Source organism: Silene latifolia, chromosome 11 (genome assembly GCF_048544455.1).
Source record: "Silene latifolia isolate original U9 population chromosome 11, ASM4854445v1, whole genome shotgun sequence".
Classification (NCBI taxonomy): domain Eukaryota; kingdom Viridiplantae; phylum Streptophyta; class Magnoliopsida; order Caryophyllales; family Caryophyllaceae; genus Silene; species Silene latifolia.
The window spans coordinates 203,151,175-203,214,149 of NC_133536.1; the positions used below are offsets into that span (position 1 = coordinate 203,151,175).

The 62,975-nt window shown below is 39.3% G+C and overlaps 2 protein-coding genes across 4 annotated transcripts; one reads left to right on the top strand and one right to left on the bottom strand.

The window, feature by feature from the left end:
* Positions 1 to 10,899: 10,899 nt before the first annotated feature.
* On the top strand, positions 10,900 to 17,416 carry LOC141612352 (uncharacterized). Its single transcript, XM_074431108.1, has 7 exons — positions 10,900 to 11,781; positions 12,754 to 13,474; positions 13,867 to 14,146; positions 14,251 to 14,358; positions 14,604 to 14,882; positions 15,327 to 15,470; positions 16,937 to 17,416. The coding sequence occupies exons 1-7, from the start codon at positions 11,394 to 11,396 to the stop codon at positions 17,108 to 17,110; spliced, it is 2,094 nt and encodes a 697-aa protein (XP_074287209.1). The 5' UTR covers positions 10,900 to 11,393; the 3' UTR covers positions 17,111 to 17,416.
* A 7,354-nt stretch (positions 17,417 to 24,770) lies between these two features.
* On the bottom strand, positions 24,771 to 32,831 carry LOC141615344 (uncharacterized). Of its 3 annotated transcripts, XR_012529809.1 has the most exons (4): positions 32,768 to 32,828; positions 26,979 to 31,590; positions 25,363 to 25,421; positions 24,771 to 24,952 (listed from the first exon to the last, which is right to left on the bottom strand). XR_012529809.1 is itself a non-coding variant. In XM_074433738.1 (2 exons), exon 2 carries the CDS (start codon positions 31,586 to 31,588, stop codon positions 30,143 to 30,145), a length of 1,446 nt encoding a protein of 481 aa, XP_074289839.1. In that variant the 5' UTR covers positions 31,589 to 31,590; positions 32,768 to 32,828; the 3' UTR covers positions 26,356 to 30,142. The 3 variants fall into 3 exon arrangements, 1 of the variants encoding a protein (XP_074289839.1); XM_074433738.1 differs by lacking the exons at positions 24,771 to 24,952; positions 25,363 to 25,421 and having other exon boundaries at positions 26,356 to 31,590; XR_012529810.1 differs by lacking the exons at positions 24,771 to 24,952; positions 25,363 to 25,421; positions 26,979 to 31,590 and adding an exon at positions 32,269 to 32,358 and having other exon boundaries at positions 32,768 to 32,831.
* Positions 32,832 to 62,975: the final 30,144 nt, after the last annotated feature.

A 62,975-nucleotide genomic window follows, 5' to 3' on the forward strand; every position in this document is an offset into this window, starting at 1 on the left:
CAAGCTAGTGTAATACAAGTTCTAGTGTTCTATACATTGTTGTTTTCACATAATGGAAATGCTTATTAGTTATTACGACTTACGACTTTACGAGCATTTGGCGTTTGTAGTGGAGGTTTATGGGGTTCCATACTTCCATTGAACCCTATCGACTTTAAAAATGAACATATATTCCCTCTGTCCCGGTCGATTGTTGTCATTTTTTATTTTTGGGTGTTTCAGTTAATTGTTGTCATTTTTGTCTTTCTATTTTGATAATGCACTTGATGAACAATTTAATCATTCACATCCAATTTGTTCTACTTGTTATTTGTAATTGGCCTTCTCCTCATTCATTTGTCTTTGTGCCAAAACTAAAAGAGAGCAATTGATCGGGACGGAAGGAGTATAATTAAGAGTACTGAAATGTTACTAAGATGGTGTTGGTAGAATGGTTTGTACATGACTTTCTATGTGGGAGTTTGGGGTCCGACTTCCATTCCTAACATTTTTTCCTTGACATTTTAGATCTTTATTTATTTTAAATTGACTTTTGCTTCAATTTTAATTTTTAGTGTGTAAATTTGAAATCCTATTATGAGTATCCTAGAAATGTCACTGCTTACAAGTATTATGATATGTTAAACCAATAATTTAACTAAATTATAGTATTCCGTTCGAAATTCTACACATGCAACGACATTAAATTATGAAGAAATGTTTCATTATCTTGAAAAATTCTTGTGTCCTCTGAAAGAACCATCTTTTTTACAATTAATGACATTTCACCAAATAGAATATGGGAAATGATAAATACAATCCATTTAATACCCTTCTAAATTTGGTATTAATTTAAAAAATAGAGATTAAATTACACATAAATCAATGCAATGAATGCATGTATTAACTATTTATTTTCTCTTTTTGGTTGCTTAAATACAACCCATTGGATTGTATTTTTCATAACCCGTAGAATATTATAAAGACTTAGGTATAAGTAAGGGCGGATCAAGCCTATAGGCTATATAGGTTATTTGGGACGGAGCCCAACCTAATTTTTTTTTTTTTTGAAATATATATGGTAATGTGTAGATGAACATCATCGACCAAACCTTGGCCATGTCCACTAGCCTCTTGAGCCCGTGTCTACTTATAATATTTTAATTTTTTTAAAAGATTAATAAATATCCGTTTTGACTCAAATACCAAAAAAACGTAACACATAAAATACAATTTCGATACAATATAATTGTAATGGTTCATCGGTGAACTAATTCCAAATAGTTAGATACAAGCTCCTTTAATTTCGTACATAAATATCATGAAAGTAATGCTAAACTGTAGTATTAAGAGGTAAAGAGGGTGTAAATATATAGTTATCAACTTCAAATCTATTATTGCCTTTCAAAACAAAATTCTATCAATGAGTACATTTTCTAGCCCACCCTTCAATTAATTACTGAATTCGCCCTTGAGTGTAAGGAGTACGATCTTTCGGAAGACACGAGAATTTTTCCATCATCTTTATGGACTATTACTGGTAATAATATAATCAACTTAATTGTAGAGGAAAAAAAATCCTAAAAAATCCTCCCCTCTCCCGCTGGCGGCCTCACCGCATATCCGTAGGTCGCCAGCGAGAGGCCTTTATACTCTTCTTTCGCTTGTCTTGAGTCTATCCCTCTTTTTCTTTTTTAATTCAACGGTCCGATCGATCGTCCGATTGATCATCCGATTGATCGTAAACTCCCTCTGTTTATAAGAACCGCTTGATCCTTTGTAAAATTAGTGCTTTGGATATCCCTGTTTGGGATTTCCCTACATTAGTTTGTTTCGACCATGTCTTCAGAAGCTAGCGCGGAATTTCTTCGCTGTTTTGTTTTTGTCCATGGTAGTACTCCATTGGTGGATGATGATGTTGATTTTCTTAAAGCCCTTTCTCAGGTGGATTTTTCTCTTCTTTCTAAGATTAATGCCCTTAAAGACTTTGGTAATAACCTTTTTCGACAGCATCAATTTGATTTTGCGGGTGACTGCTACGATAAAGCATGTCGTATATTGTGTTCTGCTCTCAGTGATAAAATGGATCGTGATTTGCAATCATCTATAACACTGGCTATTTCTTTGTCCCTTAATTTAGTTGCTTGTGCTAATAAGCTTCACGCGTTTGAAGGGACTCTTATAATATGTTCTATGGTTTTAAATTTCTTCCCTCGCAATGCTAAGGCTCTTTTCCGTACTGCTGTAGCTCTTAGAGGTTTGAATAGATTTTCAGAAGCAAAGTGTGCTTTGGAGATGGCAAGTTTAATAGAACCGCATAATAGGGATATTATTGGAGAGTTGGAGTAAGTTAGGAAATCTCTCGTTACTGATCAGCGCGGTGTCGTGGATTTGAACACAAGTGATGTTCACCACGGAATAGATTTAGTTTCTTCTTCCTGTTTACAGGAAGTTGATGGGGTTTCAAGTTCTACTGTCGACACTGCAAGTTGTTCATCGCTGATATCGGGTTCTAGTGATGATATTGCACCGTCTTTAGATAATATGGAGTTGGGTAGCACCGGTTGTGATAGTAATGAAGTTTGTTGTACCACTGACATTAATGTCGCCATGGATCCTTGTTCCAATCAGGATCAAGGGGATCAGTTTTTCTCTTTCAAGAAACGTGGCGGAGGTCATTCCAACCTTAGGATTGACTCCAACTCTTATAAAAACCTTCTTGAAGGTAAGACAATTCATGTTCACCAGCAAAAGTTTTTAAATACAATGACTGTTCGTGTTCACAACCTTTCTCAAAAGAAAACTTTGACGGGAACTCCCCATGAAGAATTTTCAAGGGAAGCAGTAGTTCTCTCTTCCGGTCCTTCGTCTGAGAAGCATAGTACGATTCCAAATCTTGCGATATCGGAGAATGTCGAGTTGGTGAAAGAGGAGGCTATATTTCATATCAATAAGAAGAAACGTTTAACGTCCTATTCTTCTTCTGTTAGCACAGTTTCCATGGTTCAGTTTGAATTTACGGAAACTAAAGAGCATTTAAGCAAGAAATGCAGCTGCAGGGTGAAGCATTGTCGCAGTCAAATGTCACGGGCTACTGGTAATTTGAAGAAACGTTCATTGGTATCTGTCGAGCTTTTATCTTCTTTTTGCAGGTACACTAAGACGGTTGCAGAAGGTAAGGGGAATAAAAGAGAGGACGCTCACATGATTCAGTTCGATAACCATTACCATCCACCTGTCAAGAAACGTCGTCTATCGTCTTCATCTTGTTCCGTTTCTAGTTTTACCGAGGTTTCATGGGTTTCAAGTTGCTTAGGGCCCTCTAGTAGCCCTGTTTTTATTCTCTAGTTGGCTTTGTAACAGAACTGAATGTAGTTTCCGTTTTGTTTTATAATAACAGTACATCATTGTCTTAAAAAAAAAAAAAAAAACTTAATTGTAGAGACAGTTTATTAAAAGCATACGTGTATAACTGACATCACCTGAATATTTGGCAGCGTATATAAAGATGCTATAAAAGGTGTACTACTAATTCACGTGAATGCAATTTATAGTCAGGAGGTGGAATAAAAAGTTGTCATATTTTACCTGTCACCTTGTTACCTACTCCGTGTAAAAATATTCAACTTTTGACATAAAATTTGGTGGAATAGGCGAGTGATGTTAAATACAGTAGAAAGATATGGCATTCATGGCAGTGTAAATATTCAATCAGGATTCCTTTCAAAAAAAAAAAAAATATTCAATCAGGATTGCATGTGTGAATCGGTCTTAAGGAAGGAGTTTATTAATCTTCGTGATTGAAGTATTTGTATGAGTAGGATGTCTCTTGTAGACGGGTGTATTTATTTTAGAATAAATTAAAAATTACTCATTTTTAAGTTGTACCTTTCTAAACTTACTCTCTTATAAGTTTTTTTTTTTTTAAATTACTTTCTTAAGTTGACCTTAGACAAAAAATTGCTACCATTTTTCAACTCTCGTGAGTATTTCCGTCTATTTTTGAATTTTCCCTCCATTTCTCTAAATCTAGGACGAAAATGCCCCTAGATTCCTTCACCTTATGTTAAAACACTAATCGTCCTCCTTATCTCGCCCAACTACCCCACCAACCGCCACCCCCTCCTTCCTTTCTAACACCCCACCACCAGCCCTTCCCCTTCCGCCCATTAGCCGCCATTATCTCTCCTTTCTCGCTCCATTTGCATTTTATTTTGCCGACAACGTCCCCGGAGATATTAGCTAAATTTTTGAATTTGTGTGGTGGAGTTGGTTGAGATAATCATCGGTGTGTTAGGTGGGGAAAGGAGGTGCTGCTTGTTGTGGCAAATTCAAATAAAGATGGTGGCGCGTGGAGTGGGCCATTGACGTACATCAGGTAATGAGAGGGAGGTCGTCGGAGAAGTTTGGAAGTCGTTGGAGGTGACGGTGGTGTGGTGGCAGCAGGGTGGGTCAGGGAGATGAGAAAGAGAATGAAGAGAGTAATTTTTTTAAAGGATAATTTCGTCCATTTACATATTTGTTCACCTGAGAACTAGTTTGGTAGTAACTTTTTGTCTGAGATCAACTTAAGGGAGTAATTTAAAAAAAAAACATATTCCCTCCTATTCGGGGTTTTCTTCCCCTTTGATGTGGGCACAAGATTTTAGGAGATGATAAAAGAATGAATAAAAGAAGATGGTGGGGTTTGTGAATTGGAGAGATGAATGAATAATTAGGAATTAAATAACGAATTGTGAGTTAGGTCGGTTTTGGTGATAAGAGAGAGATGAATAAAATAAGAGTAAAAGTTGGGTGGGGTTTGTTAATAGGAGAGAGGGATGAATAAAATAAGAGTAAAAGTTTCCAAAATAAGAAAGGGGAAGAAAACCTGAATAATCCGTTTAAGGAAATAGGAAAGAAAATAGTGAATAGAAGAGAGTATGAAGGAGTAAGTTTAGAAACATGCAACTTAAAAGGGAGTAATTTTTAATTTACTCTTTTATAAAGTATAAAACGGGCTAATAAGAGCAATTATATAAAGCTAAATGGATAATAGGTTGTCAATCATATCTATTTTGTTTTTTTGTCTCATGACTCTTATCCATATATATTGGACCGTTTCTCTGTTTAAGGCAGATATATCGTTTTAAACAAGAATTTGAGTTGTACGACACATTCTGTATCGAATTAAAGTTGATGTGTTAGAAAAAAGGAAAAGACCCCTATAACGAAGCACTAATTTTACATGCGGAATAATAAATGTTTTATGCTTCATCTCAAATATTTTACATTGAGAGTGTAGTGGTACTTAATTTGAGAAAAATCGAATAGAGTGAATTTAAGTGATATTTGTTCTCTTTTACTTAATTTGAGAAAAATAAAATCAAGTGAATTTAAGTGATATTTGTTCTCTTCAATTACAAAAAACATATAGTTCAGTTGGTAAAATCATAATAAGGGGAATTATAATAATAAGGGGTAATATTTATAACTTTTATTCAAATTCTACCAACAACATATTGTTCTTGTGACTCCCTTTACACCAAATAAAAATCGATATTACAAATAATTACTACCATAAATCGAGTGCAAATGCAATTCTGTAGAATCACATCTATTATTATTAATCTCAGTTTTAAAAGTAAATAAATTTCCTTACTTTTACAAGAAAAATGGATTACTCACTGAATAAATTTCCTTACTTTTGCACAAATTTGTACAAAAACATCTATGTAGTTCAACTAATAAAAATAGCAAGTAATTTCCTCAACAAAAAAAAAAAAGCAAGTACTATTCCATAATACAAATCTAAGTGCAAAGTGATGCGAATATTAAAATTATTCTTACAAGTAATATGTTTATATAAGCATCCTTTAGACAAATTAGGTGTTGATGATAACATTTTTTTAATCATAAGAGACGGTATTATGAGTTATGACCCTGGTTTAAATTCCGTTACTACTATGTAATCGGCCCGCCAAAAAAAATTCTACCTAGAAAGAGTGAGGATCCTCTGTCCTATTTGGTGTCCCAATGTATATCACTACAATTACCTTCTAACACATCAACAAATTAATATAATTATATATATTGTAATATTTTATTTTGCAATAAGTGATGTGTCAAAAGTTGAGTGGAGTGACACATACAATAAAACACAAAAATAGAACAGAAAATCCTTATATTACACATGTGACATGACTTACATATTTGTCCCGCTTAAGTAATTCAAAGCTTGAAGTCTCATTTTAATAATTAAACTCAATATGTTAGACAGAATCTAACTTACTACCGACTACTCCCTATTGGTCAATTGTTATCCTTTAATTTTGTCACAAAAATCAAGAAAAAAGAAAGGTGTCAATCACTAAATGACAAGTGAAATAAATTGAGTGTGAATGAACAAATTGGTCATCAAATTTATTCTTAAAATAGAAAGGATAATAATACACTCCCAATATAAAAAATGATAACAAATGACCGGAACCGATGGAGTATTATTTTATGACTAGAATTTGACTTCCTACTTGACGACATAATTCAAAGTACGTGATTTATTCTTTTTTGTATTACATCAATCATCAATCCTACCAAATCCGTCTAATTTCAGTCGGGACTTTTTTTACCGCTATATAATAAACTCTTTTCGTCTCAATTATTTATTTAATTACTTTCAATAAAAAAAAATTTGGAATAAAAGGAAGTAATAAGGGCAAATATATTGTTAATGGGGTTGAACCACGTCATAACTCATAAATATCAATGTACCGTCTTCTCATTTATTAGCTAAATTAGCTAAAATCTACGTACAAAGGAGTAAATGACAAATACATACTCGTATAAATTATTCTATAGTTAATTAGTTTAACCAGTAAATACTTAGTAAGTGATGATAATACATAATACGACGTACAAGTTCGAAATTATGTTATAACGTTTTATCAATTATTTCGAAAAAGAGAAAAAAATCTTAAAAAGAAAAAAAAAAGAACTCAAATGATAACACTAGGTTTGACTTACCACCAAAAGACCAAACGGCATGAACAAAAAGTGATGTACGAACCAAATAATCGAATCGCGGGACCTGCTTTATTTTTAGGTCACTATTTCGAACTTTTATTAATTTTACTCATGTTCTTCATAATGAAAATTTACTTATTTTTGAAGGATAGGGGTGGGTTGGGGTTTCGAGATTTCAATAAATTTAATAGGGCTTTGTTGGGTAAGCAAGGGTGGAGGCTTATGACTGATGTGAATTCGTTTCTAACGCGGGTTTTGAAAGCTAAGTATTTTCCTTCTTCCGACTTTATGGAGGCCGAGTTAGGGACAAATCCGAGCTATACATGGAGGAGTATATGTGAGGCTAGGGATGTAATCAGTTTAGCAGCTAGGAAGCGTATTGGTAATGGAATGGGGACACGGGTTTGGCTCGATCCGTGGATTCAGGAGTCGAGGTCAAAGTTCGTTCTTTCGCCACTAGGGTCTGCGGACGTGAATATGAAAGTTGCCGATTTGATGGAGCCGGGAGGGCGTGCGTGGGATCAAGCACGAGTCTCAGGATTGTTTCTGCCATTTGAAGTTGATAGGATTATGCGTATTCGTATTAGTGAAAGGGACCAGCAGGATGGGTGGTGTTGGGACCTGACAAAGGATGGTAATTACTCGGTGAGGTCTGCCTATTGGGCGCAGGTTGAGGTGGGGGAAGAGTTGGTGGAGCAGTCGGACTTTGCCCGGGAGAAGTGGCTTTGGAACAAGATATGGAAAGTGCCGGTACTTCCGCGAATTAAGGTGTTCTTCTGGCAATTGTGTAACGAAGCTATTGCTACTAAGCATAATTTAGCTCGTCGGATAAGTGGGGTAGATGGTGTTTGTCCTATTTGCTCATATGCTGCGGAAACATGTTTACATGTTATCCGAGGGTGTGACTGGGTTGGGGGAGTATGGGATGGGCTGGGGTTGGATACGATGAGGGAAGTTGGTTACGATAAGGTGAGGGAGTGGGGTGAGGCGATGATGAGAGAAGGGACTATGGAGGATTGTGTGACTCTAATGACTGGGTGCTGGGCGATATGGGAGGCGAGGAATAAGTCGATATTTGAGGGGTGCAATGTGAGTGTGCGGGTTGTGTTGGGCAGGGTAAAGGAGTTAATAGAGGAGATGCAAGAGGCGGGCTCATCGGTGGAAGAGGGCCTGGGTATAGTGCACGGTGGGACGGTGGAGAGGTGGGAGCGGCCGAGGGAGGGGTGGCGTAAAGTAAATGTGATGCGGGGCTTGTAAGTGGACAGGGGTCGGGGATGGGAGTGGTATGTCGAGATGCAGGGGGTGGTGTGAAGTGGTCACTACAAAAAAAAGGTTCCATAGCGACGGAAAACTCCGTCGCAAATATGTCAATCCCGTCGCAAATAATTGGTGGTGGTGGTGGTGGGAGTTTTTGAGGGAGACGGATTTTTTGAGGGAGACGAATAATTGAAGAGTGATAAGGATTTCGCTGCAGCCCGTATAAAGAATTCCTGCGACGGAATTTCCGTCGCAAATTTAAAATAATATTAAATTCTGCGACGGAAATTCCGTCGCAGGAATAAAAAAATATTATTTTTTCCAGCCTGTTTAGAGGTATACAGCTGGACACTTTAGAAAGTCTGCGACGAAAATTCCGTCGCAGGAAAAATATTATTTTAATGCAGCGACGGAATTTCCGTCGCAGAATTTAATATTATTTTAATATAGCGACGGAAATTCCGTCGCAGACCTTCCCGCCATGTCAGAAAATTTGGCGGTATGGAAAAATAGGCTGCAACGGAAAGTCCGTCGCAAGTCCGTCGCGGGTTATAAGGCCCGTCGCAGCGTCCGTCGCAGGTTTAAATTTGCTACGGATTATTATTCCGTCGCAGCGTGTCCGTCGCATCGGAGCGTTTTTTTTGTAGTGGGTGTGTGGCGTTGCAGAAGATAATGGAGAAGGAGCCGAAGATACTTGAAGCAGAAGCGGTTCTATTGGGGTTGACTGAAGCTCGAAGGCATGGCATTGCAAGGGTGATAATCGAGAGCGACTGTTTGAATGTGATTCAAGACTTAAAGAAGAGAAGCACCGGAAGGAGTGACATTTTTCTTATTTATGATAATATTTACGAGTTATGTTTAGCTTTTGAGGCTGTTGAGTTTTTATTTGTTAGACGTCAGTTTAATAGTGTGGCCCATGAATTAGCTCATATGCAGCCATGGCAGATAGGGAGAAGAATTTGGTATGAGGATATGCCTCGTAACATTAATGAACTTGTTTCTCATGATTTAGTTAATATATTTTAAAGCCTTTGTGGTTTTATTTCAAAAAAAAAAAAAAAAAGTACTTATTTTTTGGCAGTAACTTGATAACCAAGTTAATTAAGGCCATTTTGTTATAAAAACACAAAAGTTGAGGTTTGGTAGTAATTTTTAAACTTTGGTAATATTTTGGGTGTGATTTTTGAAAAATTTATAAAAGAGAGTAAGTTTGAAATTTTTTTTTAAAAGCGAGTAATTGATAATTACTCTTATCTATTCTCATTTATAATAGCTTTTTGTGGGCTAACTTCCATATGTATGTGGGGCTATGTGTTTTATGGGGTCTAAATTCACCTTTTTTTTTCTTAATCTTTGTACCAAAACAAATAGATAACTGTTAATTGGGATGAAAGGGGTCCAAATTTACCTATTTAGTTATGCTGTCATTTTGGAATTGAATTCAAATATGTTTTAGGTGAGCTATAATGTGTTAAAAGCCATTTTGGTACACTTCAATTCGATCCTGTATCATTTTGAACGGTGGTCCTTTTGGCTTTCATCATATCTGAGTTGAATTACTTGAACAGTGTAAATAATGGATTTAGGTTCATATTTGAGTTATCTAATTCGAGTATAGAGAGGTAAATATTTCACATTACATTATTTAGGCAACGTTAAATTTGTTGAATATAGTTAGAAAAATATAAAATTATCATATTTTTTTCTTGTACCAATTTGTCAGATTCCTTTGCTATTTTACATTTTTTACCTATTATTCCCTGACGATAATTTGTAATCAAATTAACAACTAATCTGGGAGCATCGTAACAAAGTGGTCTTTGATAACATTGAGGTGGCACCGGAGGCGGTGGTGCGTCGGGCGAAAGATGTGATCCACGAAGGTGTAGAGGACACGGTGGTGGCTGCTGGTGGGATGCGTATAAGGCGACAGCCGAGGAGAGGAAGGGAGAGTGAGGATGAGGGATGGAGGCCAACCCGGGAGGGCTATGTTAAACTCAATGTGGATGCGGGAGTAAAGGAGGAGGAGGGGGGGCGGGTGTGGTGTGTCTCAATACGAGGGGTGATGTGATGTGGGGTGTGTCTGTTGTTCCAAAGCTGGGAGGCTCATTTTGCGGTCTTGAATGGGCTTGAAAAAGCGGCGTCACGTGGTGTTCTAAATGTGGAAGTGGAGAGTGATTGTTTGTTGGTTATTGACGTTATTCAAGAAAGGAAGAAAGGAAGGAGCATGTTCTCGTTGATTATAGAAGATATCGTTGAGTTTTAGTTTAAATTTTAAGTCTGTTATTTGGTTACATGTAGGTCGAGTTGATAACTGTGTAGCTCATGAGTTAGCAGATTGTGTGTTCCACGAGTTCCGGGCAAAATCGTATGGGAGGATGGGTTACCACCTTCTGCGAATGCTGCTGACCCTGCTGTAACTTTTGATTGTTTATTAATTGAGTATTGCCTCCGGGCTTTTCCCTTTTAAAAAAAAAATTACCAACCAATCTTTTTTTTTTTTTTTTTTTTTTACCAATTTGATATATTATGAAGAAAAAAATTCTAAATTTTCTCAAAAAAAATCTGAAATACCTAAAGCATAGCTGAAAAGTGAAAAGTTAGGTGAGGAAATCTTAAAACTGAAGTTGTTAACATCAAAATAATCCAAGCCTAGAAGTTAGAACAACTCCTGATTATGATGTTGTTGCATGTAAGCGACATTACTGACAATTATGTTTCATTTTGTCACCTTCTCTTCCTCCTCTCTTCATTACAATACCATGACATCAACATTAACATAAACATAAATGATCCTATAACGAGAGAACCCGTAATCGCTACCTTCTATACGATTATAATTCATTATTATACCTACATAAATGGATGAATATGAAGTTTCCAATTATTTGTAGGTTAGGAAACATCTTTACCCCTCTTCTTGGGTCACTTTTTTCCAAGTTTTGACCTCTCACCTTTTCTTTTTCATTTTTCTTTGTTCCCACCATAATTACAATCATAATCACCTATGACACTTTATTCTTTATTAAATACTTTATTAATTTTATTAAAATTATTATTATTATTATTGCCATTGTTGTTCTTTCATTTGAATTTGAATTCAATTTTGATCAATTCTAGTAATAAAGTTTCCACCTTTTTAAATTTTTGTTTAAATGGAGGAAGAGGTCCAACTTGTGTTAGAATTTCTTAGAAAAAATGGGTTTAAAAATGTTGAATTTGCATTAAAAGAAGATCTTACTGAAATTAATACTATTAGTACTACTAATAATAATACAATTAATACAATTAATAATTTTAATAATAATGTTGATGTTGATGATGGCTGTTTATGTGATTTGGAGAAATTTGTGTTTCCAATGATGCCCCCTCCAGTTAAACTTCCAATCCATTCTCGCCGGACCCGGGTAGCTGATTCGGGTTTGGGTTCGGTTCCGGTTTCGGGTTTGAATTCGGGAAGTGGGTCTGGCCTGGATGAGTCAGGGGATGATGAGTTCAAGAGTATGAAGTCTTCTACTTCTGCCAGTGGTGTTTACTCTTCAGGTTTTATTTTTTTCTCTCTTTTTTTTAATAAAAAAAAATTGAATTTTTATTATGATTGTTAATTTTTAATTAAGTAGTTTTTGTTGTAATAATGGAGCTTGAATGTTGGAATTCTGTGAATGTGTGCATAATTTTCGACAAGGAGGCGTAAATATTAGTACTTCAACAACATTACCTCAGTGCCTGGCTCGCAAATTGTGCAATGTCAGTACAATTGCGAAAAAATATATTTGTTGTAGTAAAGGGTTTAAGTGAACTGTGAAAGTGGTGAAACATTTTTGTTGTACTCGAATTGAACATAAGGTGATTGGTTAAGTGTATAAGAATGTGAAATTCAGCTGCTGATAATCTAGCTGGTTTAGTGAATTGATTAAGGCAAACTTAATTTTGTGCAGTTTGTTAGATCAAAATAAAAGAAATTGAAATGAGGGTTTAATTTGAAGTAATTTGACAGTAATGCATTGGATATTCCAATGAGCTAAGTTTTATTCTATTTGAAATCCGCTAACATGAATCACACTTTGAAACCGTCAATGACTGGTTGAATGCTTCCCAGATTGTAATTGGGTAGCTAAGGATTTATTGATCATTCAATGAGCTAAGCTTTGGTTTCTTATTTGTCTCGCTTCTTAATAGAATTTTATCGTCTTTCACAAATATAGCTAAGCGTAGCTTTAGAAGTAGCTACCGCCTACCGTGTACTTGTTTGATAAATGGAACAATAGAGGACCATGTTCATTAAAAGCTCTATTCCACATGTGGGATGGACATATTGAAATGAGAGACTCTGTAGGATCAAAGGAGATTCGTAGGGTTTTGAAGATCGATACATGTGGTGTTATTTTATAATGCTTCACATGGTCTAGTAGAATCGTGAAATCGGGAATTCATGATCCACGTGTCAATGAGAGTTTTTATTTAGTATCTGTTTATATTATGGGACCGTCTGTTTAAATTTCCCGTTGCCTGCAGATTTCAGTAACCCATATGGACAGCGGTCCACTACACAACCAGGTTCCGGAACTTCTTCTGATAGATTATCTCAGTTTGGTACCGCAAGAGAGTACCAAGAATTCGATATGCAAACTGACTTGTGGTATGATGATAAGGATGATGGGCCGTATATGACTCCTAGCTTTGGTGGGTTGGATCCTTTTGGTTGCCCGACTGAGGATAAGTTTGTCATGACTTCCGAGACTGGAACTCTTTCAAAGAACCCATTTTCTTTTAATCGTTTGTCTGAAGGATCAGAGGGAAGTGACAGTCGTTTTGAATACCCATTTCAATCTCACGATATTCGCATTGAAAATATTGATAATGGGCAAGTAAAGGACTATTACCATCTTGATGATGAACTTAACCCTCAAGTAGGCATTAGATGGGAGCTTGATCGCGCTGGTTATAGTGATGTTGAAGATATTGATTCCAAGTTGAAAGAATTTAGTTTGAAGGATTCGGTCCAGGAACCGGATGGCTCTAGAAATATATATGAAGCCGAAAAGCAGGAGTTGCTTGTAGTAAACCGTTATGATTTTGGACCCGGTGATTGCAAGGAATTGGTTACAAGTTCTGAAGAGCCAAATGCTGCAGTAAATGAGCCGGAAGGGACGGCACCAGAGGAGATTCCATATTGGGAGGCCAATGAAGATGAGTACGAAGTATTTGATTTGAGAATCATTCACAGGAAAAACAGGTTTGTTACTGGTTATATTTCTCGATAATGATGTCTGATGTGCTACATTTCTATTATGTAGCTTCAATGCTGAAATAACTTTGATTTTCGCTCTTATATTGCTGAAATATGTTAGTAACATAGATGACATCAGAGTAGTTAGACTAAGATATTCCTTAGGTCATCAACGCTGAAATCTGGGAAACCTTGGGCTTCCAAAGTGGAAATAACCTAAACCCGAGGATACCAAAGTGAAATTTTGCGTAAGTCAATGATATAAAATCTCGTTTGATGTTCCTAGGGTCTCGATGGGAAAACTCTGAGTCAACCTAAGCGTAGTTGATGATTTGTGCCATCCAGCAGTTTGTAGTCTATGTCGTCCAAAAATCATATGTTTCTACTGCTTTGCGCAGGACGGGATTTGAAGAGAGTAAAGAGTTTCCAATTGTTCTGCAAACAGTCATTGCAGGACGGTATTATGTTACTGAGTACCTCGGTTCTGCAGCTTTCAGCAAAGTTGTTCAGGCACATGATCTCCAGACTGGCATTGATGTTTGCCTAAAAATCATTAAAAACGACAAAGATTTTTTTGACCAAAGTTTGGATGAAATCAAACTTCTGAAGTACGTAAATAAGCATGATCCTGTTGACGAGCATCATCTCTTACGTCTCTATGACTACTTCTATCATCAGGTGTGAATTAGTGGCATACAATGCCAAATTTAAGACGTATCTTTTTTTTCCTGTCCATTATTTTTTCCCAATATATTCAAACCGAAATGTTCTTTTGTGTACAGGAGCACCTTTTCATAGTTTGTGAACTTCTTCGAGCAAATTTGTATGAATTTCAGAAATATAATATGGAATCTGGTGGAGAACCATATTTTACAATGGGCAGATTGCAGGTACTTCTTCTTGTGCTAATGCAGATGCTGAGTATCTATTCACATTTAAGACCGTCACCGTTTTTTCCATTTAAGTGTCCATTACACTAGACCTGTCCAAAGGTCCCACAGTGGGGAAATCCTGGTTGAAGCTGAATCTCCTGGCACATTTTTTTCCTTGCTGATAATGATCACTGTGAAACTGGCTTTAGACATTAGTTAAGCATTGAAACCGCTCAGCGCTTCTGTTTACTTTCATATTACAGGCCATAGCACGACAGTGTCTGGAGGCGTTGGATTATCTGCATGGTTTGGGAATTATCCATTGTGATCTAAAGCCTGAGAATGTTTTGATCAAGAGCTACAGCAGATGTGAAATAAAAGTTATTGATTTAGGAAGCAGTTGTTTTCAGAATGACAACTTGTGCCTCTACGTTCAATCACGATCCTACAGGGCACCTGAAGTCATCTTAGGACTTCCATATGGTCCCAAAATAGATATATGGTCCTTAGGCTGTATTCTTGCTGAGCTATGCTCTGGTGAGGTAACTCATTTCTCTTTCGCTGTAAATAAAAATTCCAGTGAAGACGGACTATAGAAACACGATATGACAGTGTGAGCCTCCTTTGGCAGTAAATTGGCAAAATAATCCGAAATGATCTGTGTCGTAAATGACACAATCCGAGGTGGCCCACAATGACCTAGAACGACCCAATGTAACAAAAGTTTTAATAGCTCACGCTCCAAAATGTTATAAAAATGGTCTAATCAACCCCGACCCATACCTAACCCATAAAGGACTCATATTAAAATGACCCGATAACATTGCTCCTGAAATAACCTAAACCATAGCCCATAGGTAATCAAGTCCCCTGATACGCGGCGGTTGTGAATATGAGATCAGTTATAAATGGGTGATAAATGATAATGATTGTCAGTTCTTATGCATAAAGTAATGTGTTTCTAATGAAGCGCTGTGGTTTGCCAGGTACTTTTCCCAAATGACGGTGTTGTCATGTTGCTGGCTCGCATGATTGGTCTGATCGGTCCCATTGATCTGGAGATGCTATTGAGAGGACAAGAAACACATAAATACTTCACCAAAGAGTTTGATCTATATCACATAATTGAGGTGGGCTCTATTTATCTTGCCTCCTAATATTCAATAGGTGGATTATACATCCGATGTAGTACCACCAGTTTTATAGTTTTTGAGCATTATAATAAAGTTTTTGAGTTTTGTTTTAAAAATTATGAGTTTTACTATAAAGTTTCTGAGTTTATTCACTAAAACATTAAGCTCGAAAAATTTACAATAAAACTCAAAAACATTACATACAAACTTGGTTAAATTTGAGTTTTGACGGAAAAAAATTAAAATTTAACTTATAAACTTTAATAAGCTCAGAAAAAATACACATATGCTCAAAAACAAATAAAGTTTGAGGTAATAAGCTCAAAAAAAATACACATGCTCAAAAACAAGTAAAATCTGAGATAATACATCAGATGTATGTAGACCTGGCAAACAGATCGGGTCGTGTCGGGTTCGTGTTCGTGTCACATGTAAACGGGTCACAATCCCTCCAACCCAAACCCGACCCAATTAAATCTCATGTCGTGTTCGTGTCGACCCACTTACATAAATGGGTCATAAGGCCTCAACCCTAACCCGTTAATTTCGTGTCGGGTTCGTGTCGTGTTTTCGTGTCACGTCCATATTTTGAAAGTTTAAGTATATTTATGTGATGGAGGATCAAGAAAAATTAGGATTAATTTAGTAAACGAAATCATTCGTGTCGGGTTCGTGTTTAGAGAGGTCAACCCTAACCCAACCCAATTAAATATCGTGTCGTGTTCGTGTCGACCCACTTACATAAATGGGTCATTAAGTCTCAACCCAAACCCGTTAATTTCGTGTCGGGTTCGTGTCGTGTTTTCGTGTCGTGTCATTATTTGCCACCTCTAGATGTATGTTCCTTTTTCTCAATATTTAGTGCTATTGTCTACTTTAGAGCTAATAGTTGCCGTCTGTTAGAAAGTTTGATCCGATTTCTTGAGCCCAAATATCTATGCCTTGAAAAATCATACTCGTATTCATTCCGTAAGCTCGGCGTGTCTTATGATGTGTCAAATTTAAGACAGTTTTTCATTGATCACTAAACTTGCATTTCACGTTCCAAACAATGAAAATTGACGTCTCCATCCTACGAATTACGACAGAGTTGACTAAGCCACTTGAGACAGAACAAACCATAACATAATTATTTGTAGAAGTTCTGTGAAGTCCTCTGCAGCACACTGGCGATTAGGCGAAGCCAGAATTGTTGGAATATGAGGTCTTTTTAATTTAGTCTTTATTATGGGGTTTTACGGTATGAAAGTTGCAGTTTAGGCAAATTTAGTAATGTAAAACTATAGCTGTTCATAAATTAGTGCGGTCTCAAGTTCCCGCTAGCTTCATTGTGGCTGCACCACTGCCACGTAACTTGATGCTATTGTTTGGTATATGACGCTTCCTTTCAGAAGAAAAGAAAGAAAGGAAACGAGTGAAACAAAAACGTAACTAATCCTGTATCTTAAATTTTCTGATGACAGGATACCGATCAGATGGAGTTCATAATTCCTGAACAATCTTCCTTGGATCATCACCTCCCAGTTTCCGATTCTGGGTTCATGGAGTTTTTGAAACACTTGCTTCAAATAAATCCTCGAGGACGTCCTACAGCAAGACAAGCTCTAGACCACCCTTGGCTATCCTTCCCATATTAGATTTAGCTGTGTGAATCATGAGCATTTTACCTGCAAAAGAAAATAAACATAAAGTTAGTTTTTTTTTTGGGTTTCCATGCATAGAAGGTGTTGTTTTGTGCACGAGATTTAAGAAAATACACATCCTGTCCAAATATGTGTAAATACCACAGCCTCGGGAATCAGGATGGTGTATATAGCGTTGAATTGTTGATAGATAGTAGAGGTCGTCTTTTTTTTTTTTTTTTTTCGTTTTGGCGTTGATTGATGCCGTGACTGTAAGCCTAATCAAAATATAATTCGAAATCGATTCATGCCTTCGGTGCTTGTTTGTATATATTTTTAGGACATCTTTTTTCTATTGAATTTTTTTTTTTTTAGCAAGGGAAATGACCTTCCTTTCAAACCTTATTGGATCCGCCTAGTCAGAACTATGACGAGTGTCTTTACACCAGAGATCATAAGGAGATGTCCGGTTAGCCCAAACCTCGGGAATACGCGACAGCACGGAAAGCCGGCACCCCGTTTAACAGACCCCAAAGGGCCACCGTGCAATACCTCAGTGCTCCCGTTTAGGGCGTCGAACCCGGGACCTCAATGTTTGAGGTACGTACCTTGCGGCACACCCGGAACACCACTAGACCCAAGCCACTTTGGTTTTTCTATTGAATTTTGTAACACATTAAAGGTTAGAATAAAGGTTTAGTCCTACAATTGGTCTCCCTTGTGACGGGTTACCATTTGTGACGGATATTTTGTGAGATAAAATGGTAACAAAATGGGTTAGTGGAGAAAGGGGACCACATGAATAGTGTTGCGAGAGAGAAAAAAAGTGGAGATGCTTTGTGAGGTAAAGTGGTATCCGTCATGAAACATCGCGGATATGTAAATGCCTTCAATGAGAATTTGTGTTAGTCCTATTATTTGCTGAACATCCCTTTTCAAACATATTTTTATCTTCACCGAGAAAAAAGTTTATCCTTTTACGACATTTGTAAAGAAGGCCGACCCAAAAGCGAAAAAGGTGTCGACTGTTGTCAAGAGCTTAGAATAAAGTTGCGTTTTCGAAAGGTGTTGAAATTGTGTTTTGGGTGTGAATTTGAGTGAGGAAGCTTTTGATGTGATCAGATTCTAGAATTGACATTACTCGTTCTTACCCGCTGAAATTATTCGCCCCCTTAAATTCTGGCTTCCCCAATGTGACACATTGATGTTATATTTTACCGTCAATGAAACCATTGGTCGAAATAAAAACTAATAAATTGATGATGGGTCAAAGTATCTACTTGTTGACAAAGTTAGTAACGCTCTCATTTTTTATCGACGTAAAACATACGACTTGTCATATAGACAAGGGCTAGATGTTGAATTGAACAAGTCTTATATAAATTGAGATGAAATGACTGATCTCTAACGAAGGCAGGTTGAAGGCTCGGTCTACCGCATAAGTTGTTTTAGAAAAGGACGTTGGTACAAAATGTCACATTTGTAGGAGAATTCAGAATTGTCTGTCCATCCATTTTTTCTTCTAAGAATTTGGAAAATTTAAGACCATAGAAACAAGACAACCTTTAGCACAACGCACAAGCAAAAGCCTTACAATAAGTCTTGCTTGTGACGGGTCGGATCTTGCGACGGGTATTTTGTGAGTGGAAATGGGTAGAGGGGACAAGGTGGGCACCCACCCCATGTGCTCCTTCTCTCACCCCCTATGAGTTTTTTTGTGAACATATGATGCAAATGCTTATTTGTGACGGATACCCTCCGTCACAAATAAGAATTTGTGAAAGCCTTATCCTTTTGAGAATTGGCTAACTCCAAAAAAAACGTTGTCAAGTCTTGATATGGTTTGGGCCATTATCAAATCAAAGTATCAAACTTATCCTACACTGAAGGTTATAAGTTTATAACGATTATATGGGGATTGTGAAATGTCATAAGCTCGTATCCATCACAGATAAGAATTTGTAATTGTTAAATATTTAGTGCCGGTTCTAAGGGGTGTTTAGAGGCTCAAATGACAAGGGGTCCATTCTAGAAGTAGGACTGCACATAAAGTAGATCGGACCGGTAAACCGGATCGACCCGGTCCGCTGTGGTCTGGTCCAAGCAAAAAAAATCACCTCAAATTACCTCTAGAAATAGAACCGGTCCGGTCCAAATCCGGAAAAAACCGAACCTAAAGGGTTCCGGTCCGGGTTCCCACCTAACAGGTCTGGTCTCCGGGTTTGGGATATGGGGTTGTCCGGTCCGCGTCTCATTGCGGTCCGGTCCAGTTCTAGCTCGGTGAACACCCCTATCTAGAAGGGGCCATAAGGGTGGAACTAGAAGTCAGTTATATAGTTTAGTTGCAATTTAGATTCTCTCCATTTCTTCTCCTTTCCATTTCCTTTCATTTCCTTTTTAACGGTCCGGATTATACTTTACTACGATCTAATGGTGCAAGTGATAGATGAGATAAATGTGGAATACTAATATAATATGGGATTGTGAGAGGAAATGGACAAGAAATGGAGAGAAGGAAATGGAGAGAATCTTTGCTCGTTTAGTTGTTATGCATCTTACCAATTAATAGGAGGTCTTGTATTCTATTCTTCATGGGTGCTTTCCACCACTTCTTTTGCGATTTTTTGACGATAAAAGGGCTGGATTATAAGATACCCTCTCTCCAATTCTCCAAATCCAACGTCATTTTTTCTTTTAAATTTTTTACGGTTCTTCAAAAATCAACCTCAATCTTTAAAATTGGGAAAAAAACTTTGGTGCTCTTCAAAAGTTATTGTGTTATTGTTTCATTTATTGAATTGTACTCCGTATTAGACAATGACACATGAATTACTTGAACAAAGATTTTTAAAGAGTCGAGACCCCATTTTACAAATTTACCTTGGACTTTAAGATGTTTGGGATCGGACCTATATGTAAATATCAACACATCAATCAATACATATATATAAAGCAGAAACTTTTCGAGCGATATTCGAGAGTCCAATTTTTCTAGAAATCCTAATAAGTGTAGATCTAAATTTTTGCTCTTAATAATTTATGAAAAAATTATCCTAATTAAAGTAGATTTAATAATTTATGAGAAAGTAATCCTAATAGAAGTAAATCTAATAATTTATAAGAAAAATAATACTATAGAAGTGGATCTAATAATTTATCGATTATTCTTTACTAAAATAATAATAGAAAAATAACTTTATAAAGAATATTTATTTTAGAAATATTTACAACGCAAAAAAAATCATATAATAAACGTATACAAATGTGCAAATTGTATATTTTATAAACATAAAATTAATCTTTGTGAGGAAAAAAAAAAAGAAAAAAAGAGAGATCCTAATTTCTTACAAATATTAAATATTGTCAAAATTTTAAGTTGTTCGATTTTAATTACTTTGTGAAACTCGTGTAGTAACAAAGATAATTTTATGTAAAAAAAATTTTGAATATATAAAAGATTTACAAAAGATTCGAGTTGTTCATTATAACCAAACTCGTAATTGTCTTACAAAAACCTTAGGAAAAAACTAATTTTTATTTTTTTAAAAATATTTCAGGAAAAAGTAACATGTCATAATAGGAAAAAGAAGTAAAGATTAACATTTACTTAGCATTTGGCAGAGAAAAATGTTTACAGTGACAATATTAGAAATAAACAACTTCTTCAACAATGGCATGAAATAGTATTAACTCTGACTTTCTATAACCTATCAAATGTGTATGATTAGATTACCATTAATATTCACATAAGATTAAAAAAATTTGAGCTACCATTTTAAAAATATTAAATGAGTCTCGTATTGATTTTGTCAAATGAGCCAAAAAATTAAATACAAATGAACAAAGTCAATAATTACGATTTTATGCGGGACTAATAATCCAAGAACCAGCTAACTATGAATAAATCAGTGTACGATAAATATATAGAAAAAATGTGAGAATTATATATAATCTATTATTATATCACCGAATTTTTTCTTCAAACTGGTTTCAAATTCATATCAAATCCATAATAGATGTTAAACATGTATTGAATTGCCAAATATACAAAAATTATGCGGTTACATCCATTTTTACTTTCTAAATTCCAATTCATCTATGTGTTTTTATTCACTTAATTATTTACCGCGGTTTGCGTATGACTGGTTATTAGACTTATTACTTTGTCATGTACTGATTGTATATTTAAAAGTGCAATAGTTTTTATAGTAGCTTTTGATAGGTTTTTTTTGGAAAATTTCCATTTTGGTCTCTGAGGTTTGGGTTATTTCCACTTTAATGCCCTGAGTTTTGCATAATTGCACTTTGGTGTCTTGAGGTTTCGACTACTTCCCACTTTGGTAACCTAAGTTTTGAATAAAATTTCATTTTGTTGAACTAAAGCATTTAATAGTCAACGTTTATCTTAATTACATTTTAAGTAAAATAAAGTGCAAAATTGGATATTAAACTGCATACAAAATAGTATAATCAACATAATATTGCAAAAAAAAAAATGGCTTTATGTTCAAAATATTTTTTTAGTACTCCCTCCATTCATCTTTTATATTCCCATTTCAATAAAATATTCCCCACATATATTAGATAAGTAGGAAGATAAAAGATGAAAAGTTTGACCGTTAATTCACTCAAAAATATATTTCACATCTAAAAAATTAGATTTCGTATTATATATTTCACATGAAATTCAAAGGGAGCAATCAGTCTTAATGGTAGATAGGCAAAAATAATTTTTTTATTGTTTAGAGATCTAACAAAAATCCTCCAAACAGGCCACATATATAATTGAGATACATGTTTTGCATACCACCATTCACCATTTACACTGTCGTATGCTTACAAAATGGAATATTGCTAGATGTTGTATGTTAATCTAATTTGTGAATCTTATAAAACCAGTCTCAGTTATCACGTGTTCATTTTATGGAATTAAACAACATTTTTGGGAATGACATTTTAAATTAACTAAAATCGGTGGCGGTGCGTACAACAATAAAATTAGGTAATTACATAATACAACTGTGTCTTTGGATCCTATACAACTGATATAATTAATACAAAAAAAAGTAGCTTTTATGTTAAAAGGACTGATGATCCATCAACAATCAACTAAATCAACCCAAAAGTTTTCTGTGTTCCGATTTTCAACATAGTTGGACTTTTTTTTTTTATCAACTTAGTTGACTTCTACTACGAAACCATGACAATGTAAACCAACATTTGAATTCTTAGAACATTCAACATGCATATTCTTAAAGATGATCCTAATGGGAGCCTCATGCATTGCTATACTCGAAATTAAGAATTCTCGCTTGTCATTATGAAGTGCGGAAGAAGTGTTAAATACCGTTAAGTAAGATGTTAAGTGAATAGGAAGTTAGAGGGTATAAGTGGGCTTTCTTGAAAAGTAGAGGTACAAGTGGGATTAGCCCAAAACAGAGGGGTACAAGTGGGAATTTCCCTTAATTTTATTGGAATTCGTTATTGATTTGATTTTACGAGAAGTATATAAAGAGCAAAATACTCTCTTAATTGTAGACAGACAAGATAAACTTATGCTATAGGAGATCTAACATTTTCTATAAACATACTAAATATAGATAATTATGATACATGTTGCTTTACGTAACACCATTTAGCTCATTAAGGTCTGTCTCAGTTATTAAGGGCGGTTCATTTGGTGAGTTGCACTATGTTTATGGAGATAACTATTGTATTTAATTAAAACCACTAATACCTATAACAATAATGGGAAAACTAATTACATACTCTTACTATGTTACTTGTTGTTTCACAACATAAATTATAACTACTAAATGACAAAACTTCTATGCTAAAAGCACTAATAGTTCATTGATGATCAACTACACCAAGCACGAACTTTTGTTTATCAATGATTTAAACATTATTGAACTTCTTTTATCAACTATATAATATATTTATACAGATGATCCTAATGGGAGCTCCGTGTATCGCACGGGCTTTTCAACTAGTATATTATTATATTGTATAGTTTGAAGAAACACGAGTATGGTTTAGATTGCTATAAAAATAAATACTCCATAAGTAGCAATAATAAATAAAAACTTGTTATAAAATATTATTATATGGATACACATATCTTAGAATAACTTAAGAATATATTATCTTATGAAAACTTCATCCCATTGTATTGTATATATATACCGTTTTTAATGGAATAAGAATACAGTTTTGTCTTTCATACTTTCTCTCTAACTTCTCTTTATAATTCTCTCCTCTCCTTATTTCACAACAAAACTCTAAATAATGGCAACTTATTACACCAATGTGATGATCTAGGAATGAAATGACGTAACTTCTCAAGAAAATATGGGATTCATATCTTAAAAAATTGTTTCATGAACCGCAAATTCTCATATAAGATAATACTATTTATTTAAAAATAAGGCGAGATACAAAAAGAACGAGAAACATCTTCAAGGAATAAAAGCATTCTTCAAAGGTTGAACAAATCTTCAATCCTCAGCAATCGGCACTAAATCTTGATCTTCGTAAAATATAAGTGTCCTTTCAATGGAACGGAGATACTCTTGGCGATCACTCAAGAACATCAATATTCCAATTCAAAGACATAAAAATACATTTTTACACCAACAAATGATAAAACTAATTATCAGACGTCTCCAATAACAAGCTTTAACACTAATTGACGTTAAAACCAGTGAAAAACATTAAAATATTTTCAAAACCTTTAGTTCAATTTTTTTTTTTATAATAAGGGTAATAACTCCATTAGCTATAGATAAGCTCACGATCATTGATCTAAGAACGCAACAATTATTAAATGACAATCAACAAACAGGTTAGTACCTAACAAAGAGCAAACACAAAGAGACTACAACATAAGGTCCTAAATCTACCCATCTTACCCATCTCTCAAGTTTATTATTTTAAGGTCAAGTTATTTATATTGGGGTGCACAACGCGTCGTCGGGAGCAAATATGCTCTGATACCAACTGTGACACCCTCAATTATTGCGGAAAAGTAAACACGTAATTCTAGAATAAAACTGCATGGATATGTTTGTAATAGGTTCATTTGGGTAAAAACCTGTAATTTTTAAAACCTGAACCTGTTATAAAGATATCCAAATTGGAAGGTGTCAAACATACAAGGTCTAACTAGAAGTTTCAAAACATAACCATCGCTAAAGTCGCGATTAGCAAATTATACAACTAAATGTAAAGAGGGAGACATATGTCCCTAAAATGTATGTGACATAAAAAGGGTTTAAGGGTCACAATAAAATAAAATCAATCTAGGTCCCAAGGTTACTTTGCTCGCTAGCTCGTCCATGTACCCCACATATGCATCACCTACCTGTCATTCGCATTTTATACAAATACGAAAGCCACAGTCAGTGGGGAGTAACTCCGAGTTCTCCCAGCCACGAAATGTCATAATTAATGTAACATGTAAACATAAGAATATGAATATGAATAACACATAGCCTTAGCATATAGATGCTAGACAATCGTGCTTATCATGTGAACAACAATATAACAACACATAGTCCTAGCATGTGAATACTTGACCGACTCATTGTAACACCCCCATTTATTTAAGGGCCTGAACTAGGACTCCTCAGATAAAGAGGGGCGTTACCATCCCGGAAATCCGAGGCAGTAGATAACAAAGGGAAAGATAACAGTACTTTAAATTAAAAAGGTTATAATGTTTACAACGGAAATAACACATGTCTTAAATAAAAAAATAAAGTCTGACAACTAAACAAAATAAAGGTGAGCTAGCTCTAAGTCAGGTGATCCATGCTCTCTCCCTGCCAGCTCCCAATGTCTCAACAACCTGTCAATCTGCTCCCCACAAAGGATCATCACAGGCATACACGAATACACAGGGTCAACCGCGAGGTTGAGTAGGTAATACGATATAATAAAGAATGCAATGCTATGCTCCTCCAATCAACTCCATCACACACATCCCCGGCACGCCCAGCCATACCGATCCCCGGTAGACTATATATATCGACCATAGTCGATCTGCCCGCTCGCAGCGGAGGACACCAGGGCAAGTCCTGCAGAACCCGCCTGGGCCTTAATCACAACAATCTCATCTCCTCCAACTCCAACTCCAATGCAAATGCAATGTATGAAATATATGAAACAAAATGCTCAACAGGATAAATGAGATAGTCAGGTATGTCATATAATTCCAAACATGTCAACTCTTTATAATAAAAAATCCAATCAGTGTATTCCCCTACCTCAAATAGCGGTGATAAGCTAACTCACAGATCGAAGTATTCCACCCGAAACTCGCCACCTAAACATATATATATAACATAATTAATTCTCTTACTAATCCCGTTCCCATACTCAAAAGTTACTATAAGTAGAAACTTTCCCAATTTAGAAATTACTAAAAATATAAGTTACTCAAAATAGAAAGTTTCCTAAAATGGGAAGTTTCCCAAAATAGCAATTACCAAAAGAATAGCAAATTACTAAAAATAGTAATTTTCCCGAAATAGAATCCCGACTCAAAAACTTAAATATATTATTCCGTCACCGCTACTTAAAATTAACTTAATAATCAAACTAACAATGTAAATATTAGAAGTATACACATTCCCGACTCATTAAAATAAAACCCGTAACAAAACAATTTCAAAAACAACGCACAACACACACACACGCACACTCCCTTTTCAACCCGTCACAAACCGCCCCTCAACCACCAATCCTCACCGCCGACCACCAGGCCTGACACCAGGTCTGGCCTGGTCACCTCCCACCACCACCAACGTGGTCGACCCACGCCGGCGGTCCTAGCCACCACCAACAAAACCCCCTGCCTGCGTTCCTGCCGCCACAAAACGCCATGAACAGCCCCCTTTTTAACCCGACAGCCACCACGACACTCCCCTGGCACCCTACCAACCACCACCATTGCCACCACCGTCGCACGGCGACTCTGACACACGTGGCACCACCGATTCGACCTCCCCCGAGTCCACGGTGGTGCCACCCCTTTTCCTATGTCTGAAATGCTACCAAAAACACCCCACCGACCCCGACACCTAAACACCACCACTGCAACCACCACCAGCAACGACCACCACTCTAACCACCACCACCCGACTCGACTCTACACCCACAACACATCTCACCACCCCACGACCACCACCACAGTCCCTAAAAGACGCATAACACAATACAAAACAAAGGTGGGATGAAATGAAAACGAGAACCCTTACCTATGATATGACGGCCGTCGACCATGCTTTTCCGGCCAAAGATAACCACCCTCGACCACTAGCAAAGGCTCCCCTAGACTCCTGGCAGTCCCTACTCCCTCCACACTCACCGGCGTGCTCTCTTTGGCCGTGTAAAAGGCTTGATCGGGAAAGGAATAAGGGGTTGATGTTTGTGATGTCAAAATGACGGTAGGGAGGGGACTAGGGTTTTAAAGGTGTAAAAGGGTTTGATTTTAGGGTTTGGTGAGGTAAAATGGTAGGTGGGTAAATGGGTAATAAGTGGGTAAATGGGCTATGACCTCTCGACCCAAAAATACCACTCAATTATAAACCCGACTCATCTCGCGATATAAATTAAACAATTATTTTTACGCTTTTACCATTACCTTTTACGCTACCATAAAATAATAAAACTTGCCCGAACAATAATAAAATACGGGGTATTACAGTCTTCCCCCCTTAAAAGGAACTTCGTCCCGAAGTTCGCTCCCATACCAAGCATGTCATACAAAATATAAAAGACATCTCGTATAACTAACACGGTCAAACACACAACTAGACTACATAAACACGAAATGTTACATTCTACCCTCCTAAAAAGAAAGTTACGTCCCGTAACTTACCTCAAGCGAACAGATGTGGATAGCTCTCTCTCATCGCGGCCTCGGTTTCCCAGGTAGCCTCCTCCGCTTTATGATTAGACCACAACACTTTCACTAAAGCAGTCTCTCCGTGCCTGGTCTTTCTAACCTTCCTGTCCAAGATCTCCTTAGGCGTCTCGATGTAAGTCAACTGCTCGTCCACCTCGACCACATCATGGCTCAGAATGTGCGAAGGGTCACTCATATATCTCCGCAACTGAGAAACATGGAAGACATTATGTACCCTGGCTAAAGCTGGTGGTAAAGCTAGCCGATATGCCACTTCCCCAACTCTATCCAGGATCTCGTATGGCCCAATAAACTTCTGACTCAACTTTCCCCGCTTCCCGAACCTCATCACTCCCTTCATCGGAGATACTCTAAGAAGTACTTTCTCCCCCACCGAAAAGAAATGTCGCTTCTCCTAGCGTCGGATAGCTCTTCTCCGGTCCTGGGCAGCCCTCATCTTCTCTCCGTCGAATGATCTCGCACTGTTCAACCATCTCCCGAATCATCTCTCGGTCCCAAAACTACCGCATCAGGTCGATCATCCCAACACACAGGACTCCTACACTTCCTGCCATACAGAGCCTCAAATGGAGCCATCCCAATACTAGCGTGGTAGCTGTTGTTGTATGAAAACTCAATCAACCCCAGTCTATCCTCCCAAGACCCGCCGAACTCCAAAACACAAGCCCTCAACATGTCCTCGAGAGTCTGAATAGTCCTCTCCGTCTGCCCATCGGTAGCTGGATGAAAAGCTGTGCTCATCTTTAACTGAGTACCCATTAGTGACTGTAACTCCTGCCAGAATTTAGATAGAAACCTGGAGTCTCTATCGGAAATGATGTCCTTGGGTACACCATGCAGCTTCACCACATACTGAACATAAGCCTTGGCCAACTCAGCTTTACTCCAAGTATCCTTCATGGGGATAAAGTGAGCCGACTTGGTTAGCCTATCCACGATCACCCAAATCATATTGTTACCTTTCTGAGTTCGAGGCAACCCAACAATGAAATCCATGGAAATGCTTTCCCACTTCCACTCTGGCACATCTAGTGGTTGAACCTTCCCTTGCGGTCTCTTATGTTCACCCTTCACTCTCGGCATGTCAAGCATCGAGCTACGAACTCAAAGAACTTCCCTCTTCATATTCGGCCACCAAAAGGTCTTCTTGAGGTCCTTGTATAACTTATCTCCCCCAGGATGAACCGAGTATGGCGTGGCATGTGCCTCAGTAAGAATCTTCCTTTTCAGCTCATCATTATCCGGAACACACCACCGTCCTCCAAACCTCAGACTACCATCAGCGTGGATAACAAACCTGGAATCATCCCCGGATTCTGCCTGTTCTACTGTGCTGCGCCACTTCTGAATTCTAGCATCGGCTTTCTGTAGCTCTCTGATCTCCTCATATAACTCCGGCTCAACGGTCAAGTCCCCAAGAATCTCTCCTCTCCGGATCATGTGAATTCCCATCTCCCGCAGCTCATTATGCAACCTCACCCTAGATCCGCACTTTCTCAAAGCATGGATGGATTTCCCTAACGCGTCCTGCTACGACATTCGCTTTCCCCTCATGATAAAGTATCTCCATGTCATAGTCGCCGATCAATTCGATCCATCTCCTCTGTCTCATGTTCAACTCCTTTTGTGTGTAAATGTACTTTAAGCTCTTGTGGTCGGAAAACACTTTGAAGGTAGCCCCATAAAGATAATGTCGCCATAGTTTGAGCGCAAACACCACTGCCCCCAACTCCAGATCATGAGTAGGGTAATTCTCCTCATAAGTCTTCAACTGTCGAGAAGCGTAAGCGATTACCTTCTCGTTTTGCATCAATACGCACCCCAGACCCTTCTTGGAAGCATCAGTATACACCTCGAAATTATCATTCCCATCTGGTAGTGCGAGGATAGGAGCTGTAGTGAGACGTTCTTTGAGGGTTAGAAACGCCTCCTCACAACTCTCATCCCAAACAAACCGGTTCTCCTTCCGCATTAATGACGTCAATGGCTTTGCGATCTTTGAGAAGTCCTTGACAAACCTTCGATAATAACCTGCTAGCCCCAAGAAGCTTCGGATCTCACCCACATTCTTAGGACTCTGCCATCTCGTCACTGCCTCTATTTTACTAGGATCAACCGACACCCCTTCCTTGGAAATCACGTGTCCCAGAAAAGCAACTTTCTTCAACCAGAACTCGCACTTGCTCAGCTTGGCATATAACTGGTTCTCCTCCAAAGTTTTCAAGACTAACCTTAGATGTTCCTCATGTTCTTCCTCATTCTTGGAGTAAACCAGGATATCATCGATGAACACAACCACGAACTTGTCCAGATAAGGACTGAACACTCGATTCATCAAGTCCATGAACACTGCTGGCGCATTAGTTAACCCAAATGGCATGACCACGAACTCATAGTGCCCATACCTTGTTCTGAAAGCGGTCTTAGGTATATCCTCGTTCTTAATTCTCAACTGGTGATAACCTGACCTCAGATCGATCTTAGAGAAAACTCCGGCTCCACTCAATTGATCAAACAAATCATCGATCCTTGGCAAAGGATAACGGTTCTTGATGGTCACATTGTTCAACTCACGGTAATCCACGCAAAGTCTCAAGCTTCCATCTTTCTTCTTGACAAACAACACTGGTGCTCCCCAAGGTGAAACACTAGGCCGTATGTAACCTTTCTCTGCCAGCTCATCCAACTGCTTCTTTAGTTCCTCTATCTCCTTTGGTCCCATACGGTACGGTGGTTTAGAAATCGGCCATGTTCCCGGCTTCAGATCAATGGAAAAGTCCACTTCTCTTTTCGGTGGTAACCCTGGAATGTCCTCCGGAAATACATTCTCGAACTCCCTCACCACTGGAATCTCAGACACCTTAGGGGTCTCCGACTCACTATCCCACATCTGACACAAGATTAACTGATCCCCTTTCCTCAGACTCGACTTTAGGGTGTTAACAGATATGAATTTGACTCTTGGCTTGACCACATACCCCTTATAAGACACTCTAGTTCCCTTAGGTCCCCTCAAGGAGATTTTCTTCTGGTAGCAGTCGATAAAAGCCTTGTACTTCCCTAACCAGTCCATCCCCAGAATCACCTCAAAACCCCCCAAGGGAAACTCTATAAGGTCACAAGAAACACAACCTCTCCGATCCGAATTGGTACCCCGGTGTAGACTCTATCACAAGGCACCGACTCCCCAAAGGTACCACTACCGAATCAACAATTCTATCATACGACTTAAGGTTTAAGACTACGGCATGTTCCGCAGATATAAAGGAATGTGTAGCTCCGGAATCAAACAACACAAAGGTGGGTTTAGAGTTAACAGGAAAAGTACCAGTCACAACATGTGCATCCTCCTTTGCTGCTTCCTTCCCCATGGCAAAGAGCTTGCCACTGGACTTAGCTCCAAACTGACTCGATGAAGCGGTATTGGATTGCTTGTTCCCCTCGTTCTGGTTCCTCTGGAAATTACCACCCCCGCTGGCCTGGTTTTGCTGACTACGATTCTGATAGTTGTTGTAGCTTCCTTGATAACTGTTACTTGCCCCAGATCGGGCACCTCCTCCATAGCCAGTGTTAGGAGTACGGTAGCTGCTGAATCCTGATCCCACTGTCCGAGACCCACTGAACCCAGATGTAGGTGTCCGGAAGCCCCCAGATTGGTTCCCTCCAGAACTTCGGCACTCAAACTTCCTGTGTCCCAGTTTCCCACACCCAAAACAAGTGATCCTGGACGCATTACCCCCAAGACTAGCACCTCTGAAACTGCCTCCGCTTTGATTCCTCATCCCCCCAGGAGCACTATTGGTGGAGTACCCACCATATCTGCCCGAACTCTGCTTCTTTGCCCCAGTATTATCGCTTGTGGTCTCCAGCTTCCTTTTCTCAGCCTTGCCTTTCTTATCAGCCTTGATCTGTTCCGAAAGTCTTTCAGCAGCACCAGCCCTCAAGTAAATGTCCTGAACTGTAGTGGGTGGAGCCGCTGTGAGCCTCTTCTTGATGTCCATAGTGAGCCCCCGCTCAAACCTCATAGCCAACATAGCTTCATTCTGCCCAAAGTCATCAGTGTATGAGGATAACTGTCGAAACTTTCGATGATAAGTCTCCACTGTCATATCTTCTGTCATCTTGAAGGTGTCAAACTCCTCCCGTAGTTTGGCTTTTTGGAACTCGGGCATAAACTCATTCTTCAGAAGCTCTTGAAAGTCCAACCAAGACACATGTCCCTTCTCAGGATCCTCAGCAACCTCCCTAGCAAACTCTCGTATATCCACCTTGTTCCTGGTCCACCAGTCACCGGCTGTGGCCCTAAGATAGTGGGCAGCTTGATCCACTTGCAGCTCTTCCGGACATGCTACCAATTCAAACAGATTGGTGAATTCTCTACACCATTCCCCCAGCAACTGTGGTTCCCCTTCTCCAGTGAATTTTGTGGGGTTATGCCTTGCCACAATGGTACTCATTTTTGCAGGGTCCATTCTTTTGGCTTTTAGGGCCTCATTCTCAGCCAGTAGCCGGTCTAACTCTTCCTGGGTGATGTTTACAGCCGTGTTCCTTCTTGGAGGCATGACTACAAGAGAATTTTAGGAATTAGCTGCAACACAAAACACTTTGGTAATTCTAGCCAATTCTTTTACTCTTATCTTACTTGTCTATCTAGCATGGCTTAGGGATCACATAACCGCATATCACTAGACATAGCCTTCTGACACAACTTAATAGGTGTATAAGTATAAATCAACCTTAAAACATGCAAAGTATTATGCCACAACCTCCTATCAACTCTTTATGCAACAATTATCATATCAATCAGTTAATACTTAGGCAATAATATATGGAGTTATGCTCAATATCATGCAACTTCTCTACCCTTCCTCTCATATGCACTCAGGGTTCCCGGGTCAAACTGAGAGGGCCAATGGTTCGGTGTGAGGGGGCCCCTAACTCATCCCTTACCTTTAGTGTGCTCCTAACAGTTTTGTCCCGGGGTTCATTTTATTTAGACTCTTCCTATATTCATTGGATTCATTGGTTTAGGCCTGAAGATCGTTCGCTCTGATACCACTTTGTAACACCCCCATTTATTTAAGGGCCTGAACTAGGACTCCTCAGATAAAGAGGGGCGTTACCATCCCGGAAATCCGAGGCAGTAGATAACAAAGGGAAAGATAACAGTACTTTAAATTAAAAAGGTTATAATGTTTACAACGGAAATAACACATGTCTTAAATAAAAAAATAAAGTCTGACAACTAAACAAAATAAAGGTGAGCTAGCTCTAAGTCAGGTGATCCATGCTCTCTCCCTGCCAGCTCCCAATGTCTCAACAACCTGTCAATCTGCTCCCCACAAAGGATCATCACAGGCATACACGAATACACAGGGTCAACCGCGAGGTTGAGTAGGTAATACGATATAATAAAGAATGCAATGCTATGCTCCTCCAATCAACTCCATCACACACATCCCCGGCACGCCCAGCCATACCGATCCCCGGTAGACTATATATATCGACCATAGTCGATCTGCGCCGCGTGACGGAGGACACCAGGGCAAGTCCTGCAGAACCCACCTGGGCCTTAATCACAACAATCTCATCTCCTCCAACTCCAACTCCAATGCAAATACAATGTATGAAATATATGAAACAAAATGCTCAACAGGATAAATGAGATAGTCAGGTATGTCATATAATTCCAAACATGTCAACTCTTTATAATAAAAAATCCAATCAGTGTATTCCCCTACCTCAAATAGCGGTGATAAGCTAACTGCAGATCAGAAGTATTCCACCCGAAACTCGCCACCTAAACATATATATATATAACATAATTAATTCTCTTACTAATCCCGTTCCCATACTCAAAAGTTACTATAAGTAGAAACTTTCCCAATTTAGAAATTACTAAAAATATAAGTTACTCAAAATAGAAAGTTTCCTAAAATGGGAAGTTTCCCAAAATAGCAATTACCAAAAGAATAGCAAATTACTAAAAATAGTAATTTTCCCGAAATAGAATCCCGACTCAAAAACTTAAATATATTATTCCGTCACCGCTACTTAAAATTAACTTAATAATCAAACTAACAATGTAAATATTAGAAGTATACACATTCCCGACTCATTAAAATAAAACCCGTAACAAAACAATTTCAAAAACAACGCACAACACACACACGCACACTCCCTTTTCAACCCGTCACAAACCGCCCCTCAACCACCAATCCTCACCGCCGACCACCAGGCCTGACACCAGGTCTGGCCTGGTCACCTCCCACCACCACCAACGTGGTCGACCCACGCCGGCGGTCCTAGCCACCACCAACAAAACCCCACTGCGTTCTGCGCCACAAAACGCCATGAACAGCCCCCCTTTTTAACCCGACAGCCACCACGACACTCCCCTGGCACCCTACCAACCACCACCATTGCCACCACCGTCGCACGGCGACTCTGACACACGTGGCACCACCGATTCGACCTCCCCCGAGTCCACGGTGGTGCCACCCCTTTTCCTATGTCTGAAATGCTACCAAAAACACCCCACCGACCCCGACACCTAAACACCACCACTGCAACCACCACCAGCAACGACCACCACTCTAACCACCACCACCCGACTCGACTCTACACCCACAACACATCTCACCACCCCACGACCACCACCACAGTCCCTAAAAGACGCATAACACAATACAAAACAGTGGGACAGAAATGAAAACGAGAACCCTTACCTATGACGGCCGTCGACCTGTGCTTTTCCGGCCAGTATAACCACCCTCGACCACTAGCAAAGGCTCCCCTAGACTCCTGGCAGTCCCTACTCCCTCCACACTCACCGGCGTGCTCTCTTTGGCCGTGTAAAAGGCTTGATCGGGAAAGGAATAAGGGGTTGATGTTTGTGATGTCAAAATGACGGTAGGGAGGGGACTAGGGTTTTAAAGGTGTAAAAGGGTTTGATTTTAGGGTTTGGTGAGGTAAAATGGTAGGTGGGTAAATGGGTAATAAGTGGGTAAATGGGCTATGACCTCTCGACCCAAAAATACCACTCAATTATAAACCCGACTCATCTCGCGATATAAATTAAACAATTATTTTTACGCTTTTACCATTACCTTTTACGCTACCATAAAATAATAAAACTTGCCCGAACAATAATAAAATACGGGGCATTATACTCATACTACACTATCATGTGAATCACATAACATCCAGGAATCCAAACTCTATCAACCATAGCCGGCTTGCATCTCACCTTCTATGATTCATAGAATCATCAAACAAGAAAGGGCAATATATCAAAGACATGCATAAGTTCTTAGTACCGTCAATAGTCACTCTGTAACTCGAGTCTATACCACGAGGTAGGGAAGGTAATCGAACCGGTATCTTGGCTCAGCGGTTAATATTAATAAAACATGGCCAAGACACAACACAACCCTAGCCTAAAATCTGCGCAAACCTAGACATGCGGATACACACCACCGCACCCAATACCCACAATTTTTCTAAAACAAAGTGAGTACCCTAAGGAGTCCACCAAAGGGTTGGCTAGTACTTAAGCTGACCACTTACTAACAAAATAAGTAACGAGGTCATGCCCCAACTTGGATATAAATCCACTAGTCAGGAACACAAAGGCTATTAAGCAGTGAACATATACTCGTCAGAGACTATAAAGACCTATCTATGATGAAGGCCGAAACACTCACCTAGGACCTAGTCCCAGCTAGTCCCAGCTTGAATACTTTAGCCCACGCCACACAAGACAAGTAAGACACCCACTTAACCATAAGAGGGCAAAGAGTCCAACTTACCAACATAGATGCTAACATTCTATCATGTGAAAGGCTATATAAATGTCTATTCAGCAGACAATCCAACAATATCCTCAATATCAATAATAATCCAAATTCCTGCTAACCGTTAATCTCATAATTCATGAGAACAAGCTAAAATGGCAACAAGGCAAGAAGACTCAAGTATAAAGCATCCAAAGCATCCAACAACCAACATGTGAAATGATAATTACAAATATCAAGGCATAACATAAAACATCCAATCTCACCTCAAAGACAAACCCTCGACCCGAGTCCCACGACGGGTCATCGGTCAAATCGAGGCTGACTGGTTTAAACCTAGTTTGACCAAACTCGTTCGGTCAATCTGGCCCAGCTCAGAGTCTTGGCCTACTTTGGCCCAAATCACAAATTTTATCGCAATACTATTCTCATGCTATTTCCAATTTCTATCATATGAAAAACGAAAGTAACACATTATCAATCACCTAAACACTTAACAAACAACAAACACCACATTAACTACTAATGTGACATTAATCCGTCGAGTAACTCGGAATAGTTACCTTAAGCTAGCAAAGAGACAAGCAATAAACTTGAGAAAGCTTCTAAAACCCAAAATTACTCTTCATCTTCAACCACATATGAGCCACCTAAAATAATTATGTGAAAGGACGATATTAACGAATTATCTTTATATAAAATATGAGACGGAAATTAATTTAATTATATTTTAAATAAACCAAACTAGCGTCAAAATAATTTATGGACACGGCTCAAAAGTTATTATGACAACCTCAAACTCGGCCTAACCACCAACTACACATGGCCTCAAACTCGTGACTTAGCTAGGCCACTGCCTAGGCCACGGCCAGGCCACTGCTAAGCTACAGCCAGGCCACAACTGTCTCCAACACTCCACCTAAACAACTACCCATCTCAGCCACTAAAACCCATGCTTGACTGTTCTAAAATCAGCCCACTCAATCACGTTAAAATAGTCCCAAAACCTTGCAACAGAACATCCCAAAACAACCCCACCACAGTCCAAGAACAACTCTGAAAAACCTGCACAAAGTGACCTCAAAACAGTCCTAAAATAGTCCCTCATCACCCCACGAAACAGCCTACTCAACACATTATAGCGGTCCCAAAAATACACAGGAAACCGTCCAACATCAGTCACTCTTACGCCCTAAAACAGTCCGAAAGGCACCATTTATCCATCCCAAACTGCCCCAAAACAAACCCTACATGTCAGTATACACCGTCTCAAATATAAAAGACAACAATTAGCACCCAAAACAATCCATACATGTCAGCATATACCATCTTAAATATACCACTTACTAGCTAGCATCCCAAATGATCCCTAGAGGTCAGTATACACCGTCTCAATCATCTCCACATATCAGTATACACCGTCTCAACTATACAACTGACTAATTAACATCCATAAGGATCTCTATATATAATTATACACCGTCTCAACTATAAAACAGACTAACAAATCTTCTACCAGACCGTCTATTTTAGTACATACAACCGTCTTATAATAAATAAAGCTGAAAATATAAATGGGTTTGTAAGAACACATAACGAAAATGAATTTTACTTACAACGGATTGACGAGAACGACGAAAGGAGCGCTATGGAACAAAAATAGTTGAAAACGGATAAGGAACGAAGCACCGACGTCGATTAACAGATCAAAATTCAAAGAAAGGTACGAAAAGGAAGGAAGAAGAAGGAAAGAAGAGTGCGTTGTTTTGAAATGAGACAGCAGCCTGCTATTTATTATACGTACGTTTCTTCGTCGTTAAGAAACTTCGATCGTTATTAAAACCGTTTCGAGTTAAATTTAACCGATTTAAGTAAAAGTTTCAGTAATAAAACGGAATCAATAATAAATAAATTTAATGAGTGAAAATAAAATAAACTCAGCTAGTTAACGTAAATAATACAATATCAGCTTGAATCGGAATTATTAGCGATTTTTACAAAACTAACGGATATTAATAAAAATTGCTAATTTAGTGAAATAAGCTCAAAATAGCTAATTGGATGGTTTTGTTCCCAAAATCCATCTCGGGTTCACTTAAAACAACTTTCATAAGGACTCGTAAAGAAACGGAAATTATTAAATAAATAAACTCGAACTAATTTCAATAAACTCAAACTAACTTTAAATAAACTTATTAATGATTATTAAAATTAACGTATCGAATTATGATGAAATTAATTAATTAGCTAAGCATATATATATAAATCGTTAAATGATGTAATTAAATTCAAAATAGCAATTAAAAGAATTTTATCCATCTTAATAAAATACGGGGTGTTACACACGACACACCACCAACTCCGACTCATCACGCAACTCCACCCTTCTTATATCACCAAAGTAGAAGTGGTCACTCTTGCCTTATCCCAAGGCAATAGCAAAGTGACGTAAACAATCCTCCAACTCATTCATCTTCCCCTTATATCACCCCCTTATCACTCCAAGCAATGCAAGTCATGCTACTAAGTTGGCCAAACACCAATAAAGATCAACAACCTAGTAGCCAACATGAAAAACCACCAATTTGGAACAATTTTCTTTGACTCGAAAAGAAATTAAATCCTAAATCTAACCTCCTTCCAAGACCCTCCTTATTGCTCCCTTCTTATCCCTCCATCTTTTTGGTGTTGCAATTTTCAATTTTTCGATTTTTTTTTGTTTGAAAATCCCTCATTTTGCCTAAGGTGCCCTTTCGGGTTTTCACCTTAGCTTTTTCCTTTCCTCTCATCGGTGGCTCGCAACTCGATTCTTCATTTTGCCCGGAATGCCCTTTTGGGTTTTCATTCCGTCCTCGGCCACCTTTTCCAATCTTGCCTAGGTGCCCACCCTTGTGGGTTTTCACCTAGCCGGAATTTTCAATTTTTCAATTTTTTTTTTTTATTTTTTTTAATTTTTTTTTTATTTGCATTGACAAGAAGGACAATTTACATATGTTACAATTTCTCACTCCCCCACACTTAAATTCCACATTGTCCTCAATGTGGAGGAGTGCCAACTTCATCAAAACTTTTAGTTGGAGGGGCTCGAGCCTTCTCCTCGCTCATATGCCCCCCGGTTGTGTCTTCTTCTTTCTCTTCTTTCTTTCTCTTGCTTGGCCCTCATGTAGGCCTCATTGACTTGAGTTTCATCAATGGTGGGTTGGTAGGTTGGTTCATTGTGGTGGAGAGACATTCCGAAAAGGTCTTGAATGAGGCCAAAAGAGTCTTCATGGGCTTGAGCGTCATAGTAAGAATCCTCAAGGTATTGGTGGTGCCTTTCGTTTTGCACCCCAAATTGTTGGCTCACTTGTTCACGCCACTTGTTTTGCTCTTGCCACATTGCTTGATTCTCCGCCCAAGCCTTGGCGTTTTGTTGTTGCCATTGGTAAGACTCCTCTTGCCTCTTTGCAATCCCCTCAATCATTTTTCTTTGGGCCAATTCGGCCTCATCTCCCAACCTTTTATGCTCTTCAAAAGATCTCCGAAATTGATCAAAACTCTCCAATCTTGGCCCTTGTTGTTGTTGCCAAGAATGGGAGCTCTCAACCCTCTCACTAATTGCTTCCAACGTCCCCCGGGTCTCCTCAAAGTACTTGAACATTTGGTGTTGCCATGGTGCTAAAGGTGGACCTGAGGAACCCCCGGCCTCAAACATAGGAGTGTCTTGAGGCGGTTGGTAGGACGAAGGAATGTGTGGGGTCTCATGGAATCCCCCCTCAATTATCTCAACCTCTCTTTCTTCCTCTTGTTGTGGGCCTTGGGAAGACTCAACCGCTCTCCTCTTCCTCATTCTTTGTGGGGGTGGGTTGGGGAGGTTGGCCTCGGCGTGGCAAAAGAAATCCCGGGCACTTGGTCCACTTGGAAGGGGGCCATTCAAAGGTAGCTTCATATATTGGACACCCCCTTCCCCCAACCAATGACAACTCCATGGAACCGTGTCCAAAGGATGAATCATATGAGTCTCCACCAACCCCGCTTCATTGTAAAGGTGATTCCCCCACACTCGAGGTTGCTCATCCGGAATAGCCCCAATCAAACTAGCCACAAAAAGAGTGACCAATCCTCCACAATTAATGCTCCCTTTCTTTTCTCTGTGCTTTGATGCACCAACCACAAAAAGCCTTGCCCAATCCGGCACCCCCTCCCCCTCGGGCAACATTGCCCAAATGCACTCACGGACCCCCTCATTGAGTTTGGTAGGTTCCCCCATCGTAAAGAAGAAGCATGAAATCATACGGGTAAGAATCCGGATGGGGGGGGGTTTGTGATTGAGGAGATCTTGTCATTGTTGGTCATGTGTGTTTTCTCCGTGAGGGCACACCAAGTATCGTTCAAGGCTATACCCGGAAGGTTTATGGGGGAAGGTGGTTTGGTGATCCTCAAAATCTCCCTCACCCTCTCAAAGGTTAGAGTGTGCCATGTCTTGTTTAACCTAAAACTCACCCTTTCATTCCCTCTTTCCCCCGTGATTACTATGGTAGAAAGGAACTCCAAGGTATAGGCGGAGTATGTATGAGGTTGGAGGTTCATGTACCTCTCTAATCCCACCTTGGTGAGGAAGGCAAGGGTTTGGTCATAGATCCCCATATCCCTCAAAGTCCCCGGGTGAAGGAATTTGGAAATCGGTAAGGGCTTACTCTCAAGGAACTTAAAGTAGGTCTTGGTGTTGTTTGGCAACCCTTCATCCCCTTTAAAAGTCTTAGGTGGTGCATTGGGTGGAGGTTGGGTTGAGGACTCACCCTTCTTCTTAGACTTTCCCTTGCCAAGACCAAAAACCATCTTGCTCTCTTTCAAAATTTTCAAAAACAATTACTCAAAACAACCAAAAAATCTGAAAAATTTTCAAAGGGGCAATTCAACAAACACCTTGTGTGCACTAGCACAATCTTGTGAAGTTAAGGTAATTTTGTTGAATTGTTGCCTTCCCTAACAGAAAATGATTGTCAACAATCCCCAAACAAGCAATTACAAGCAAGAATTCAACTCAACTAATCAAAGGAAATTGAATTGAATAAATTTAAGACAAAGATAGTGAAGAAAGTTGTTATACCTTCCCGGAAATCCTCAATCTTGCTTGAATAAAGAAGAATGTTGCATAAAAATCCCTTTATAACCCAGAAATCCACTTGAAAAAGCTTCAAATCAACCCGGAAAAATTCAAGGGTTTGGGAAATTGGGGGATTTTTGTCAGAAAATGGGATGTTTGAAGGAGTTTTTGATATCCAAGATGAATTAGGTGAAGAAATTGGTGAAGAAGTTGGGGTTTGGTGATGATAAAAGATGATTTGGTGGGATTTTGAAAGAATGAGAGAAGTGTTTGAGGGGTTTTGTCGATGAAAAGCTTATTGAAGAATGAGGGAGAAATCGGGGTTGAGAAGAATAAAGAACCGAGATTACCATCCTGCGCAGGCTGCGCAAATTTTAGTCTTGTCTGCGCAATCGTGCGCACCTGCGCAAGCCCTATGCGTTGGCTGCGCATACCTTCGCAGTTTCAACCTCAGCTTTTTTTTTTTTTTAATTGTGAAATCAAATTTAGTTCATTTTTCTTCTTCTTCCCTTGAGCTCTTCTTCAAAGCTTCTTCCAATCATTTTGCCTATTAAACCCGACTCTCATCTCCTCTTGGGCACGCCTTCCAAGAGGGTTCTTGCAAATCACTACATCATTTAACAAACCTCAAGTGCCTTTTTACATGTCAAATGCAAATGAAATTAATTTAAATGAAATTAACATGCAAGTAAATGAAATTACGAAAAGAAATTGCGAAATTAGATTGCGGAATTAAATTGCGGAAATAAACTATGCTAAGAAAGCAATTAAATTGGGATAGAATATTTACAAATTTGTGCCGTATTTTTAACGTCGATGGCTCGACAAAGTGCTTCTCAAGATCAAGCTTGGTAAATGGGGTCTTCCAAAGTGACTTGTTCAACGATTTGTGCTTCCATGCCTTCATGATACTCTTTAAGTCGTTGCCCATTCACCTTAATTGTCTTTCCCGTGCTCGGGTTCTCAACTTCGACCGCTCCATGAGGATGGACTTTGCTCACAATGAATGGTCCAACCCATCTTGATCTTAGCTTCCCGGAGAACAACTTTAACCGATTTTGGAAAACAAGAACCTTTGTGCCTTCTTTGAAAACCCGCCGACTTATCATTCGATCATGCCATATTCTAGCTTTCTCTTTGTATATGGCGGCATTATCATAAGAGTCAAGACGGATTTCTTCAATTTCTTGAAGTTGAAGCTTCCGATGGAGGCCCGCATCATCTATGCTTTGGTTGAAGGATTTGATGGCCCAATAGGCTTTATGCTCCACTTCCAAAGGAAGATGACATGCCTTCCCCGGCAACGGCGCCAAATTTTGGTAGCGATAAAACTAGGTGTCGTTAAATGCTAGAATTAACCTATCAAATTAACAATTTATAAATCAAATTCAACTCTACACTATACAATTAAGAATAGTAGTAAAGGGAAGTAAGGGTCGAACCCAAGAGAAGGGATTAAGACTAAAACTTGAATTGTAAACTATTGACTACTAATGACAAGGCTATGAACAAACAATGGTTATCAACAATGACAAACAATCGATAAACATGGGAAAAGGGGGGTTTTTGAGTTGATTGGTAACATGAAACAAAGTAAAATTGTAAACTTTGTCTAACAAGCAATATAGCAAACACTTGGTGAGTAAGATGATTCAATAATTTAAGAGAACTTGGTGCAATTCTTCCTTTGTAACCAACAATGGTAAAGTTTAACTCTTTAATAATTCTCCTCTTAATTTCTACCCAATACTTTCAAGTCAAGATGTTAACATACACAAATTAAACCATCTATGTATATTCTTCAAGTTTAACCAACAATTCATTAAACCACGAGTGCAAGTTAAGCATGAGCATTAAAGTTATGCCAAGACAAGAAGCTAGGATCAATTCTCACAAGATTAAACCATACAAATGAGAAAAGACATGAAATTTCCTACTTATTGCATGAATCCTTTAAACCAAATCAACATACAACAAGCTTGCTCCAATTAATTCTAGATAGATTAAACCATTTCTCTAGAATTTGCACTAGTTGAACAAATATCAAGCATGGATGGTCAACCCAAACATAAACTCATTCAACATGAAGATTAAGCATAAGGAAAGATCATTAGATAAATAAGAAGAGATTAAAAGAGTCTTACAATACCAAAGTTGGAGACTTTGGATGAATTACACCAAGAAGGGAAGGATTTAGCCTTCCATAGTCTTCAAAACCCAAAGAAATAAAGAAAGATTACAACTTTCAATGGAAATTGTCTTCTAAATTATTACAAGCTTAAACCCTAAGAATGAGATTAGATGAGATGATATGATGGTATGTGAATGTTTTAGGTCTTCAAACTCTCGGGTATTTATAGGGCTTCACGAAAACCTAAAAAAATTTCCACTTAAGAAGCTCAAAAAGAAGATTAGAAAACCCGTATAGCAGAGCTGCAGCGCACAACGCAACCACTTTCTTACTGCATGCAATAATGTGCAAGACTCAAGACTGCTTTTTTTGCGCAGGCGCACGAGTTCACATTTTTGGACTTCTATTTTCCACGAGCTAGACCTCTTCAATTGCCTTCATATTTTCTAGTCTTCATTCCTACTTCTCCCAACTGGTTTTCGGGTTACAAGTGATCCTCTTGTGCCTTGTCTTGACCTTTGAAAGGTGCTCTATTGCCGCTCGGGTTCCATGCATTAAGGATTGAGTGCCCAACCGAGTTAAAGTGCACAAGTTACCACCACATAACCAATTGCCACATAACCGTTGGTTAAAATAATACTCGTGTTGTGTTGCCCAATAATTTGCGTTTGATCATACATGCGCGTGGAAACAACGGAGCAGACAGCAGGAAGATTGTAAACACAAGAAGTGAAGACTGAACACGGCACTCACCAAAAGGAAAAGGGAGCCTCAGATTTTGTCTCTTTTTAATTGTCAGTTTCATGTACCAAAACAACCACATTGGATCGTGTGTATGTTTGTATTATGATTCCATAATCCATAGCTACGCACAACCGTTTTATACGTGCTAGAATAAAAATATGATCAATTTTTATGATTAAGAAATGACCATTTTTTTTAAGGTAATTACTATTTCATATAAAGTGATCATTATTTACCAAAATAATGTCATTTTTTGACAAAAAAAAAAACACGAAAAAAATCGTAAAATAGAATTGCTACCACAACTACCAAGTCTATTATGGTCTATGGCCTTGTTATTTTCGGATTAATTTTAGTTCTCATTCAGCTCATTTTAGTTTAGTTTAGTTTAGCTCAATTCAGCTCACTTCAGTTTCAACTCAGCTTATTTCATCTTTATTCATCTTGGCAAATTTAAATTTAGTTCAATTTTATTTAGCTCACTTCAGCTCAATTCAGTTCAATTCAACTTCATTCAACTAAAAAAAATAGGCTCTATATCTCATCCTTGTTTTATATGTGACTTCTTTTCCACTTTATATTGTACTATACGGTTGATATTTGGGTAAGATTATTGGTAATCTTAAGATAGGACTTACACGAGTCTTGAGACAAGCCTCTTCAATATTTCTAATAATCTACTCTAGTTTTGACAAAGTCTTAAATTGAATCTTGAAAATCAAATACTCAATTTAAAACTCTGGATGAGTTTTGACCCTGCCTTCAAAAAAATTATCCAATAAGTGGATCCAGGGACGGAACTATTCCCGGGCCAAATGGGCCATGACCCGGATGGCGGATAAGCTCTACAAAGTTAATAAGTAAACAGGTAGCATATTAACCAATAGTGTGTTATTGGCAAAGTGGTAATTGGTGACTTATCATCCGACATTGACGTACTACTTGAGATTGTGTGTTTGAACCCACGGAAGGTCGTTTTTTATTTTTTCTTTTTCTTTTTCACAATCTTATCTATATTAATACAAAAGACAATATTCAATCCTTAGCGCGTCACGTCATTAATGCAGTTTTTTTTTTTTTTTTTTTGGAAATTCATGTTATGGTGGGACCCGTGAGTGTGCAATGTATTTATTTCTTCAAATTTCCGTCTTTTCAAACATGCGATAAATTCCGTCTTACAACAAATTTTATGAAATAATATTATGAAAAAATTCTATGAATTAATATTATGAAATAGTTTTATACATTTCGTGTAAATAAAATTTATAACATATACACATAATGAATTACAAATGCGAGTAAATGAAATTGAATTACGGGGTACATAATTTTTAAAACAAAATTACATAATAATAAAATTACATAATTTCAAGAAGGAATAACATTTATATACGCGATCGAACATAAAACGCAAATGAATTACATACATATGTTAAAGTTGATTATACGGAGTATTATATTATATTTCTTTTATCCGGATGTAAAGTTTTTTATGTATGCAATTTTTATTTACAATAGTAAATTACGTTATTTCCTTATAAACCAGTGTATGTGAACACGTGTTTGTAACAAATTTAAACATAAATTATGTAAATCGTAGATTTAGACAAACTAGATAAGTACAATAGAAATGCAAAAACAAATATACATCCAAAAACATTAATACTGGCCCAAATACATACCCGTGCAATTTTGCACGGGTTTAAAACTAGTTTCTCTTATTGTTCATACTTACTTCATGTCTTAACCGTTGGAGTAAGTTGTAGCTTGAAATGATTATAGCTCAAAAAAATGATGTGGCAAACGTAAGCTACTACCAACTAGCTTATCATTAGAGATGCTTTTAGGAAGTTTGTCCGTTGTCACTAGTCACTACGCAACTATATATGCACAAATAAAAAAGATAAGTTTCTTCTAAAACCATCTTAAATATATAATGGATTTAAAAAAATATATATCTAGCTTGATACTTGTACACATCACTAAAATTGGTCCGAATAAGAATTTGTTACAAAAATATAAAAATAGAGTAGTACACAAATGTTGATATTTGAGTAGATCTCATGATAAACGGTCTCTTAATAAGCTTTTTAAGACACCAATTGATCGAAAATTGGTACTCAAAAAGTAATAAAATATGTACGTATAATACAAAACGAGGTACCGAAAAAAATGGTTACAATATGTGATAAAACATGTACGGTTAGTCGATTACTATATATGAAAACATGTACTAAATAAAAGATACGTTTAAGTCACAACTCACAATCATCAATAATAAAAGATACGAAAATATATAAAGAGATATAATCAAAGTGGTCTCTCAATATCCGATTTATAGAAAATTTGTGACACCCTCATTTATTGCGGAAAAGTAAACACGTAATTCTAGAATAAAACTGCATGGATATATTTGTAATAGGTTCATTTGGGTAAAAACCTGTAATTTTAAAACCCGAACTCATTATAAAGATATCCAAATTGGAAGGTGTCAAACATACAAGGTCTAAATAGAAGTTTCATAACATAACTATCGCTAAAGTCGCGAATAGCAAATTATACAACCAAATGTAAAGAGGGAGACATAAGTCCCTAAAATGTATGTGACATAAAAAGTGTTTAAGAGTCACAATAAAATAAAGCCAATCTAGGTTCCAAGGTTTCTTTGCTCGCTAGCTCGTCCGTGTACCCCATATAAGCATCACCTACTCCAATCGCATTTTATACAAACACGAAAGCCACAACGGTGGGAGTAACTCCGAGTTCTCCCAGCCACGAAATGTCATAATTAATATAACATGTAAACATAAGAATATGAATATGAATAACACATAGCCTTAGCATATAAATGCTAGACAATCGTGCTTATCATGTGAACAACAATATAACAACACATAGTCCTAGCATGTGAATACTAGACCGACTCATACTACCCTATCATGTGAATCACATAACACACGGGAATCCAAACTCTATCAACCATAGCCGGCTTGCATCTCACCTTCTATGATTCATAGAATCATCAAACAAGAAAGGGCAATATATCTAGAGACAGGCATAAGTTACTAGTACAGTCAATAGTCACTTTGTAACTCGAGTCTATACCACGAGGTAGGGAAGCTAGTATTTTGGCTCAGAGGTTATATTTAAAACATGGCCAAGATACGACTCAACCCTAATCCTAGACTGCGCAGACCTAGAGAAATGCGGATAAAACCACCGCACCCAAGACTCATGATAAAACCACATGAGTACCCTAAGGAGTCCACCAAAGGGTTGGCTAGTACTTAAGCTGACCATCTACTCACAAAATAGGCAGAAAGGCCATGCCCCAGCTTGGATATAAACCCACCAAGCCAAGAACACAAAGGCTATTAAGCCGCAAACATATACTCGTCAAAGACTATAATGGCCTATCTATGATGAAGGCCGAAATACTCACCTAGGACCTAGTCCCAGCTTGAATACTTTAGCCCACACCACACAAGACAAGTAGGACACCCAATTAACCATAAAAGGGGCAAAGAGTCCAAACTTGTACACACAAAAGATCATACACACCCTAGTATATGAAAGGCTACGCAAGAGCATATTCAGCTGACAATCCAACAATATCTCCAATATCAATAATAACCCAAATTCCAGCTAACCGTTAATCTCATAATTCATGAGAACAAGCTAAAATGGCAACAAGGCAAGAAGACTCAAGTATAAGGCAACAAATTCATCCAACAACCAACATGTGAAATGATAATCACAAATATTAAGGCATCAACATAAAACATCCAATAACAACCAATCTCACCTCAAAGACAAACCCTCGACCCGAGTCCCGCGACGGGTCATCGGTCAAATCGAGGCTGACCGGTTTAAACCTAGTTTGACCAAACTCGTTCGGTCAATCTGGCTCAGCTCAGAGTCTTGGTTCATTTTGACTCAAATCACATAATTCAACATAATACAAATCATGTGAAAATTATCAACATAAGGGAAAATTATTCTAACTTATAAACTAACCCATTTCCAACAATTTCTCCTACTAATAAAAATTACTAATACGCCAAAATGTAAGCATTGTTCAAATGTACAAATGGCAACTACAAAACATCAAACAAAAGCTCAAACATACAATCCGAACAACGGCCAAACCCGGCCACACACACGGCTACACACACATGGCCACACCCACACCATATACACACACCACACACGGCATACACACGGCCTGTGGGGCCTGCTCACGGCCTGATTTGGGGCTGTTTTGGGCTGCCCTACGGTCTCCTTCCTTCTCCATCCAAAACCCATCTCAACAATGTTACAAAACCATTCCAACAACACACAACCATTAACAATTTAATTCAACACTACCAACCTATAGATTATACCTCCTAATAATCATACTTTAACAAATATATTCCTATAAAATAAATTTAACATATTAACAACCACATAAACATCCAACACACAAAAAAATGTGACATATATCGCCGAGTAACTCGGAATAGTTACCTTAAGCTAGAAAAAGGCAAATAACCCTTGAGAAAACCCTAAAAACAGTAGCTACCCATCATCCTCTACTATATAGGAGTCCCCTATGTCATCCTCATAATCTTCACCTATTAAAAATAACAAAAACACAACAATAATTACTAAAACCGAAATTATGCCCAAAATCATCTTAAATCGACATAATGAAAACTGAAATTAAAACATACTAGGATGTATATCTTGAAGAGAGGATTCCGAAAATATAAATTTTGCGAAAATCGGACTAGAAATGAAGAAGTTATGATGAAATTACGATTGTAAGTTTATTTGATTTTTTTGTGGATTTTCGGTCAAGAGAAACAAAACAAGAACAAAGGAAACCCTAGGAAGAAATGGGAAGGCCGAATGCCTCATGGGGGGGGGGGGGGTGGGGGGGGTGGGTTAGGGTCTATTTTTTTTACTCGGTTTTGATTCGTTTTGACGGAAATTCAAATTATTCGTCAAACGCGATTTTCGAAAACGCTAAAGTTTTTAAACACGAGTTTACTAGAGAATTAAGTACCCCTATGCCCTATATCCTAACTCATTTACCCAACGACCGTAAGAAATAGAAAATCCCATGTTTACGACTTTTCATCGAAATAACCTTTTATTAAAGAAAAGGTTCAAATATAGTTTAAAATACTTTTAAACATTTCCAAACTATCAAAAATAATTATATTACTTCAAAATAGAATAAAATTATATTTTATCGAATTATTATTATTTCAAATAAATTAATATTAAATTAAAGTTGATTCAAAATATTACTTTTAAAATATAATAACGGTCCAAATTTACGGGGTGTTACAAAATTTCTTCAAAGGCTTTTGTGTTATTTTTATAACGAATCCAATAAATCAAGTTCTATTTTATTGATACATGAAGGCATGCACTATTAATTGTAACTAGTATTGGTGCCCGGCTTCGCCCGGGCTACCTCTAATTACCATTAATTTTTTTTATTACATAAAATTACTTAAAGTTGCATAACCCATAAATTTATCATTAATAAATTTTTCTATGACATATCCTAAAATTACGAAGAAATAAATTTTGAGACAAATTCACTACTCCCGCTATTAATATTTTACTCTTATTAAGGAAACAATAGTAATAACATTTCACTACTTGACCGTAATCATTGTTACTTTCACTACTCCCGACGTAATTATTGTTATTGACACTACTGCCGCATTAATATTGATAATTTCACTACTCACGCCGTAATTATTGTTACTTTCACTATTGCCGCATTAATATTGATTATTTCACTACTGCCGTTGTTGTTTCTACCACTTTCACTAATCTCACTGATAATATTGTTACTTTTACTATTCAAATGAGTGATTACTACCATATAACTATATGCAATGTTACTACAATTCTTTTCTTTACTCACGAAATTACTTTTACTACTTAGACATGCAATTTTAAGAGGATTATATATTTATATAAATATATTACATACTAGTTTGAAAGCCCGTACTTCGTACGGGTTAATGACCTTGATTATTTTAAAACTAAATTATTGAACATTATCAAATAGGTGTTTCGAAGTTCAAATTCGGGTGTCACGTAATTCTAAAAAAAAAATGAAATATCCTAATCCCTTATGGTCTCTTGATACGTACTTGATTCTAAGCATTAAGTAGCCTCTAAAGCTTTGTTATCTCTAATTCTAACAAAATTTATTAAGTACTAATCATCATAAGTGTATGGAAATCGGTCCGCTTTGATAGCCCTTATGATTAATATAAAAGACAGGTGTGAAATCAATGAATAGTTTACATTTGCTTTTTTTCCCCTATCAAAATACAGCAAATGTAAACTATTGACTGGGACGGAGGGAGTATATATTTTGTTTGAACCATATACCTACCCTTTAAATATGGACAATTTACTTACACATATCATTCTTATAAGTTAGTCATTTCAAATTTTTTTGTTCAATTAATAAGACCGTCTTACGTAATAATAATAATTAATCTTCTAATTACTGATACACAGAGTTAATTTTTATGTTCTTTCTTTGAGAAAGCACGTCTAATGTATACTCCTATGATCGTCTTATTGCTATCATTCAACCGTAAAGACGTAAAAGATAAACTCGTCTATGTTTTTGGCCACTATAAGCAAACATACAATTTAGTGACAACAAAATTATAGTTTGTTAAATTTTGAGTTGATTCTCAAGTTTCAAGGATGACTTCTATTTATAATCATACCTTATGTAGGCTAATCTTTCAATATGAGACAAATCTACTATTTATATGTAGTATATTCACAACACCTCAATTATTTTTCAATGTGGAACTAATAACATACTAATAAATACACCATCTTTTTCACACCTAGCTCGACATCCAACTCGAATCCCGAAATACGGACAATTGCTACTCATTATATCTAATAGTAGTTATATTTACTATTTAAATATATGAGCAAATACTATATGTTAATATTTGTACGTTCAACATCCAATTCGATTAATTATGAGCAATTACTAACAAACTAATCATATCTATAGTCTAAATTTTTTCGCACGTATATAGGTAACATTTGTGCAATTTTATCTTATTGCTAACAAACTAATCATATCTAAAGTCCAAAGTTTTTTCTTACGTATAAAATTAACATTTTTTCTTATAAATATTAAGTAGTTTTTATCGGTTGGACTTTCTAAGTGAAAAAAATGGTTAAAACTTGAAAAATTAATATGAAAAATTAAAATTACATAACGTTACTTTTAAAGTCTCTTATATAATAAGAATACTACTGTTGTATGTTCGTTATTTAAAAATTTAGCTTAAAATTTTAAAAATAAATAACTTATTGCTAAACTACTAAATTTGAGTAGAAAAGAAGATGATATAACAATATATAATTATATAATTGTGAAACCACCAAAATCAAAAGTATAATACAAATAAATTTCACTATTGTGGAGTTAATAATACAATTTTTTATAAGAGCTATCTAAAACAATATTTAAGAGACTCAAAAGATTTTGGGTTGATATTTAAGTTCCAAGGATGACTCATATTTATAATCATAGGATTACCCCACATTATGTTAATCTTTCGATGAGAAACAATTCTACTATTTATAATAATAGGATCAACACAACTTATGTTAATCTTTCGATGTAGGACAATTCTACTATTTATAATAGGATGACCACATCTTATGGTAATTTTTCGACGTGGGACAATTCTACTATTTATACGTACAATATATGTTCACCACATCTTATTATTTTACAATGTATGACATATAACATACTAAGAAGTACATTATCTTTTTTGCCCCTAGTTCGACATCCAACTCGATTTAATAACATTTTGTTATTTGGATCCCCCCCCCCCCCACCCACCCTTAATTCATGTATGAACTCTGTTTGTAAGTCTTTTAATTTAAGTACATATTTAAACAATAAAAAGGTTGAAGACGGATAATTCCGTCTTAAATAAAAATTCGTGAATAATAAAATACAAATAAATTTGGTATTAAGACTACATAAGCTGTTATGGCCTATGGATTTTTTAGGAAAATGTTTTTGTAGCATTTTATTATAAGTGTGTTGGCAGTTCCTAGAGCTAATATGGTAGCTGAACCTTGAGCTCTTTGCTATACTTGAATTTCTTCAACTGTTGTCCGCTTAATTGTTTGACTAATATTCAGTGAGTTGGTCTCATTGTAATGAAATCATAACTCATTTTTATATTCTCATTCTCATTAAAATGAATTAATCAATATTAATCGCTTTTAAGACTTATTAATTATGGAGATCATGCATACTTATTCTTACATTTGTTAGTTAGTCTTATCGGTGTTCGATTGTTAGATTAAAGTATAATATAATTAGATAATTGAATCAAGAAAATCAAGGTCACTTGTATCAATTTAACTGTTAGAGCGCAACAAATGTAACATATAAGACAACTGTAACATAAGAGCTCTTTAAGACAATACTTAAGAGATTCAAAGGATTTTGGGTTGATATTTTTTTGTGCAAATGATATGAAATTCATACTCTAATAATTTCATTTTTTTTATCCCAAATCTAATTATATAATTTTTTTACGATATTGTTTTATCAAATGAAATATAAAATGTTTTTATATAAAAATTATAAACATGACTTGGATTTATAAATAGGAAATATATATTATACTAATTAAAAAATATCCACTTTATTTTTTATATCATATTGTGGAGATATGATACAAACTTTTAAGAGCTCTTTAAGACAATACTTAAGAGACTCAAAAGATTTGGGTTAATTACTAAGTTTCAAGGATGCCTCCTATTTATAATCATAGGATTAACCCACTTTGTTAATCTTTCGATGTGGGACAATTCTATTATTTATACGTAATATATTCTCCACACCTACATTATTTTTCAATGTGGGACATATAATGTATTAAGAACTAAGAGGTACACTATCTTTAGGGCATTAGCAATAGATGAACCTCTAAGAGGTTTATTCTCATGCCACATAAGCTAATTTACAAACTCATTTACCTACAAACCTCATATCAACAACAAATAAACCTCTACAAGGTTCATATTATGCCCCACTTTACTTTTTCTCCTCTCACATTCTCTCTCCGCAAACCTGATTACTAATTTGTAACCCCTCTCATCGATGAACCTCAACACTCATCACCAACAATAGAAGGTTTGTTGACAAACCTCTAAAATGATGGACATGTCATCCTACAAACCTCTTGATGAACCTCTATTGCTAATGCCCTAAATGATATAAAATTTATACTCTAATGATAGCATTTTTTTACCACGAATGTAATTATATTATTTTCATAATTTTTTTAATAATACGTTGTTGTCAAATGAAATGGAAAAGTTTTTATATAAAAATTGGAAATATTACTTGATTATAATTTAGGAAATATATATATTATAATAATTAAAAGATTCTCTACTTTATTTTTTACATCAAAAATTATTATTTATGATACTTTCCTAAATTTATTTTTGATGATGTGGACGCTCTAGAATCGCTCGAAAAAAGTCTCTTTTATAAATATATATATAGATATAGATATGCATTAAATCAAATCGAAAGAATTATGCAATATTATATACTATGGAATCTAACTTGAATTATTTATAATCTACTTATTATATTATATTTTTGTATGTTAAATAATTAACATCCCTATACATCTAATAAACTAAAGTTTAATAAAATTGCATAGATTTTAAATTTAATATATAATTTTATGATAATAATAATTAATATCATAAGTCTGCATGTTTATATTAATTAATTATTTTTGTTCCGGGTATAATTCCAGAGCAGTGATTAGTTACCACCCGTGGCTTGTAGAATAATGTCTTGAGCTGAATCCTTCTTGCTCCTATCGTCCCACTCGGCCTCTCCCGCAACAATGAACGAATCGAGGGCTTGGGCGTGCTGCCAAGCGTACTCACTCCGACGCTCAAGTCAGTAAACTTAAAGGATTAAGCTGTGTTACTTGGCTAGATGCGTATTGTAGAGAGATAAGGGAGATATTACCAGATGAATAGTGTGTTTTGGTTATAATTGTGAGATCCTTTCCTTAATGAAGGTTGAGGAGTATTTATAGACTTTCACCTTTTGTCACGTAGTGGCCAAGGGCCAAGTGGCTAGCGGGTGGAAAGATCGATCTACCCCCTCGGCCGAGGGACCTATGGCAGGCCGGCGGACAATGTTGACTCGCCGCCGGGGTCTTGGATATGAGTACGCGGATGTGTGTCCCTACCGGCAAAGTCGTTGTCACGCCGAGACCAGTGGCAGAGCCGATGGGATGCATCGGCTAGGCTATCTAAGTCGTTGACTTGCTGTGGATATCTTTGACCTTGCTCGGTGTGTTGACTTGGTCGGTCGGTGCGTAATATGCCCCATCAATTTGCCCCCAGCGTAGTCTATGCCGTGGTATGGGCTCCGATGTACGTTGAGCATGTATTCGCATAAGTAATTTTTAGAAATTTTCTCGACGGCTTCTTCTTGTGCATCGGCGTGGCTCTTGCTAGGCCGTGCCGTATACCATATCCTAGGCCGTGCCGTATACCATATCCCCCCTCCACATGGATGCGTAAAGGGCACTCGATGTGGAAAAGAATATGACGCCGGCCGTGACCAAGGCCGAGAGTGCTTAGGTTGATTTTGATTGCCCCGCCGGTGCTTCCTAGCTTGGTTGATCGGTGGGCCGGCGAGACCGATACCTAGGAATTTGTTGAGGAAAATGAATAGTTGAAGGGATGTGAACGGGCGTGTTGAAGGCGCTTGGTCACATTGCATTGATTGACGTTTAACTGTTGCGACGATTGACATTCCGTGGTTGCATGCTCGACACGTGTTTGCTCGTTGATTGGCCGTTGCTTCATGGGCGTGCTCGATTGGCCCTTCATTGTGGGCTTTTTTCCTATAAATAGGCGCTTTTTCCGTGATTTTGGTCACTAATTTCATTTTCTCAAATTTTCTTCAAAATTTTCGTTTTGCTAAACCAAGGGCTTCTTTTTCTTCCAATCCTCGGAGTTTTTGATCCGGCTAGCACTTTTTCCTTTGAAGGTAAACAAACGAATTTTTCTTTTCTTTGCTAGTAATTTGTTGTGAACATGTCTTCTCGCCGATGCTTTGGACCTAGTGGGCCCGTGTCGGAGGGTCCTAGGTCTCCTTCTCCGCAGGTTGATCCTCGATTCGGAGGAATGGGAGGATGAAGATTCTTGTGGTGATTTTGGTGATGATTTTGGTGAGGAGGAGGAAAGGCCTCGTCCTAATGAGAGGCAAGACGTCGTCATGGATCACGGTGATGCCTGTAAGGTTCGCCTTGACCGTGTTTGGTCCCATAAGCTTGCCATTGTTCCGTGAGAAACTTTTCGAGGGCCATTTTTTCTTCGGTAGTGGATACGAAATTGTCATCCCCGGGAGGGTCATCCGTCTGTTGTCCTCCGCCATGCCACACCGGTGTGTACATGCGGCATTTGGAGTATGGTCTCCGGTTTCCTCTGAATGGGTATGTTATGGCCATAATTAAGGCTATGAACGTTGCCGTTGCCCAACTGCACCCGTTGGCTATGAGAACCATAATCGGTTTCGTCTGGCTTTGTCTCTTTAAGGGAGAGGCTCCGACGGTGAATTTATTCCGTCGACTTCATTATCTGAAACCATCAATCTCTGGCCGTGTCGGATGGTACAGCGTGCAAACGGAGCAAGGTTACGTCTCGTTGACAAGCTCTCTTCTTGCAAGGACCGGCGGGGTCGGTGGGTGTACGTTAAGGTACCGGACGACTATCCACGCCCCGCTCCTTCCAAAGACCAGGTTAATTTGCGGTGTGAGACTAGGGCGGAGCATGACGGATGGGTCACCCGGAAACATCCGAAAATGGATGCCAAAGCAGGTCCATCCAAGGAGGATGAGAGGTTGGCGATGAGGCTCTTTGAGGTGGACAAGAGTGGGGTGCCGAAAAGATGGATTCCCCGACGCAGATCATTCTCCAGAAAAGCCACTTTGCTACGTCGGCCTCATACCGCCCCGGCGCAGGTGAGTGGGGTCGGTGTGAGGCCCGTCACACCGCTCTCAATGCTCCTGTTTTCTGGACTTGATTTATTTCCTCTTCTTGATTCTTTGTTTCTTTTGCACCACTTGGACCGGACCTATCTGAGGATCTTCTTCGGAGAATGGGGCTGCATAAAGACAAAACCGTTGCTAACTTGCATCCCAAGGCTCTGGCCCATGATCGCAGGACGTCGCCGAATGACCTCATGGAACAATGGGCTGAAGGGCTTGAGCAAGGAGGAGGCGCAGGCCCGGGTGATTAGCGGCGTAGTGCGTCGGACGCGGAAAACGGCGTCGAAACCGGTTTCAACTCCCGTCCTCTCCCCGAAGAAGGTGGAGATTGTTGATATTCCTGATGAGGGGGACTCGATGCGAGAGGGATCTCCCCTTATCTCGTAGGAGGAAAAGGACGGCCTCTGCCAAGGAAGGAAGTGCCTTCTCCGGCCAAGAAGGCCAGACATGGTATCCGTCTATCCTGTGGCTTAAACTTAGCCGTGCCATTAGGTGTTCCTGATAAGTCAGTTGATACTGATGCTTTAATTGAATTTTTGCAGATCAGCCGCAGTCGGCCATCGCTCACGTTGGGCGGCAGGCGGTGGGCTTCTCTGCGCAGGCTCGCGATCAGGGCGCCACCGTCAATTCTTCATCCCAGAAGGTTTCCTTCTCCCGGCAGTCGGTGGCCAAAGTACCACCGCCGTTCCTCCCCCCCAGAAGGCTTCCGTCTCCCAGCTTATAGAGGAAGGCACAAAGCTGATTAGGGAGCTGGCGAGGTGGAACGTGGCTACCGGGGCTCGCCTCAAGGAGCAGGAGAGGGTCATTGCTCGAGCTGTTTCCGAGTGTAATGCCACTAAGCGGTGGTCGCGTCGGCGAGCCGAGTCTCCATAATGAGCGAAGCTCGGGGAGATGCTGAGAAGGCGTTTTTGGCCGAGCGAAAGCTCCGGAGGACGCCGAAAAGGAGGTCCTTCTTTGAGAGAGAGCTAAGGCCGAGGCCGCGGCAACCGGCCGCGAAGTCGCCGAGGAATGTAGCCTTGCTCGGAGCGTGCCGACCTCTGTCTCCAGCAGAGGGATCAATACAGGGGCATGTTTAAGGCCCAGGCTGAGCTGATTCGTGGCAAAGAGGCCATCATCAAGCAAAAGGAGGCGGACGTCGATATGCTCCAAACCGTCATGCTCCCCAAACTGTGCGCCGAGTTCCGGGACTTGGCCGAAGATGCTGCCAGGGAAGTTATCAGGGAGCTTTTCCCTCTTGATGGCTCCTTCCCGTGGGACAGGTTCGACGTGCTGCTTGATGACAGAGTCGCGGCTAAGGAGAAAGCCGCGGTGGAGGCGGCCAAAGAGGCGGCGAAGGCGAAGATGGAGGGGGAGGCGGCCGCGGAGAAAGCGGCTCTTGCTGAGAGGGCTAGAGTGGCTAAGGAGGAGGCCGAAAGGATGAGGGCAGCTGAGGATGCCGAGGCCAAGGCTGAGGCTGCTAGAGAAGCTGCTGGGTTGCCTACTGGGGAAGATGCGGCCGCCGATACTGATGGCAGGCAGCAGCAGGCCTAAGAGAGCAAGTTTACAGCAGATCTGTTTCAGCTCCTCACTAACATGTGCTGCTTGATGAGAACAAGTTTACAATGATCGGGCCACCGTCCGTAGGCCAATTACTCACTCTCTTCCTTCCCGCTATTTCTTGGTATAATCAGTAGCCTTTGCTTTTTGTACAACTTTTAGTAGGTTGTGTCTCGATTATCCCGGGGGGCCGTCGTCGTCGTATTCCTCTCACTTGTAAATCTTGTAACTTATCTTCTAATAATAATTCGTTTCTTTCGCCTGCCTGGCCGTGGTCTTTATCTCATCTCTATCGAGTTGTCTTCTGTATTCTTAATTGAGCGCCCTTTTTGTTTTCGCCTCGGCTTGGCCGGGGCCGTTTTAGAGTGCGTATCTCAACCGTGTTTCAACGCTTCCAAGACACTTTGAATGTTTTTAAGGAGTGTAATGTGCGATGGCTCTTGTTGGATTGGCCAGGGAAGCGGCGTTGGTTCTTAATAGCGTGTTACGTGGCGTCTACCACTTGGAGTGATCTGCGACGGCGTCGTAGTTCTTCATAACGATTGCCGCTCTTGTCGGTATGACAGTGTGAGCGGCGTCATTTCTTGATAGCGTGTTACGTGGCGTCTACCACTTGGAGTGAGCGACGGAGTCTACCTCTTGGGGTGGCTAGCCGTGGCGTCTACTACTTGGGGTGAGCGACGGCGTCAGTATTTCTTAGCACTGCCGCTCTTGTCGGTATGACAGTGTGAGCCGGCGTCTGTTTCTTGATAGCGTGTTACGTGGCGTCTACCACTTGGAGTGACTGCGACGGAGTCTACCTCTTGGGGTGACTGCTAGTGGCGTCTACTACTTGGGGTGGCTGCGGCAATGTATTGTATTTCTTCAACGCATGCCGCTCTTGTCGGTATGACAGTGTGAGCGGCGTCTTTTCTTGATAGCGTGTTACGTGGCGTCTACCACTTGGAGTGATGCGACGGAGTCTACCTCTTGGGGTGGCTCAGCCGTGGCGTCTACTACTTGGGGTGATCAACGACCAGCGCTGTATTTCTTCGCAACGACTGCCGCTCTTGTCGGTATGACGGTGTGAGCAGCGTCTGTTTCTTGATAGCGTGTTACGTGGCGTCTACCACTTGGAGTGATCTGCGACGGAGTCTACCTCTTGGGGTGACCCCATCGTGGCGTCTACTACTTGGGGTGTGCTGCTACGGCACAGTATTTCTTCGCAACATTGCCGCTCTTGTCGGTATGACGGTGTGAGCAGCGTCTGTTTCTTGATAGCGTGTTACGTGGCGTCTACCACTTGGAGTGACTGCGACGGAGTCTACCTCTTGGGGTGACTCACCGTGGCGTCTACTACTTGGGGTGATACGACGGCAGTATTTCTTCGCAACGATGCCGCTCTTGTCGGTATGACAGTGTGGAGCGTCTGTTTCTTGATAGCGTGTTACGTGGCGTCTACCACTTGGAGTGACTGCGACGGAGTCTACCTCTTGGGGTGGCTGCCGTGGCGTCTACTACTTGGGGTGATAACGACGGGCGTATTTCTTCGCAACGATCGCCGCTCTTGTCGGTATGACGGTGTGAGCCGCGTCTTTCTTGATAGCGTGTTACGTGGCGTCTACCACTTGGAGTGACTGCGACGGAGTCTACCTCTTGGGGTGACTGCCATGGCGTCTACTACTTGGGGTGACTGCGACTGTATTTCTTATATTTCTTCCAACGACCGCTCTTGTCGGTATGACAAAGTGTGAGCCGCGTACGTCTCTTGATAGCGTGTTACGTGGCGTCTACCACTTGGAGTGACTGCGACGGAGTCTACCTCTTGGGGTGACTGCCGTGGCGTCTACTACTTGGGGTGATAAAGCGCGTATTTCTTCGCAACGACTGCCGCTCTTGTCGGTATGACAGTGTGAGCCGGTGTCTGTCTCTTGGTAGATAACTGATGGGAAAATTTCGCTTTGATCGAAAGCTTGATGGTTTCTCATTAGGTGAAAACATGCGTTGGGGTGTCCACAGATATTTTGGACACCTCCGCGGCTACATAAATTCTTACGAGATTACCGATGCCCTATCGGCTCATTACAGCACACTTCCTCGCCACCCCTAGTTGTATCCATTTGGTCGCCCTCCTGCTGCAAGGACGGACTCTTCCCTTTTTCGGACTTTCTCGCCTCTTTGAGGGACTGCATGTTGCATCCTCGGGCAGCTATCTGGACGTTGATCACCTCATCCTTCTCGTCTTTGGAGACGAGCTTATGCGCTTCCCCCCGGTCCGAGACGTACATCAGTGTTAGGGCCCGGATGGACATCACTGCGTCGGCCTCGCTTAGGGTGACCCGGCCTATGAGGACGTTGTATGCGGACGAGCCGTCGATGACCACAAACTCGGCTAGGACGTTCTTGGCTGACGTCTTTTCGCCGAATCTCACCGGGAGCCTAATTGACCCCAGTGGTACCAGTGCCGGCCCCAAAAGTCGTATAGCGGGTTGGTGCAGGGGCTTAAGTCTTTGATCTTCAGGCCGAGGCCGAGGAAGCATTCTCTAAACATGATGTTCGTGTATGCGCCTGTGTCAATCAGGCACCTCTTGACCAGGTGGTTGGATATGTCTAAATTGACTACGAGCGGGTCGCAGCGAGGGGCGATGACCCCTTCGTAGTCCTTTCTTCCAATAGTCATGTCGGGGATGCTTGCAGAGGGGATCCCTGAGTTGGGCACAAAGTTGATGGCCTTATATAGCTCGTTTAGGTGTCGTTTGTGCCCATGAGCGGACCCTCCGTTCTCGTTGCCCCGATGACAACGTGAATCACTCCTATCCGTTCGAAACGGACTTTTTATCTGAATCGCCGCGTCGGTCTTTTGGCCTTTGCGGACGTACTTGCCGAGGCTTCCCTTCCGGATCGGTTCCTCTATGGCATTCTTCGGATGGCGGCGATCGTTGGTTAAATGGCGGTGTGGCCGTGGTACTCACGATCGGCTCGTGTCACCGTCACTTTTTGGCTTGGGGGTCTCTCCCACTTCGGCCCTCGTTTTGCTCGGGCGAAGACCTCGGCCGATACGACGAGGGGGGTTTTTTCACTATACCGCCTCTGGTGGTACGTTCCCGAATTCCACCCGGCGCCCACCGAGTCTTGCCTCCGGTCGGATCTGTCCGACCGTGATCTATTATTCTCACGGCGTTTTCCATCGGACCGCGAACCGTTGTTGTCGCGGCGTTCTTCGTCTGGTCTCTGCCCGCCGTGACTCCTCTTTTCTCGAGTGCTCGCTTGGCTGGGATCTACCCAGGTCTTGTGATAGTCTTCTACCTTGATGGCCTGGTCGGCCGGCCTTCCCGCGGCGTCCGGCCCTAGGCCTCCGCTCTTGATGAGCTCGTTTTTAAGGCTCCCCTCGGGAGGCCCTTCATCGCCGCGAGGCCGCCGGCTCGGGATTAATTTCTCGAATCTGCTGGACCTTTCCATCAAACCTCTTCACGTAGCTTCGGAGAGACTCGCCCCCCCCCTGTCTGATAGTTAGGAGGTCGGAGGTCTCTACGGCCCTTCTCTTATTGCAGGAGTACTGGGTTAGGAAAGCGCCCTTCAGGTCGGCGTAGTAGTACACCGAGCCATCGGGAAGCCCTTTGTACCAGCTCTGAGCCATCCCGTGCAGAGTTGTTGGGAAAATTCGGCACTGGACCTCGTCGGGCTGCTCCCATACCGACATGTAAGACTCGAAAGCCTCGGCGTGGTCGGTGGATCGCTATCCCCCTTGTATGATAGGGGTGGCGCTTTTTAGCTTGTTTGGCACCGGGACTTCTAGGACGTAGGCGTTGAGGGGTTGCCTGACCACGTGTTGAATGACACGTGGCGATCGGCTCCTCGCATCCCTATCCTGGCTTCTCCCCTCGTAGCGGGAGGGGCTCCTTCTTCGACTATGACTCCTTCTCCAACTCTGCTGAGTCGGACTCCTCTGGCTCCTTTGGGGTATGCCTCGTTCGTGTGGCGGGGACGCTGTCCTTCCGCGAGTGCGGGAAAGACTTAGGTCTACCGCGCCCACTTTGGGCTCCCCCGGCGTCTTGACTGGGTCAACTTCTCCTAGTGCTCCGTTCTCGATTTCTCGAGTCACGTTTTGGGCCCGGTTATCCTGGACGGTTTCCGCCGCTCTTGTCGGTGTGACAAAGTGTGAACGCAGGCGTGTTCTTGATTAGGTCCAGGAGCATTTTTAGCTTTTCTACGTCAACCACATGCCCCATGATGGTGACCTGGTTGGTTGGCACCGGCGCGTCGGGTATTATTGGCATCCCGAACTCCGGTTGGATTACTCCGCCGGTGGAGGGCTGCATGACTCCGGAGTTGTTGAAAGCGTCATCTTGGTAGAACGCGGTTTCGTCGGTCACGACTGCGTCTTGCTGTTTCGACATTTTCTCGGCTTTTTGGGTGGGTTTCTATTTTGAGTTGTTTTTGTTTGGGAATGAATGTGACTAGCTTCTAGTGTCTTCCCCACAGACGGCGCCAATTGTTCCGGGTATAATTCCAGAGCAGTGATTAGTTACCACCCGTGGCTTGTAGAATAATGTCTTGAGCTGAATCCTTCTTAATTGTTCCGGGTATAATTCCAGAGCAGTGATTAGTTACCACCCGTGGCTTGTAGAATAATGTCTTGAGCTGAATCCTTCTTGCTCCTATCGTCCCACTCGGCCTCTCCCCGCAACAATGAACGAATCGAGGGCTTGGTGTGTGCCAGCGTACTCACTCCGACGCTCAAGTCGAAAACTTAAAGGATTAAGCTGTGTTACTTGGCTAGATGCGTATTGTAGAGAGATAAGGGAGATATTACCAGATGAATAGTGTGTTTTGGTTATAATTGTGAGATCCTTTCCTTAATGAAGGTTGAGGAGTATTTATAGACTTTCACCTTTTGTCACGTAGTGGCCAAGTGGCCAAGTGGCTAGCAGGTGGAAAGACTGATCTACCCCTCGGCCGAGGGACCTATGGCGCCGGACAATGTTGACTCGCCGCCGAGGGGTCTTGGATATGAGTACGCGGATGTGTGTCCTGGCCGCGGTTGTCACGCCGAGACCAGTGTGGCAGCCGATGGGATGCATCGGCTAGGCTATCTAAGTCGTTGACTTGCTGTGGATATCTTTGACCTTGCTCAGTGTGTTGACTTGGTCAGCGGTGCAGAATATGCCCCATCAATTTTATTTTAAGGAAATTGACCATCTTCTAGTCTTCTATAAATATTTAGGAAAATTACCAAGCATCTTATTTTTTTTAGTCTCCTTGAAATTAACCACCTTAATTAATTATTTTATTTTAAGGAAATTGACCATCTTAATTAATTATTTTATTTTTAGGAAATTTACCATATTTTAGTCTTTTACAAATGTTTAGAAAAATTACCAATCTTTTATATAATTTAAATTTAACCCAAACTATATAATATTTGCATTGAGATCCCTTAATCGGGTCCATCACACGGTGCTAGTGATTTAAAACTATATAGTATAATTAATTTATATAATTTTCTTTAATTACGTTGAAGTCCCTTGGTTTCTGGATTTAATATATCGTATTGATACCAATGTTGCATGATCATGTAAATTACTCCGTATGATAAAATGCAATCCTCGTACTGAGTTTGTTACATTATGAAGTTCAACCATTGATGTTAAAATATTACGGAGTGCAATATAAGATCCGTTAGAGCAATTTATTTACGGAATTATTTTTTTACATACGGATTTTACTCTTTCACATACCTTTTTTCATAAAGTTTCCGTATAATACCCTTCTCCTAAACTTATTCAAATTAACTCTTTATGTATATATTTTCCCTTAAAATCGAATCTAATTGCTCTAAAAACATGAAAAATGGATTATAATTCTCTAATTCGTCAAGTAATTTTGTTATTCCATAATTATTAATATCTATTGTTGAAATTATGAGGCTTAATATGTTTTCTTCTTTTATCAATTAATTATTATCAAGTATGGTTTACAAGTCGATGGAAGGCGCGGTGGTTTGATGGTGGCGGTGGTTCTGGGCAGTGCACTGTGGTTACGAGGCAATGTGTGATGGTGGTTCGTGAGGATGGTGCGTTCGCGAATAAAGGGGCGTGATTTAATGAACCACGACATGATATAACGAGATCAAGGAATGATGGACAATGATACCCAAGTCTTCAACATTCTTGATGGCATGATGCATTGTTGTTAGCACCGATGCTCTACCCAGAAATAATTAATAGTAATACACAAATCCTTAACATTAATTTGTTTTAGGCAACCATGTATCAACACGTAGTAATTGAAGTCATTAATCACCAGGAACAATGAAAAATTTAGAATAGGTGAATCTAATTAGACTGATCGGAGCATGGGGTGTTGAACGGAAATGGTGTTAGTGGTAAAGGGAGATGAGGGAGAGAAAAAATCAATTGGATGAAGGAATGAAAAAAATGACAAGGATAGAATTGTAAAAAGTGTATGTGAAAGAGTAAAATCCGTATGTGAAAAAGCACGTCCCTTTATTTATTGTAAAAAAAATGAGTAGCAATTGTTCGTATTCGGTATTCGGGATCAGGTTGG

Excerpts from the sequence above, each read along its gene's own strand:
- LOC141615344 (XM_074433738.1), bottom strand. The coding sequence starts at position 31,588 with ATGCCTCCAAGAAGGAACACGGCTGTAAACATCACCCAGGAAGAGTTA.
- LOC141612352 (XM_074431108.1), top strand. The coding sequence starts at position 11,394 with ATGGAGGAAGAGGTCCAACTTGTGTTAGAATTTCTTAGAAAAAATGGG. Across the intron at positions 14,147-14,250 it reads ATGACTACTTCTATCATCAG|GAGCACCTTTTCATAGTTTG; the intron begins GTGTGAATTAGT and ends TTTTGTGTACAG. Across the intron at positions 14,883-15,326 it reads CTGAGCTATGCTCTGGTGAG|GTACTTTTCCCAAATGACGG; the intron begins GTAACTCATTTC and ends GTGGTTTGCCAG.